The sequence below is a fragment of the Cornus florida genome, unplaced genomic scaffold (assembly GCF_030987335.1).
Source record: "Cornus florida cultivar Cherokee Brave unplaced genomic scaffold, ASM3098733v1 CherokeeBrave_3.0.0_Hap2_Chr05, whole genome shotgun sequence".
Lineage (NCBI taxonomy): Eukaryota > Viridiplantae > Streptophyta > Magnoliopsida > Cornales > Cornaceae > Cornus > Cornus florida.
Window position 1 is genome coordinate 72,675,144 of NW_026775575.1, and position 72,089 is coordinate 72,747,232.

General features: G+C 33.9%; 5 protein-coding genes and 1 non-coding gene across 6 annotated transcripts; 2 read left to right on the plus strand and 4 right to left on the minus strand.

Moving 5' to 3' along the window:
- Positions 1-10,065: 10,065 nt before the first annotated feature.
- Positions 10,066-11,343, plus strand: LOC132310220 (LOB domain-containing protein 29-like). Its single transcript, XM_059808420.1, has 2 exons — positions 10,066-10,469; positions 10,592-11,343. Exons 1-2 carry the CDS (start codon positions 10,191-10,193, stop codon positions 10,988-10,990), a joined length of 678 nt encoding a protein of 225 aa, XP_059664403.1. The 5' UTR covers positions 10,066-10,190; the 3' UTR covers positions 10,991-11,343.
- A 9,289-nt stretch (positions 11,344-20,632) lies between these two features.
- Positions 20,633-22,250, minus strand: LOC132310221 (LOB domain-containing protein 16-like). Its single transcript, XM_059808422.1, has 2 exons — positions 21,828-22,250; positions 20,633-21,160 (listed from the first exon to the last, which is right to left on the minus strand). The coding sequence occupies exons 1-2, from the start codon at positions 22,116-22,118 to the stop codon at positions 20,840-20,842; spliced, it is 612 nt and encodes a 203-aa protein (XP_059664405.1). The 5' UTR covers positions 22,119-22,250; the 3' UTR covers positions 20,633-20,839.
- Positions 22,251-25,083: 2,833 nt separating this feature from the next.
- LOC132306828 (poly [ADP-ribose] polymerase 1) lies at positions 25,084-38,283 on the minus strand. The gene is made up of 20 exons (XM_059804398.1): positions 37,966-38,283; positions 37,398-37,447; positions 37,113-37,296; positions 35,960-36,146; positions 35,548-35,875; positions 34,946-35,141; positions 34,711-34,875; positions 34,518-34,578; positions 34,354-34,417; positions 33,982-34,233; positions 32,750-32,987; positions 32,486-32,601; positions 32,299-32,375; positions 32,009-32,169; positions 27,496-27,687; positions 27,225-27,333; positions 26,969-27,051; positions 26,648-26,785; positions 26,109-26,291; positions 25,084-25,396 (listed from the first exon to the last, which is right to left on the minus strand). Exons 1-20 carry the CDS (start codon positions 38,107-38,109, stop codon positions 25,349-25,351), a joined length of 2,976 nt encoding a protein of 991 aa, XP_059660381.1. The 5' UTR covers positions 38,110-38,283; the 3' UTR covers positions 25,084-25,348.
- Positions 38,284-42,193: 3,910 nt separating this feature from the next.
- On the plus strand, positions 42,194-46,945 carry LOC132306829 (bet1-like SNARE 1-1). The gene is made up of 6 exons (XM_059804399.1): positions 42,194-42,280; positions 42,537-42,594; positions 44,779-44,926; positions 46,330-46,386; positions 46,477-46,536; positions 46,624-46,945. Exons 2-6 carry the CDS (start codon positions 42,581-42,583, stop codon positions 46,711-46,713), a joined length of 369 nt encoding a protein of 122 aa, XP_059660382.1. The 5' UTR covers positions 42,194-42,280; positions 42,537-42,580; the 3' UTR covers positions 46,714-46,945.
- Positions 46,946-47,442: 497 nt separating this feature from the next.
- Positions 47,443-47,513, minus strand: TRNAG-GCC (transfer RNA glycine (anticodon GCC)). Its single transcript has one exon. It is a non-coding gene; the product is annotated as a tRNA-Gly (tRNA).
- Positions 47,514-50,393: 2,880 nt separating this feature from the next.
- LOC132310222 (transcriptional regulator SUPERMAN-like) lies at positions 50,394-51,634 on the minus strand. The gene has a single exon (XM_059808423.1). The coding sequence runs from the start codon at positions 51,313-51,315 to the stop codon at positions 50,791-50,793; it is 525 nt and encodes a 174-aa protein (XP_059664406.1). The 5' UTR covers positions 51,316-51,634; the 3' UTR covers positions 50,394-50,790.
- Between the last annotated feature and the right edge of the window lie 20,455 nt (positions 51,635-72,089).

The window sequence follows — 72,089 nt, forward strand, 5'->3', positions numbered from 1 at the left end:
ATTGAGTTGGACTGATTGCTATTTGAAAGTTGGAAGGCTTGAAGCACTTATTAATGGGCTGAAGTTTTGTTCAGATGGAAAAGATAGATTAATAATTAGGCTTAGCCTAATGTTGTAACGGCCGCTAGGAGGTTGATGATCAACTTGATATCAAGATTATGTTTGTTAAACTTGTAATGGTAAACACAAAGTCACAATCTCAGTTAGTAGGATGACATGTTTTCTATTGTTAAATTATTGGTAATAACTTTGTCGATATATATATATAGAGAGAGAGATAAGGAGGTGGGGTACGACTCAAGCATGTTTGTACTCCTCCTCCCCTTTAATACTTCGTTATCTATGTTATCAACTAATTATATCACGTCACATAAATAAAAGTGTTTTATTTTAGTAGGTCTTATACGTTTAAGTATTTAATAAGCTGGTGATACCATATCATTACTACAATCGGCGCAATTAAGTTTTTCTCTCCTCCTCCTCGAACAAGAATCTACTAGTAGTTTGGGGGCGAAGAGCGTGTCATTGTAGGAGACCAAGCCGTAGAGGTAGTGGAGCAAGGATTTGCGATCGTAGGAAGGTTACAATGGGGATTTCCTAGGCACAGGCATTGCAGATGTAATCGGCGTGACTGAGGTGTTTAGGAAATGAATTAGAGTTTGAAGGGTGTACGATTGTCTTTATTTTGACCAGTATGTGATCACCATTGAGCTGGGGAAAGTGTAGTCGCTACTAAACCGAAAATCGTCACCCACTCGGACAAATTGGTCAAGTTCATCTCCAATGGTGAATTCACTATTGTACATGAGTGTGTGTGTCATGAGAAAGACTTACTTGCACCTCTAATACTTTGTTATATGTGCCAACTGTATCATGTCACACAAGTAAAAGTACTTTATTTTAGTGGGTCTTATCACTACGTGTTAGTATCTAATCAGTTGATGATACTATGTCACTAATACACCCGGCATAATTGTTTGTTAAAAGATAACACTTTGTTGTGGGTTTTATTGTGTCAAACATTGATTAAAATACTTTAAGAGCTAAGAGAGAATTTTATTTATAGATTATCACAAATATTCCTTGTTAAACTCTAGAAGTTGTTGCACAAAGTGGCATATACAATACTCCTTCCAAGGGAGACTACTATTCTTGAGTCCCACAAAAATTATTCCTTTTTAGAAACCTAACTTTTTATGGTTATAATTTTTAATGCTTTTATTATTATTTTTATTAAAGTAATAGGGAATTAATTTCCAAATATACATGGGTCCACATGATGTTTTATTTCAAAGAAAGAAGGGTAAATTAGAAATATTTAAAAAATAGTATATTGGATTTGAATTGAGATAATTATTTTGGAATAGATAAAAATTTTGAACACTTTTTGTGGGACCGAGGAGCAAGGGCGGAGGTAGCATGTGCCTAGGGGGGGCAGCTACCCTCCTTGCCCATGCTGCCCCATTAAAAAATTTAGTTTTTTTATATATAAATTTGTAAAAATTGACACAATGCCCCCCCCCCCCTAAAATTAATAAAATGGCCCCTCTACCCCCGAATTCACTAAATTTTATTTTATTTTATGCCTATAATTTGTAAATATTTATAAAATACTCTCATAAAATTTTAAAGTATCCCCATAAAATTATCTATTTCTAAAAATGCCTTTAGTTCTTTATTCATTTTCCTTCTTATTCTTCAAATTTCTTTTTATTTCATTTTCTTCTTAAGAATTTCTTTTTTCTTGCACTCATGCATAATTTATGTGCAATAACCCTTTTTTTTTTTTTTTTTTTCTAATTCATTTTTTATTCACTTATTCTGCTGCACAGTTGTTACACTATTATATTTTTTGCCTGCTTAAAAAAAATTATTTTATCAGTGTTAATATGCCTCCCCAAAACCAAATTTCTGGCTCCGCCCCCGCCGAGGAGTAACTCATACACAATTTTATCTGGGCTCCATCCACTCACTTTTCATTACAACCTCTTTCTCTTGTATTCATTTGTGCTGGCCTTAGAAAATTGAAGCTTGGGTCAGCTGCAAAATGAGAGAGAAACTTTGGTACTAGTATCCAACCCAAGAAGGAATGGCCATCTTCTTTTAAAAGTTCGTATGAGCATAATTATTGTCCATGAAGTACAATCTCAATTATTGGATTCACCAACTTTTGCGGCTTATTAATGGGCTGAAGTTTGGTTCAGCAGGAAAAGAGAGAGTTAATTAAGCCCAGCCCAATTTTGATGATCAACTTGTCATATTATTCGTATAACTATATTTTGTAGTCCAAGACAGGCTGGGCTTTTTAAAGAATTGCCAGCCCATTATAGAGCAATCAAAAGGGATGCATACACTTTCCGGTTCATCAAAAGTTATTATGTACATCAAAAGTGAGAAATTATTTAGAAATGCTAGGCACCACCACAAAGGCGCACACACACACACACACACACACACACACACACACACACATATATATATATATACAAGTAGAGAGAGAGAGAGAGAGAGAGAGGTTATTTGTAAAAAAAAATCCTCGTGTAATGATTCTCTTACCAAATTCAGTGAGAGATATCACATGTTTAAAATTTTCTAAACATGAGACGCACTACACTAGAAGTCAGATCATTGAATTCGGTGCGTACCTATCATTGATTCACTGTCGTACAAGTTTTTGCAAATTGTTTCCCAGCATTGCAATTTGCTCTTCTCAACTATTAAAAATGTTACAATTTGCCCTTCTAAAGGGAGATATGTGCAAGTAACGAATACGAAACAGATTTCTATCAAACCAAGCCTAAACTTTTCACGAATAGCTCGTTTTATTTACAACCCTATTCAAGATTATCAATAATTGAGAGGGCTTGTAATGCAAGAGGACAACTTGCAAAATCTCATATGGTAAAAGGAGTTTCATGCAATTTTAGTGGGGCTAACCATGTGCAACACCAAAAGAAATTCTTAAGGAAACTTGTTTGAAATCAAGACCTAACCTCACCCCATTATACAGATTGAGACAAAGTTGTAGGACATTACTTTCACATTACTACATTTACTCCTTGGTCAAATAGTCTCACACATGAAGTTAAATTCCTCCTAGACTTTCTTAGCTTCTTCCAAATGCAATCCACGATGGAATATATATATATCTTAGCTTTGAAGATTTGACAGCCCAAGTCCTTCACTACCCTCTTCATGAACACAAACAAAACCATCTCTCTCTCACTACACTCCATTATAACCCCTCTTGAAATGACAACTTCAATGTCCTCATTTTGTGTTTAATTATGCCAAAAAGACTAGCATACCAATCCTTATATCATGGTTTGGACTTTGAATATATGCTTCTTGTTCAAACTACATCTTAACTATGTTACATCACATTATATATATATATACACACACACACACATGCGTGCGCGCACACACACAAGATTAATTTACATTTACCCTTGAATGTGAAGTTTTCTAGAAAATATTTCTCAATCATCAAGAATGAGCATTTTTTCGTCGTCATTTGGATAATCACACGTTAATTGCACCGTCTAATTAACATCTTTTTAATTTTTATGATTATAACTTCATTGACAAGGACTTGAATCCATAGTTTAGGTTTGTGAATTTCAAATGTACATAAGCCTAGTTTAAAAACACTTAATTAGAAAATAATGTATAGTTGTTTGGGAGATTATGTCACATAATGAGAATATGATTTAGGTTTAGTGTTTTTTATTTATTTATTTATTTTTTTGGTGATGTAGTATGACTAATATATATATATATACATGTGGGTTCGATTGTCTTTCTTCTAGATTGAGAAGAGATAATTTATAGTGTGTTAGAGAAAACACTAGATATAGTGTAATCATCCATGCACGTGCGAAGGCCCCACGTGCAGCTTGGTTGTCGGCTTGACCAGTCATGGAGTGGACATATGTCTTCATCACTCTCCAACACCCATCTTTGTCCATACAACCAAACATGCCCTTCTCTCGCATTCTTAAACATGCTAATGACACATCACTATTGTGTTGTGTATTGATTGATCGATCTATGTGGGCTAAGGAAACGTGTGGTGAAAGTCAGTTTATGAGGAATAATATTTTGGTTTCATTAGGCTAATTCAAGAGTTTCTTCTTTAGTTTTATATTAATTATATGATGATCTATGTTTGGTTACTTGGTAGAGAATGGGAGGGTAGAGTAGGAGGAAGGAAAAGAAAAAACAGAGAGGCTAATAAATTTTAATAAGAAGAGAAAAACAAAAAAAGAAAAAGAAAAAATAATGTTTTGTTGTGGAAACTTAAGTCCTGTGTTGCGCTATTGTTATGATTTTGGGTCATGAACAGTTGTCAAAATAAGAAAAAATAACTTTTTGGTATTTTGGTTTTGGGACATTGTTCACGAAGTATTTTAGCACCGTGTAAAATAAAAGAAGGCCACACCAAATATGTTTTTGTTGCCAAAATTGACATTGTAACAACTCCAAAATAAAAACAGTAAAAACAAAACACATGTCAAACATGACCTAAATTCTTGTTTTAGAAAAAAAATAAAAACATAACGAAAGATGAGAAGATTCACATTTTAATTTCATGAAATAAATTATTTTTTTTTTCTCAAACAACTTTTTTTTTTTTTTGTCAGGATTGACTTATAAAATTATCATACTAGTTACGTCTACGCAAACTGAAAACCTAATACAAATTTAATACTCTATATTATTTTTATTAAATAACAGCTTGGTCTTAGACTCAAAACTCTGTTCTCACATGTATCAACTCGGAATTTTTTTTTTTTAATCTGTTGTGTAGTGAAAGATATTCGAAAAATAAAAAGAAGTATTATTTTAGCATAATATTATATCCAGACTCATGTGCAAGAAAATTTTAATAATATAGGGATTGTATATTTATTTTGTACAGTAGTAATCATATAAGCTGGGTGAGTTCAAAAATGCCACTTTCAAGAGGACCCTTATTTTATCGTTTTGTGAATTTCTTTGTAGTAGTGAACCTTTCATAGCTGGTAGGGACGTGGAGTTTGGTTGGGTGGGACCCACTCTTATAAAACAAATGGGCCACTCGTGCGGCGTGTCACTATCGAAATGGTAAGAGAGAAAGGTTGTGTGGGGTCCACAAACCTTTTTTTCCCCTGTTGAGCACGTGCAATGCACACCGTCATAAACAGTACCCGTTTGTTTTTCCTTTTATTATTAATTAATTTTGTATTTTTATTTTTTTGTGACAACAGTACGTTCAGTATGGTTGAAGGGTAATGGAAGGAAAAGAAAACAAAAGCAATGGAAGGAACTTAAACATTATGTTTGATAAAAGTTATTAAGGGAAAAGAAACGAAGCAAGGAATTAAGAAAGATACAAATTAGGTATGAAAGATTTAAGAAATGAAAAGAAAAGCTAGTATTTTTAGTAAAAATTTATTAAGATCAAATTTGTTTTTATTTTTTAAAAAGACAAAATTTATGCAAAAGGGTATAAGTAATAAATTCATTAAAATAATTTATTTTTCTTTCTTTCCTTAAACATGATTATTATAATTTTTTTTTTCTTTATTCATTAATTAAACCTGATAAATGGTGAATAATATTCTACTCATTTTTATTTTTTATTTTTATTTTTTATTTTTTTATTTCATAACTAATGTTATCATTTTATTTCTTCCTTTTTTTTTCACTGTACCAAATATAGCTTTAAACGTAACATTTACTCAAATAATATTCGAACCTTATCAGAGACAATATCATGTGTGTGCACTTGCTTGAAGTTTCGAGAAGAAAAAAATTATGTGAATTCAGTTATTTAATTAGAGATTTTAATTTTAATTATTATGATTGATATCTTTCAATTACTATAAAAACAGAGTAAGAGCAGTAATTTCAAGCTAAGAGAGCTTCTCTTCTATTATTCCAGATCTAGTTCTATTTGGTTTATTCACCCTAGTAGCCATGTCAAATTAAATACTTATGATTCAAGTTACTGTTTAATTTATCTGTTTTCTAACACAAACATATCCAATCAAGGAACTTCTGGTATTAAAATTTACACTTCTCTGCTGCCAATCTTAAAGTCAATGAAATGGAGTTGGAACTTGTGCCAATGACAAGCAAATTAAACCTATCATCACATATTTAAACATTAGCTAGCCAATATAAGAATGAAAGAATTACAAAGTTCCAAATAGAAATGCATCAAAGCAGACTTAAAACAATGCCCAAGAAAAGTTTGTCCCTCCCACAGAGAAGAAAGTGTGAAGAGGTGAGGTAGGAAAAAGAAACAGAGTAAGAAAATTTTCTCATAATATACCCTTATGCTCTAAAAGATAGTTAAGAATGTTCTTATTTTAAGAAAGTTACAATGACGGACTGTAGCCGTTGAATTTAGATCATTTCTTGTGTGCAAAGAAGGGTGGACATCACTTCACATGGAGCAGGATCCACTCTATCTGTGAGACCACACTTTATATGAGGTAATCTCTACCCTCTCACCGTCCCGTATATAAAAATAAAAACCACACACCATATGGGATGGTCTCTACCTTCTCACCGTCCCGTGCAGACAAAAGGATCATATTCTTCATTGCGACATCATACTCTTAATTGCTAGATTGAGAAATTCACTTTTGATATATATAGTGGTTGAATTTAGATGAAGAGGTGTTGAGGTAGGAAAAAGAAACAGAGTAAGAAAATTTTCTCAAAGTGCCCTTATGCTCTAAAAGGTACTCTAAAAATGCTTTTATTAAAAAAAAAAAAGCTACAATGGCGGGTTCTGACTGTTGAATCTAGATCATGTACATAAAAGGGTGAATTTCTTTTCACAGAGTGAGATTCACTCTGTCTGTGAGACCACATTTCATATAAGGTGATCTCTACCCTCTCCTAGTTCCGTGCACAAAAATAAAAACCACACTCTATAATAATGGGTTCTGATTGTTAAATTTGGATCATCTCATGTGTATAGAAAAATGGTGGATTCATTTCACATGGGGCATAATCTACTGTGTCTGTGGGACTACACTCAATATGAGGTTATCTCTACCCTCTCTGTATTCCATGCATAGAAATGAAGGCCATATTCTGTATGGGGTGATCTTTCCCCTCTCACTGTCCTCTGCGATCCCAATTTCTCGTTGCAACATCATGCTCTAGATTGATAAATTCACTTCACTGGCACTTTTGATATAAATTATGGTTGAATGTAAAATTTTAATGTAAGAGCACCAATCATCATAGAAGAGTTGCTTTTATTTTCAAGTTGCAAGTTAAATTATATTTGAACCAAAACTGAAATACATAAAGCTTTATAATGTGGTCTTTGTTAAGATTAGTTGAAGTACCCTTCCTACATTATTGTCTAAAGTAGATGTGTTTTAATAATAACCCCATTTGTTAAAGATGCCTTATTGTCTCCAAGATCACTCTTCTCTTTCTTGCTTAAGTGGCCAACCAACCATAAATGACTCAAAGCCATTCCCTATAGTGGGATAATGGTTTCCAGGGAGGCAATGCATGCCATGCATGAAACCCTCTATTCATTGTCCAATTCCATTTCATAGATTAGCCATGTCATTAACCTATCTATTACTATTTCATTTTGTAATTGATAGTTAATTAAATTAAAATGAAGGAACTAAAATGACCATAGTCACCAACGGGCCAGTAGTCTAACGGTATAAGACTTTTACTTCTCAAAGGAAGATCAAGGGTTCAAGCCTCCATGGAGACATGTGTGTGTAAGTACTAATTATGAAAAAAAAAAAAAAAAAAAAAAAAAAAAAAAAAAAAAAGAACCTTAGCCTAAATTAAATTCTCTTTAATGGGTTTTTTTTTTTTTTTTAATAAAAAAATAAAAATTGAATTTCGGAGTTTGAAGAGAGAGATGAGTGAAGTTGGGAGGTCACTGTTAAGGGTTGAATGTAGGGCCTAAATGCACATTTCAGCAAGGTCTACATGTTGGTGCTTATGGGTGACACAAGTAAGTGATTGAAAGTGATTAATTATAATTTATAAGGATTAATGCGATAGTAATACAGTATTGCTCGACAAGCAAATGACCTGCAACACTTAAACAAATGTAGGCAACAAGAAGGAGGAATCTATGATTTTCCTGTATGTGTGTTTCATCTAGTCATGTACTGTTGTATAATTCTATTCCAGACTTCCAGTGTCACAATCTTTTGTTTCATTCACTTTTGGAATATGCTCCATTTTTGTGTGACCTTGCATTGCATTTTTCTTGATTAATTATCTGCTAACTTTATTTAAAAGGGTATCACAGATCACATAAACACAATCCAACATTAGATACAAACCTTGCTTTACATTTCTTGATTATTTTTCTTGTTTGTTAGAACCCTATTTATTATGCACCCGCACGGACACAGCACACCATCCATGATGGTCAAGATTGAATGATTAGCTAGAGGTGGAAAAAACGCACAATTTTCTTTTTTACCAATTATCACTCATTTCAATTTGATATATTCTAGTGTCGAGAAAGTTCAACCTTTGGATATATTTGAGTAGGACCCACATATTTATGTACATCCTACTTGTGAAGTAAATTATTTACCATAATGGGTCGTAGTCTATTGATATCTCTATCCATCAAAATGAAATATTGATAATTCAAGTCAGAAGAGAACAAAATTGAGTGCCCGAGTTACTTGTCAAAGTTACTTAAAGGGTAAACAAGTCCTTTCTTAGTAGCACTAGGACAGCAAATGTATCACTTGTGTCCTGTGCCTCAGTTTTGCACTCTTTGCGGTTAGAAACATATGACAAAAGGTTAAGAAACAGAGTCAATGTATAGTTGGTACCACTATTTTAAAGGCATTTAAGATAGAGTATCAATGGACTTGTAATTCACTATAATTTGATAGAATCTTAGATGAAATAATGAACTTATTTACCATGGATGTACCAACAATCCAAAATTACTTTGGACTAATGACACATAGTTATAATGACTACTCATGGACCATTTTTTATCATTCCTCTTAATTAGATACATTTGGTGATGAATTTAGAAAATTGAATGCACTAAATGATGTGTTTGTATATTCTATTGCAATAGAGAAAAAATTATTGGGTATCCCAATAACGTAGCGCCCTCATTCAATGGTGAGTTACTACTCCTTTGTTTATAGGAAGAAAAATAATTGGCCTTCCAAAATAATGGAGGGCAGAACATCTATCTGAATGCACCAGTACCGTTGGATGCTTTTAACTGAGACTCATATGGGTCCTACTTAAAAGCGGTCTTCTATTTTGCCCTTTGTTTTTAGAGGGCTTATGCTAACTCTAATGGGAAATAAGCACTCATCATTAGATGGAGGCGCTACATTATCAATACGCAGAATACTCAATATTTTCTGAGAGTAAAAATCAACTTCAATAGGGAAAATATGGAAGACAGTGGTGTTATGTTTGAGAGCACCGAATCGATGCCTTAGATTTGAGATTGGGAGAAATTTAGTTTAAAATTTGTACTAAATTTTCTTGGTGCCGCAAAACATAGCATGAATATGTTTTCATTGATCAGGCATTACTCATCGATGTATATACTTAATGCATTCTTTTAGATTACAGATTGAATTTCATTAGAATGTCACTGATGCACAATGAGTGATAATACTCATCTCCAACCAGAAATTAATGTTTCACGTCCAGAAAAAAAAAAATAATAATAAAAATAATAATAAAATAAAATAAAATTGTTGGAAGGACAAAACATGCACCCAAACACAACTTAACCTATTTCACAAGCTTATTCAAAAAATTATTCAAATCAACAGCTAAATGTAGTTGCAGCTATCACATAAAAAATTCAACACATTCGAAAAATGGGCCAAGAAAGATCCAATCATCAAGCATATGGAAATGGGGTTGGTTTATGCTAGCTCTTTTGTCCTCTAAGGTTGTTCAATGGAATCACAAATTAATACATTAGTATAAAAAAATAGGACGGAGAGGGTGAAAGAGGGTTCTGTAGAGAAAAAAATAATGAAATATGTAGTCCATTAAGGGAACCAAATGTGATTAATTATTCATTAAAATATGATCCACCTCCCTCTTCTTCTAGTGTTTATAAACATGATGATAATGCTTGCTTGCACTCATAATCATCAATCAAATTATCATCACCACAAGTACCCCCAAAAGAGTTCAACATGACTGGCTCTGGTTCTCCTTGTGGTGCCTGCAAATTCTTGAGAAGAAAATGTGTGAGGGGTTGTGTTTTTGCACCTTATTTCTGCCATGAACAAGGTGCTACTCATTTTGCTGCCATCCACAAAGTTTTTGGCGCCAGCAATGCCTCAAAGCTCCTTGCTCACCTCCCTGTGAGTGACCGGTGTGAAGCCGCGGTTACAATCTCATATGAAGCCCAAGCTAGGCTTCAAGATCCCATTTATGGCTGTGTTTCGCATATTTTCGCGCTTCAAAAACAGGTTTAGTACCCATTTAACCCTGCACTTGTTACTGCAGTTGATTGAAACCCTAACGACTTTTTTCTACCCAAAAAAATAAAAAATAAATTCACTAACTTCTCCATTTTCTTTTAATTGTGCAGGTTGTGAATCTACAAGCACAACTAGCTTCTCTAAAGGAAATAGCAGCTCAAAGCTTTCCCAATCCCACCACAAATGCAAACCCTAATGAGGGACTCTATGGGAAATTTCCTTCCTACTCACAAGATCATCATCATCTTCAGAGCTGGTTTCAGTCTGAAACTTCAAACATGATGCCACAATTCAATCCAAACCAAACCAGTAGTGTTGAAACCCTTTCATGTTATCAGAATGGGCTCATGGAGTACTCTACGGAAGATCATGCAAATTCAGTCATACCGGGCGAAAATGTTTCTTATACTAGATTTGAAAGGGCTTCTCATTCCATGGATTCTCGGTGGACTTTTCAAGATGATACCAATGATCTTCAGGCAGTGGGCTTTGAATATATTCAGCATTAATTCAAGAGGGAAGGGATTGGAGCGAAAGGTTTATCATATGGGGTGAAGATTACTCTGCCAATTTTGTATTAGTACTACTGCACACTTTCTACACAAGCACTTCTGCTGCTATATATAAATAAAGTAGGAACCCTAGAAATATTGTTCATACAAATGGGAATGGTATAATCCATCCCATGATTGTTTCTTAGATCGTGTGTCATTGAATATGAGTAGAATATTAACATATTTTTCTGAAAAAAGTGGCTTTTTAAAGCTAATCATTCTTGTTTATGGACCTAGGTAGCTAAGATATATCTAAATCTTAGACGTAATCAAGAAATGGAAACCTACACCATCAAAAAAAAAAAAACGAGAGAGAGAGAAGGCTTGAAAACCTCATTGCTTTAATTATTGTTTTCCTTTACCTAAGAAAAAAAGGATCTTGAATGGTCTTAATATGGTTATATTTAGGACTGCAGTGAAAAGTAGTTAACCAAGTAATTTCATGGTAAGTAAAATCTCATATTTTGAATGAATTTTTAGATACATTCTTTGTTTTCAAGTATATAGTAGATAAGATTGGAAAATGGAGACAGAAATTTTTTTTTCCCTAAATAATGGAGATTGATATTTCATTTTTGCAGTTTCTTGGTGCAACTAACTTCTCAATCTTACACTAAAATGGAGGAAAGTTCCCTTTTCTCCGTAGAAGGAGCTCTTTTACCGATCTCCATTTCCCTTTTTCTCCAGTTAAGAAATTAGTTTCCCCCGAAGCTTAAACTAAACTAGATAAGATAGATGATAAACTAAGAAAATTTAGTGTTTTTTTTTTTTCAAACAACATCAAGAATTGTATAATGGCAGCATAAATATTAGAAAATGGAACCCCTTCTCAACATAATATTCAATCTTGAGGAAATTGAAGTTTTTTTCTCATCCGTAGTTAGGTCACAGGAAATAAAACCTAACTTTATCCATCTTACTCATTTTTCCAAGTCCTTGTTGATTTTCTGCAAAATGTTCACAAGGTCTGAACACACATGTTCTTTGGCTGAAAATGAAAAATCAAAAAGTTGTGTAATTTTAAGTCTGCAGGATTGATCTATAGTTTATATTAGGTTAGAAATTTGTCTGATCCAAAGTTGATTACAAAAGCCAACCTTGAGAAGTTGTGTTTATAGTAAAAGCTAATGTGCTCTTCTGGCAGTATAGAGTACTTGTGGTCAATCCAGCAATAGACTCAATTATCACAATTTTCATGCTAAGTGGTTGCTATGTATTGCAGAAAATTCCTCACTGAAAAGATGAATCAGTTAAGTCCAAGTATTTGGAAGCACATCTAGTTCCACCATCGAATTGTTATGAAGTACAATTTACTGAATTTAGTGTAATGATATTTGAAATCACATCCAATGAGTCTACTTAACTTGAGTGACACAAAACCTTGCTCTGTTAAAATGGCATATATAAAATTAAAGTAGAACACTAAAAATGTCTGACAAGCTATATATTCATGGTTAATCATTTCTTTGAGTCTTATGAACACAAACTATGAATGAGAAATCTAAACAAGAACCATTTTGGAGAGTTTTTGGTTGTACAACTTGATTGCGTATATAATATTTAATGAGTGACATTACTATATCAGCTTTCATGATGAAAAGAAAATAATCAGCAAATCTTTGTGTTTGGACATTTTATTCTTAATTAGGACAGGAAGTGGCTGCTTCCTGGTTTAGCTTGATCAACAACTGTAAATGGATTTGAGCACAAAGAACTTAGACATGCCAAGTTATATATATATATATATATATATGCACACCTTGCTAATTTGGTTTGGTATGTGTACATGGGATTCTCAACCAGACTATATTGTGTGTTTATGACAATTTGTTTAAGAGCAAATTAATGAAACTTAATGCAATACAAACAGTAGGTAGATTTTCTATGAGTTCTTGGTTTCTTTTGGGAACCAAAAGGCAAGGGGGCTGATGATTTGAATGGTGTAGACTGATTGTAAAACATGTATGAATTACTTTGGTAGATGCTCAGCTGCCAGGCCATTTCATTACTTCTTCACTCTATTTAGTTGACACCCTTCTCCTTTTTAGGTAACTTGACCCACAATTGTTGAAATATATATCATTTATGTTATATTTGGGAGTACCGAATTAGCGCCTATCTTGGATTTGGATTTGGAGTTGAAAGAAGTTTAGTTCAAAATTTGTACTAATTTTTTTTCCACTCCCAAATTCAAGGCGCTAATTCGGTGTAGCATTAGTATTTTTTTGGGTGAATTGCATTAAACCCTTTGACTTTGCAGTAAACCCTCTTTAAAATTTTCTTTTATCAAAAAACCCTTCCAACTAACCGAGGAAGGTTAATTTTCAACTTATTGCCAAAAATATCCTACGTCTTATATTATATGTCATATTATTATATTATATATAATTGGTCAAATTGCATCCCCAACTTGTTGGGGTATTTTAGTAAAACTCACCCCTCTTTAGTTGAAGGGGTTTTTTGAAAAAATAAAAATAATAAAAAATAAAAAAATTAAATTAAAGAAGAATTTATTACAAAACACTACAAGAAGGTTTTATGCAATTCACCCTTTTTTTTTCCACCAAAAAAACATTATTGTCTTCAACTCTTCACCTTTAAGGCTATGACAACAAATAGAGAGAGAAGCTATACACGTGACAATTGGAATTTGGGATCAATATGGTGTGTTGCTTGGTCAGTAATTTGGAAGTACTTTCTTTCCTTTGAAAAGCAAAAGTCTGAAGCATGACTTTGCTTTTAAAAATCTAAAAAGGTAGAGTACCGTTTTAGTAATTTTCAAGAATTACTATTATGAATCCAAAACTCCAACACTTCCATGCTTTACTATCTCTAGGCTTTACCATTTTTTCTTTTTTTTTTTGGAATCTTCGGATAACATTGAAGGGCAGTTTAGTTGCATCATACAGTGCCTAAAAACTAAATGTGCTCCTCTACAGGCCCAGCCCAGATATGGTCAGTTGAGGACTAACTTCCAATACTACCAATTAGCAAAGTCCACTTATAGTTGGAACATAAAAGCTGTGAAGTGATCTGGACCTTAAGTTGGAACATGGGGCCTACTCCCAAATCCTAACAAGGTAGTGTAGTAGTATTAGTCCAATTTTAGTATTGGGAACTGAAATGGTCTCACAATCTTAAATATTGAATCCCCTTAATCCAGAAACCCCTGAATTGAATTATTTAGTCGGAGAGTTGAAAAACATTAAAATAAAAAAATACTAATTTAAAGGCTACATTTGCAATGGTGAAAGTTGGAGTGGTTACAACAATCAAAACATGACCACATCATATATATTAGGTAATAGCAATATGATAACGAGAATGAAATATATATGAATATATAGAATACAAATTAGATTTATAAATTTGAATCGAGTATTGAACGGTTTCAGTGCGTATACAGAAGGTGAAAATCACCCATGGAGAGTGTGGACCTCCTTTTCTTAAGGTTCATCTCCATCCCTTTCAATACGTGAGAGGATCCGTGTTCTTAAATTTCTACCTACTTTATCCCTCCCAGTTGCTCCAATAGGTGAGACTAACATTTGGTAATGGCAACAAAGTTCATAAAAATGAATCGTATAGGTCCTTATGTGGTGCAAAAGAAAATAGAACTTATGTGAATTTACTAATATATAAAAAAAAAAAAAAAAAACCAAGTACTATTGTTAGTCTGTTAACAGAAATGTCAATTTGACCAGTCCCGTTTGTCACTGGAAGGATTGATTTTAGGAATAAAAGTCAAACACCTATTTCACTCTGAATTTGCTCTGTTTAAAGTAGTTGTGTATAAATTTAAATATATAAATAGGTAGGAGTAGTTATTATTTTTTTTGTTCACTGTATTTTGAATTTGTAAACATAGAGTCATCAAAATACAGAGTGGACTATAGGTTTTTCTTCCCAAAATCGAAGCACTTCACCATCATACTGCTCAGTTGTCTGTTGACATCCCTTTGCCGCCAGCAACCCATACAACACTAAAGCCGGTGGCCGAAATTCTCCTCTTCTTCTGGGCCCCACAAGAGTTGCTTGTAGCGACAAAAGTCCATATCATTGACAGATGGACGGTTCACATTAACCGCACGTGCAGGCTCAACCGTCTAATTTTGTTGCTATTCAAACTCCAGAAACAGATGGATGAAAGAAAAAGAAAAAAAAAAAAACACAATCATGGTTTTTCCAATGCTTACTCTAAAGGTGACTTAAAATCTCTTGTACGTGTTGTTAATGGTAGTATTCATGTTTTTCAACTTTGCCTTTTGGTTAAAAAAATGAAGTTGTTTTCACCTAATCTTCACATTATATAGAAGGTGGAAAATATTCTATGCCATGTTTTATGCTTCTGTGTCCTTTGATTACTCACTTGTTTAGCATGTGACCGGATCTCTACTTTGACACTATTAAACAAATATACACCATTAAACATAGAATGTTGAAATGGTTACAACTTAAAAGTATTATTAGGGTTAAGAAGGAGTTTAGTGGGACCATTAAGGGTTTAGTGACCTAGTGATATCTTCTTTATTATTCAAAATGGATAGTGAAAGTTCAAGTCTCCCATATGTATAACTAAAAAAAAAAAAACACAGTGTTTAGTGCCATCAAGTTAATTATATATTAATTTCATGCAAACCTTGATAATCATACTGTATTAAGATGTACATGGAGAAAAACCAAATGGATAAATTACATTTATCTCCTCTCTAGTTTGAATTTGTTTTTATGTTTTGGTATATTACAAGTATCCCCCTCTAGTTTAGACTTTTGTAACAAATACCCCCCCTGTACTGTTAATGACACTAACAGTCAACAATGGTCAATGCTGATATGGATAAATTTGTAGATTAATACGATAGAAAATACCTTTAGATTCTCTTGAGTGTAAACAATTTCTCGAGAGGGGAAGGTACTTTTCAGCTAAAGTTATGTTTATATAATAATAAGGGGAATAAGGGGATCATGGTAATTTCACATAACACACTTTAATGCCCATCACTTGAAAGAGGGTAACTGCAATATGCCAAAACAACAGCATAGTTAAGTGTAACAAACCCAAACTAAAGAGGACAATAATGATATTCATGTAAAAAAATAGGGCTTGAGGATGAGTTTTGACGCAACTATAAGGTTTCTCCATAACAAATAGGGTTTGAGAATGAGTTTTGACATAATTTTAAAGTTGTTTTATTGTAACTGAAGGTTAGATCATGAATTCGAAAGAAAAACAGCCTCTATGTAGAGGTGGGGTTTTTATGCAAAAGTTAGACCTTTTGTTGTCGATCACGACTAATATGATATATATATATTAAAATGCACATAACACGCCTTCCTCTCCTTTTAACAAAAAGACTAACACAAGACAACCCTTATGCTTTTTTCTATTGTGAACTCTTTCTCCCCCTTTCTTTTTGGCCAAAGGGTCACTTCTCTGTTTTGTCTTTCTTTTTCAATGTCACTATTAACTTTTTTGCAACAGCTACACCCCTTGAACTCAAATTCAACAAAAGCTCATTCATCACTCATTTATTTAATACTTCTTAAAAAAAGAATTACTTTCTAATGCAACTATTGGAGCCTAATAGGGGGTATCACACAATGAATCCTTGACTCGCTTTTTTTCATTTCCTACAAAACCCTTTTCCTCTATTTGTAATTGTTTAATGCCGAAATGAGGTTTGAAAGTGATTACTTGCCGCTTGACAAGATTGGTATATTGTTTTATATGTCATGGCCATGGGCTCGAAGAAAAAAAAATATTAGATTAATTTAATTAAAATAATCAATCCTTAACCAAAGCTCATTGACTACATTTCTTAATTAGTCTCTCTCCCCCCATCTATCTACTTTCTGTTTTTAAGATTGTTCATGACCACTAGAACCAAAGCCTTGAAAGAGTAATGTAGAATTAACAAGAACATTTGCATTAGGTTTCTATCTGAAGAGGGCTGGTTTGGACAATCTTGCACACGTTTATATGATTGAGAAAAACCATTTTTGTTAAGTTATTATTCTCTCTCAATCTAGGTCTATGGCACTATGGTACCATATAAGGAAACCCTAGTCAATTTATGTGACAATGTGTTAAATACCTTTGCTTTCTTAATTTGACTACATGGGTGATCATTAATATTAGGTGTTAAAATATCCCATTGCACTTTACCCTCTTATACTATTAAAGTGATCAATGCGCTCCTTAAAGTTGACGATAATTTAGTATCTGCGTTAATAGTTTTTTTAAGTTGAATCTCTATGTATTATCATAAATTGAATTATTAAAAGATTGACATGTAATGTTTTTTTAAAGATATATAACTTATAATTCACTAAATCTATTAACCGGTGTTCAAAACCTATGTCAGTTCAAGCAATTTTAGTTATTGAGTGATGTGGCATATTACAAGCCGTGCAATAGTTCAATTTATGATAATATACATGGCAATTAACTTAGAGGGTCATGTTATATGCCTCAAAGCTTTTTAACGGCTTGAAAACCCTTCTAGCAACCGTTGTAACTTAAAGGACGAAAATACCCTTTATCATCAAACGAGGTCCATTGTGGTGATTTCAACTGCCAACTAACACTTCAATGATGATTTGCCTTGTATATAAACATTCGTTAGTTCAAAGAGTGGTTTAATAGTACAAGGGGGTAAAATGTAAAAAAAAATAAAAAAAAATTGCAAGGGTTTTGTAAAGTAACCTCGTATTCAAAACAAGCAAAAAATTATAATATAATAATATATAAATGGTCATTATTTAGTGTGATCGGAGTGTCAGAAGGGGAGAATCGAGACTTATCAAACTTCTGACATTATTTTTGTTCACGCAATTGCTAGTTATTAATACTTGAATCTGCAACAACACACTTGTCGATTCGAACTTTAATTCTCCACTGCATCAACCAATTTCCTCCTTAACATGTCATGTTATATGACTTAAACTAATTAAAAAGTGGTGCCAATATGTTAATTAATTTGGCAATTATGTTAATCATTGTATTAAATGGACAATCAATTCCATTAGCATAATTGGGTTTATACATGATAGAAGTTTGGCAAGACCATGAACTCATGATGTAGCCCTGTGCATTCAATTAAGGGAACATTTTGTCTATCCATTTGAATACAATGTCATATGATACTGGTACTAAAATTATAAAGAGTACTGCTTATGTTAGGTAAACGTACCTAATCACAACACAAACAAACCCTAGGCAAGTGGGGCCCTTTTGCAACTTACCTTTAAGGTGGTCTTTCCTTTCAACAATAATGATAGCATTCACCTATTCACTAATCCCTACTTAATCAGATAAAACAAAGTCATCATGTTACTTAGAGAGGAGATTTAATTACTCAAACCAAGGACATATAATACAATTTGATTCTCCTCTTTAGTGTACCATATATGGAAAAAGAGAGATGATAGGATCTTCAAAAACAAGAAATATCTCAAAGAACAGTCCGTCCTTAACAATTAAGGTCTGCTCAACCATAACCTCCATTCTCCAACTACATAACTGCAGCACTTCCAGAAGAATCCTTGAGGAGTGGAACGTTTCTCCTTCCTGCTGTCGCCCTCTTCCCAGACCCCCGGATCGAGGAACTAACCAGTAGAGATGACGCCGGATTTCACATGGCATTTAAAGAACCGATGTCATGTTTTGCAGCATTGAATTCCCGTATTAGATTTTAAATTGAAAAAAATTTAATATAAATTTTGGACTAAACTTTTTCTAATTCTAAATTTGAGATATCAATTTCGTATTCAAATATAACACAGGACTAAAAACATAAAACCCATGTTATTTACAAAAGCTATTTATTAATCCCATCAACTACTTAAATTATCATATTATCCCTTCTTATTTTTAAAAATATATCATATCAACCCCTCATCACTTGACTCTCTAAAATTAACGGCATCATATACAGCATTACAAAGAGCAAAATACCCTTGTTCTCTCAAAATGACGAAATTGCCCTCCTCTACCGTCTCCTCTCTTTCTCTGTCTCTCTATCTTTCTCTCACACACAAACACATGCACCGCCGGCACCTGCTGCATCCTCTATACCTCAGACTTTTGTTGTTTCAACAGATGATTTTGGCAGCGATCGAGGCTTTGAACGACAAGAACGGCTCGAACAAGCCGGTGATCTCGAAGCACATCGAGTCAGCCCACAGCGAGCTCCCTCCGGCGCACACCACCCTTCTCTCTCACCATTCGTACAAGATGAAGCAGAGTGGTCAGCTCATCATGGTCAAGCCTGTCCCCCAAAGCCCAAGGCCCCAACTCCGCTGGGCGCGCTAATTTCCCCGCCGTGGCCGAGAGGACGTCCGCCAAAGCCCAGAGACCCACTTGCTCCTCCACCTCCACCTCCACCGAAGAAGTCACCGTCCGGTGCAAGCATAGATTTAGAAATACAGAGTAATATAATTTTGAATAGATACGGTAATACTTGTAATTTGTACTTTTAACATCAATCATACATGGTATAATGAGGAGACCATTACAATACTCAAGGAGACTGTTCATGTTGTCCAAGGAAAAAAATAAATCTCTCATCTTCTTAGAAAGATCTCCCCTGCAACCTACCTTCAAAGTAATCTTTCCGGAGGTAAAAGAATTTGTCTTGCATGCTAACAGAAATCGTGTCTTGTAAATATTCATAAATTCTGCAGGTGGAATTAAATTTAATCCCTGCAGGCTAAATTTAAACCCTGAGACGACAGTGTCGGCACCGTCGCCGAGTGGGTATAAAATCGTTTTATTACATTATACAACTCACACGAAATTGTTTCACATGGAGGGTATGCACCCCCCACACGACACAGCCGAATAATATATTTTTTCATATGAGGGCATAATTGTCATTTTAAGTTCACAATTTTATTTTAATATAACATCAAGGGTATTTTTTTTATTTCTCAATCACTTAACATATCTGTAATAGAAAGGTTATGTTAGTTCAGGAATTTTTTAAAAATTAAGAAAATTATATGTAATTTTTGTAAAAGACAGGAAATTTTGTGTTTTTAACCCCACAACATAAGGTATATTACTTTATCTTGGTTTTATGTGAGTTACCCAGTTCAAACTCACTTCTTGGTGGTGAAATTGATTATGCCAATTCAATTAGTTTAATAGTTTTTAGTAGCAATCAAACATCTTTAACAATATGAATTATTATAACAAAGTGACTCATCAAGCTATAGTTAAAAATAGTCTAAATCAATTTTGTGTCATCTTCTAGAACCCCTCCAACCTTACCTATTGGCTATTGCTTATTAAATCTCCATTTGGGATAGGACACAATAAAGTTCAAACTTCAATTATACATGTCTTATATAAAATATGCAACATATGTACTGAACTTGATAGGGGTGGATTAAAAAAAATAGAAAAATTTCAAGATATGACCCAAACTTCAAAACCTTAGGTGTAAATAATTCTCTAGACACTGTAATCGCAGATATAGTCCGAACTTTATCTGATTTGTATAAAAAAACGCTTTGTACGAATCCCATAAATTAATCGGAACAAAGCCCCAAACGTCCGATTATCCAAAAAAAACTTACAAGGAGAGAGGTCAATTCTAAATTAATGCAGTTGTGAGCCTTGAATTTGAAATCGAAATTAGTTAAACATAGCATTTGTGAAAACTAAACAGAAAATGCCTAATTTAGGCTTATAACATTATAAGAAGTTTCTCCATAGTCTCTGTATATACATCACTAATTAAGGCATAGATCAGTACTATTGTCAACATCACATTTCATACAAGAAACATGATAACTCCATCAGTTCCTCATCATCCTAAGAGCCAGTTCTTGAAGCTCACCCAAGTCATTCTGAGAAGGTCTCTTCTTACTGTAAGGTTGGAATGAAGGTTCAACCCTGCTTTCTATTTCTTGCATTGCCAGACCATCAATTGTGTGATCAATCGACTCAAGTGAGCTCTGAGGTGAGAAAGAGTTCATCATCGTGTGAATCGGATGAGCCGGAAAAGACTGCGTTCCGGCCATGTTCCCCGGCCATTGACTCTCTACATTCCTCAAATCAATTAGGTTATGTGCCAGTTGAGCCTTCACTTGCATCAGCTGTGTTTGCAAGCATGCCACCTATTAGAAAAATAATAACTGTTCTTAGTTCATTGATATATATACTACTATATAGGGACCAACTTATCTTTCAATAATAAATTTATAAAAACAAGATAGACAAATTCATGCTGGTGGAAAATATAGCTTATTATTGTGTGTGTGTGTTGGGGGTTGTTGGGGTTAGTAAATTTATAAAATCAAGGCATATATGCATTTCGGTGAGGACTAGTGTTCACACAAGCGTAAAGTTATTTTATTGTAATCTTGAGGTCACAAGTTCGAAACATAAATCATATCTGTAAACAGAGGTAGGTTATATACGTCTCAGATTCTACAATGACATAACCTACGTCTCAGATCCTACAATGACAAGAGTCTCATGTACTGAACTAACCGTTTTAACTCAGTAAGAGTGTGTGTGTTCAATTACACCACTGGGTGAGGTGAAGGCTCATTAGTTGGTTAAGTAACCAAATTAAGGGTTTCCTCACTCTCCATTAATAAACCCAAACTCTTGGCATGACCCTCTTTTTTACTTGTTTTGAGGGACAATTTTTTGTATCAAACTATCATCAATCATGTAAAAGAATAAAGTAGCCCATATATATATATATATATATATATATAGGGAAGTTGAAGAATGGTATTAATGTAACAGTAGCTATGGCAAAAGAACAACAAAAACCTGTTGTTGCAAGGCAAAGATTTGGGAGACACATCCATAAACAGGATCTCTAATCCTTGCTTGAGCTTCATAAGCAATTGTGACAACCGCCTCGCAGCGATCAGCCACCGGGACATGCAACAGCAGCTTTGACACATTACTAGCACCAAACACCTTATGAATCGCTGCGAATCTGGCCGGCCCTTGCTCCGAGCAGAAGTATGGCGCGAAAATGCAGTCCACGGCACACTTCCGCCGGAGAAATTTGCATGCACCACAAGGGGAGCCAGTGCCACTAGTTGCAGCAGCCATGAGAGAGAGAGAGAGAGAGGAGAGAGAGAGGGAGAGGGTTAAAAGAAAAATTGGGCACACGGGCACACTAGGAAATGGTGCTAAGTGAAGGAGCTGGGTGAGGTATGGATGGCTAGGGGAAAGTGGAGCCTGTAGGGGGGTCTTTATAAGGAGGTCTCTATGGGGACATGGGAGGTCATTGTGTAGGGTTTTAAGGGAACACTTACTAATGGTTGATGCAAATTGGTAATAGTTCTTTTATTAATGGCTTACACCAAGTTACAAATATACCACACATATATATACACGCGAGTATATATAGATATATATATATATACACATATACATATACATATTGAGTAGATCAACTCTAAAGTCAATCTTTAGATTCAACAAATATGAGGATGTTATAACTTAAGTAAGATTAACTTCTTGATTCAATAAATACGATTAATTGATGAATAGATAGACTGTGCAACACATATACATGTGTGTGTGTGTGTGTGTATAAAGTGGGGCTAATTTGGCACCTTCTTTTCACTAATCTACATTTGATTTCATTGTTTTATATGTAATTTTTCCGCCGAACGCCGCACCTTGAAACTGCTGTTATTTGTTGCTTTTAGAAATTTCAATATAGAGAGACTTTAAAGACTGGACTTTTTTGATTGAACAATAGTGTCCTGTTGGGCTTCTATGACCATTAATTAATTGAGCATTAGTGGTTTAATTGGCATAAAAAATGACCAAGAAAAGAATCAAGAGACTTAAAATAGGAGTGGGTACTATTGGAACTTCGAATATGTGTGTGTATATTATATTTGCATACATATACAAACACACACACACATAGATTATAGATATCTAAAGTGTAATAAAGGTGACACTTAAATGGTTATTTGACTTTGGAGCTTGGTGAAGAAAAAGAAGAAACTTTTATGCTTTTTTTTAGTTAGGAAGTTTGGAAATTGAAATCACAAAATGGTCATGAAGTCAGTGTTGCTTTCTTTCTTTCAAAGAGTAACGCCCCTTTGCTTTAATTTGAGTTATTGAACTTGTGACACCCTCGTGTAGAATGCTTCATTACTCTAATCAAACAAAATAGATTTAACGGAAAGCATACTTTGAAAGCAAGTCCACAATTCCACCAAACAAATCCAATTCAATCTGTGGTCTTTTCTCCCACTCAAACGCCGCTCAAACGGAGTACCCTCCCACCCCATAACATGTCCTGTCTCCGCCCAAAACCGCTTGTGCAAGACATTGGTTATTTTTCGTTCCTTGCGAAATCTTGACCTAGGGTTTAGGAACGTAGGGCATGTGCTAAGCCAATGGTTCCATAAAAACAGTTTTGGTAAACACTCGAGCAAACATAATTTTTGAACTTTTTTTCTCACCGAGGATAGAAAATTGTTAGGAAACAAACCAAATGGGGACTCCTGAAAATAACACCGTTCTCAATAGCTCACTTGTATAGCAGTTAATAGATTGGGTCTAGCTCCAAATCCTCCATTTGAGAAAATTTAGTTCACTCTGGATTCTTTGATATAGAAAGTAAACACTAAACATCCACTTAACAAGGGTAATTCTATATGTAACATAATTAAATTCTCTTTTTTTCTCTTTGAAATATCTATTTCAATACATACATACATACATATATATATATATATATATATATATATATAGAGAGAGAGAGAGAGAGAGAGAGAGAGAGAGAGAGAGAGAGAGAGACAGAGGGGAGGGAGATCTATATGATGCAACAGCAGCCACATGTTCCTGACCAAAAATAATGAGGCAGCATACATCACATGAAGCAGAGGGCAGTCACAAAAAGAAGAGTGGGTTTCGTCAGCTTAACAAAGGAAAATGGCAGTATGCACAAAAAAGGGTATTCCCATGTTATTGTTCTTACCTGAATGGAACCAACCATATATATCATCTACCTTTCTCGACATATTCAATCTCAACCCCTATACCTATAAATATAGCGCGCGCGCACACACACTAAGCTATGATCGATTGTGAGCTATCATCTTTACATTCCCTCAAATCTACTCAACCAAATATGACATACTTAACATTTAGTACCATTCTATCACCATCATCACCTATGCACGTGGCACACATGCAAGCTGCCTACAATAATTTTAAAGAACAAAAGCTTAAAACCCACACCACCATCCCATGTCACTAAAACTGCCAGCAATCACAAGATATATCACTTGCACTAGGTTCCAGAGTAATATAATGATTAAATTATAACATCAATGAACTATGACTTATTCCTCCCTTTTTCCTTTTCTTTTTTAATTTTTAGGGCTGTGTGATGGGTGAGGGCAAGCCTTGGCGCAATAGTAAGGTCGCTCCACATCCACAGCCTCACCGGATGTGGAGGTAAGGCTGTATACATCTGACCCTTTCCACACTGGCAATGGCGGGAGCCTCGTGCACTGGGAGGGCCCGTTGCCCTTTTTGTGTGATGGGTGGATGGTGAGGAGAGGAGGGAGTGATGGATTTGGTCAGGACTAGAAAAAGTATATGAATGTAGAGCCACATGAAAAAACCAGTTCATGAGATCAAAAGTCAGGGACAAAATGAGGTGGTTATCTCTCAATAACACAAAAACACACACACACACACACACAGAAGGGTTGATTCAATACTCAACATCGAAAGAACTGTGGGCTCCCGATAAGCTTACTTAGAACAGATAGGCAGGCAACTTGAGCTAAAGGCCAAAACTGGCCATTTGGAGGAATTAATATTACCAGCTCAAGGAACCAGTCAAGTCCAGTTTTCTAATTGGTGTCTCAAGTTACAATAGATTCATTACATCTAGATCTGAGTTTAAGAATGCCCCCTTGAAATGCTACTAAACCATTTACTAATTTCTCAAAAGATGCAAACTTCTTGCTATTAATAAGGGGAGGCATTCTACATAATAGTTGCGCTAAACACCATTGATTGAAGGATCGGTTGAAAATACTCAAAACAGTTCTCCTTCCCATAAATCACAGACATGTACATTACAAGAAATGAAAGATCTCCAGCAAACTTCAAAATGAGATCTTACCAAGTAGGAGGAATTGTCATGGAATATAAAACAAAGTCCTAAGTTTTGCTTGCAGAGTAGCTACACAGTACTCAACATATTGCCTGCCAAAAAGATTGAGCACCGGAAACCAAAAAGGCCCACTAACACTTTTTACACTACCACACATTATAGGCATCTATTTACCTGTGGCACTTCACCTCTTGTGATGAAACCTCACTTTCAATAGGAACTGCATCTTAACCTGAACAGGAAACCAATTCCAAATTCATCCACTTAGCACATTACTAAGCATCATCAAACACAACAAAAGAAACAACTTCATTGAAATATAAATAATTGAAATAAATAATAAATTCTAGGCAGTTGACCATTATCAATTTCAATCACTTTGTTGCTGCTGGCAACTCTAACCCTAAAAGCAAATTAACTTGGTGAATGCACAACTGTGTCGAACTGATATGGCAGCCAGTTTAATAATTTTGATATGATCTGGAAATTTCCTTTAGATGAAGGGCCAAGGTAATACCTTTCCCGCTTCAATAGATTTCAAACTTCTCCTACAAAATAATTCCTCCAATTTTGAAAACTCCTCTCTTTTAATGATAACCTCAATTTAACTGAAAATCAGTGCCATAACTGACACTGAAAATGATATATAACATTTTCCTATAAAGATTCTCCAGTTATTGTTTTATGCACTTGGGAGTCAATGGACAACTTACCAGCAGTAATAGTGACAGAGCGATTAAGTTACTACCTTCAACTAAAGCATAATGAAACAGAACCGGCTCCTTATTAAAACTGGAGAAACTCGGCTATTCCCATATACTAAACTACTAACTACTGTTCAGCTAGGTTTAGAGACAAATATATAGAAATGGTTAATTATTAATGGGTTGGTAAACAAGAATGATAAAAAACCATAAGTCAAATAAATGTAAACCACTACTTACTTGAGCTGTATTATAGACGATATACTCATTATACATCAGCTCTGATGCCCTGACATTTGATGGCACTGGTTTTCCGCAAGGCACAACGACTTCATCCTTCCACTTCAGATATTCTGATTCCTGAGGTACCTTCTTGCCAAGGCCTTTAGTAGAGTGCTTTCCTTTAGGAGGTTTATCCATATACTAAATGGCATTTAAATTACACAAGTTAACTTCAAAGGAATTTGAAGACACGCACACCAAAAGGAGAAAGGCAAGTTCAATGCATATGAGCCAAACTGTTTCTTACAACGCTTGTGGAAAAGAATATTGCTACATGAAATATACTTCCATTTTTATTTTTTTTTATTTTTTTATCAATTTTTTTTTTTAGCGAGAAACCGTTTCAACTTGGTGACCTTTGGTACACGAGGCTGCAAGGAAAGAGTGCAGCCATACACTGATTCAAGATATTATACAATGCACATGAATGCTAATGTACATTTAACAATTTTGAATCCATTAGCAAAATGCATGCACATAATGGAATGTGGACTCACCTTGGCCTTCTTGATCTCATAAACTTCTCCCAAGGCAACTTCACTAAGAAGCATTAAACCCACAGGATTCTTCCGATCGGTAAAACAATACTGAGCACTTTTACTGACCAGATCAGCAAAATAAACTCCTTTGCCGAACTGCACATTATAAATTTTTTATTATCAGTTAGTTGAACAGAAATATGGAAAAGTATATCAGCTCTCTATGAGTTTGTGCATGCATGTGTAGATGTCTAATATACACACACACACACACATACATGCATATATATATATATATATCTATATCTATATATCGAGAGAGAGAGAGAGAGGTATAACCATATAGCCAGTCGCTGGAGCTTCAGGAGGAGCTATTCTTAGTCCTTGGCTAAGTATACCCACAAAATTTGTCAACCGAGAACCTGTAGCAATCACAAATTTTTAATTCTGCCTCTTATTCTATTTTCATAACCTAGAACTCCACAGGTATCCAACATAGGTTTTTAGCTAGTTGCAAAAACTAATTATATTATAATTTTATACATTCCACACTTGAAATTTTTCATTCTATACAATAGTACAGCTTTTAACTTACCATGCCAGAGAAGCATCCTGTTTGAAAGTTTTTCTCGGTAAGGAGCAAACTTGTCAAATTCCCCTTCCCTTTCAAGCGAGAAAACTTCTTCCAGCTCAAGAGACCAATCCTGAGAATATAGCAAAGTTTGGTGTATATATTAAATAGAATATAAATACAAAGAACAAGAAACTAAGTGATAAAGACAGGTGCTGATACTACATCACTAAAATCATTTTCTACACCACTGCAGTGCACATTCAGTGCACAAAGTATCAGATATAAGACCCACCGTATGTGTAGGGGCATGAGTAGTTTGGAGATACTTTTCAATCAACAGATAATCTTCACTATTATGAGGAAGTGGGGCAATATCACAGCAGAGCTTCTTATACTTTTCATCGAGGGAGTCATCATTCTCAGCATCAAAACCTACCAGTCTGGAAGCTATTTCAATATCCTGAAGAGCTTCCAACATTTTCACCTGCCAAAACAATGAGAGAGAGAGAGAGAGAGAGAGAAGAGAGGCATGAGGCAGGCGAAATGTTAATTTACATAAAACAGTCACAGGCTCAAAGCTCCTCATATTTACTGGCATATCAACCTCGGCAAACACTTTTCACTTGCTAGCTCTTAGCGGTAAATATTGAAGCATTTGGTGTCTTATTAAGTTGGCAGCTTATCTTTTAATATATGAAGAAACACACGCTTCAATTTCCCCGAGCAACTTGAGTAATTAAGCCCGGATGGTGTTGCAAGATAAATCCAGCAACCATTTCCTTTTTCAAGCCATCTCAATATAACTATTTTCAGTTTACAGTACAATAATTTTTCAATCTATTATGTTTCAACTGGGACAAATAAATGCTGAAACTAAATAAAAACATGTATTAAAACTAAAGTCCAAACATGGCTTCAAGATTTTCTTGTGTCCCTAATTTCTGATACAAGCCACAATTCAGTCTTATTCTTCATTATGTAAGAACAGTCTCTGCTGAGAACAAAATCAACACAACTTCCACAATACAATTCTTGGAATATGTTTCTAGTTACTGACTATTGAATTCTTCCAGTATTATTATTTTGTGAAGGGTTTACTAAAATCAAACCAAACATGTGTATTGTTAAATGCCCTTTGACAGAAATAGAACTTTAAACAAAATTATATGAATCATGATTAGGTCCCACTTCAGGCCATCAATGGCCTTTATTGTTTCACTTCGACAAATAGGCCTAACTAGTCGACCTGAATATCATTTTCCAAATTATATTGTTTCAGCCATCTCCTTCTTAACATAGCTAATCAAATCGTATATTTTAACCACATAATAATCCCAGTTATATTCTCTCTTTCAAGATTCAGAAAGACTAACCAGTTCCATTTAGCTATGGAGTCCCAAAAATAGTTTGTTTAACTTGTTATCAATCAAAGGTTTTTTGTATAGCTACACCAACCTTAAGAAACTGTGGATTCTAATTCCATAAATTTATGGAGCATCCATAGTAGATTATTTATTATGTATCAAGGATTTCTTATTCAACTACACCGACCCTCTCAATTTGTGAAAAATGTTATGGTCTGTGTTTTCGCTTGCGGGTCGCGGACCCTGTTTAGTACTACTCTGTTGTAGCCCGATATATAAGGGTGCTTAGGGTTTGGACTGGAAGGATGAGACAACACTGAAAACTCACAGGAAAGATAGTGAGAGTACGGTTTTTTTTTTTTGGGGGGGAATGGGGGGGGTGGTAATCTCCAATTTTTAGCATAGTGAAATATTTCACCGGATATTCAGTGTGGACGTAGGCAGAACTTGTGTCGAACCACGTAAATTTTTTGTGTTCTTTGTGTGAGGTGTGTTTACTTTCCTGTCATGATTCTTGTTTTGTTCTTGGTTTGCTGAGTTTGCCGTAACGGTATTTAAGGTGAGCCACCCCATAAACCCCATTTTCACCAACAACAGAAGAGAAAACAATAATCAAAGTGTAATGCACATGGATAAATACGTGGTTTGCACAACATACACACACTATAAGCACATACCTATAGAACCAAAACTTGCTTCCTGTATTTTTTTAACAGGCCATTACCCAGTGTAGTCCCTGTTAACTGGGGGTGTTGGAAGTGTCCTTATTAACTGGGGGTGTTGGGAGAAGCAGACTAGGTATGACCTAACCTCTGACATTATTTGCACAAAGTGATTATCAAAAGATATCTTCATCGAACCGTTAATAAAATTGAGAGCAAAAGAATATATATAAGAAAGTGAGCAAACCCCATATTCACCACCACTGGTAGAGAAAAATAATAATCAAATGTAATGAACAAAGATACATATGTGATTTGCACAACATATGCACACTCACTCATATTACACATATAAAACCATAGCTTGCTTCTGGCATTTTTAGAAGGCCATTACACAGTGTGGTCTCCATTAACTGGGGGTATTGGGAGTGTCCCTATTAATTGGGGTTGTCTTGGGAGAAGCAAACTAGATATAGACCTAACCGTTCACTTACCCTTGTAATCAAACATGCATTCTCATTCTTGGTGACTTGTATACAACCTTTTTCAAATCATGCAATTGTACAAAATTACATAATTGTAAAAAATCATGAGATATTTTTTTAAAAAAATAGCAATGAAGAATGTAGAAGTGTGTGCTCATAGTCAATAGTTAGGACCCAAATTGATATTCATGACAAAAATCTATAAATAATGTTAGGAATATTAACTCCATCCAACTAGCTTTGATACCAGTTGTTGGGAATTAAATCCCCCTTAATTCAAGCACAACGGAAGCATATCGTCACACAACCATCAAACATGCATATATGGAGATACAATCATACACCAATCAAGCACAACACAATATTTAACATGGTTCACCCAATCCTTTGGGGCTACAACCACAGAGAGAAGAATTATGAATCATGAAGAAAAAATACAACCTTAGAGATTGCCCACCTTCCACTCTCTCACTCATCATCTTTTGGGGCTGCATCTCTCCTTTGGGAATTACACACACTATCTCTTCTCTTCATAACACTCACCATTTCAACCCATGTTTCTTCTCTACCTTCTCCACCCAACTCCGCCTCTATTTATAGAGTCTTCAACCCATTCCTTCTTGACCAAGGATTCTCATACCTTGTCTAACAAGAAGTTACCAAATCAATCACAACTCTAATAATAGAAACCTAATAAGAAACAACTTATATTTAAGAAAGCAGATCCGCAACTCATCAGGCAAGTACGACCGGTCGGACTTAGCGAAGTGCTACGACTAGAGCAGCAAGCGAACCAAACGTTTGACGAACTTGAGCTCAGTTCGTTAAGGGCTTGGTTCGTGTTCGTTTATTTAATAAATGAACCAAGCTTGAACAAATTTTATAAGCTCGATTAATAAACGAGCCAATCTCAAACACACTCCAGCTCGGCTCGTTAGTTCATGAACACATTCGTGAATATGCTTGTTTATATGCTCATTTTAAGTCCGAGAACATGTGTACATATATACTTTTATAATTTATATAAAAAAAATTCCAAGCCCATGAATAATGTTTTTTAAAGGCTATTTATTTTCATTTCAATTCATAACTAGACCTAGCCCAAACTCAATCCAACCCAATAATATTTATACAATTTTATGCCTTTTAAAAAAAACATTCCCAAGCCCATATACTTTACCTGGCCCATAGTCCATTGCATAACCCTAATCCCCCTTTTCCCCATTCCACTGGACACGACCTAAAATTATTCAAGCAAAGCAGTGACGACGACGACTGCCCAGATCTCACCACGCTGCAACACAAATCAGTAACCATCTGTCGGCGACCAACACACGGACAACACTCAACACAATTGCAAATAGTGACTTTTTTTTTTTCTTAGCTGGTACTGACACACCCATGCCTCGACTAAGGTTTGAACCCCTGACCTCCTTTTGGGAAATAAGAATCTGATACCGCTAGGCCCATTAGTGCAAGTTGATTTCCAAATGGGTTCACGTATATCTCTTCAATTTTTCTCTTGCTTTCGCAAATTCCTTTGTCATCTCTCTCTATTATGATATATATAAACTCATATATATGTATACACAGATTGTATGCCGTGATTATTATATATAACAAATATATATGTATACACAGATTGTATACCTGTTGATAGGCATAAATGAGCAATCGAGCCGAGCTCGATTTCATTCGAACGTTATCAAACCGAGCTCAATCATAGCAAGGAAAAGCTCGTGCGAACATGAGCCAAGCTCGGACATACCTAGAATTTGACGAGTCGAGCCCGAACACTTCGAAGCTTGGCTCAGCTTGATTACAGCCCAAGCTACGACAAGAACAAGTTGGACCGGTCGGACTTCTTCAAGACAACATTCTTGATGAATTTGAGACACAAACCCAACAAATAACAATCAAACATATTACTAGTCCTTTTTTTCATGTGATATGTATCGCAGACCTAGTTTGCCCAGTGGAATCTAGCTGACCCGAAAGTTTCAAGACTTGAGCCTTTGATAGCCAAAAACAGCTAAAGAAGAGATGCGGTTCCCCTATGGATTAAAGCTTCATGCTAGGATTTCACCCAAAATCATAATAACAAAAGAGATGAGGATATTGTAATTATAATATTTGTTAGAAGGAAAAAGATGAAGATGAATACAACAGGTAAAACATATTTTCCAGCACTTATGTCATTTGTAATTTTGTCATTAACCAAGCACAAAAGAGACAACAGAACTTGGAAATGTGCAAAACATGGAAGATGCATTAACATCCAGAACATCTTGTACCTTTGACTTAAAATCATCCTCGTCCCTAATCACATGTGGATGAATGGAAGGAATCACAGTGAAAAATCGGTTGCTTGCATCAACAATCAGACTTTCTTTGATAGAAGGACTGTGATCATTATTATTTAATAGATTCTGTAACTCCGTTAATGCCTCAAAACCTTCAGAAAACATATTTAAGAAGTATTTTAGAAGTTAAAATAAAGCATCTTAAAATTTAGCCAACATTTACTTAAAAATACCTATAACAAAAAGGCATTCTGTTTAAGGGGGAAAAGAGAAGGCAGTACCTTTTTGGATATTATTTTTGCTGAGTTTTCCAAGTGGCATTTCTGACATATTGATCTCAAATTCCATCATTGCAGTTCTGCAAAATTAGTAGTTCCTGAAGACACGTTCTCGAGAGAGAGAGAGGAGGGGGGGGGGGGGAGGTGGTCGGTGTTGATGTAAAATGAATGAGAAGTAATCTGGTGTAACCTGTATGTTTCCACATTAAAGAGCATCTTCATCAATTCTACCAACGGGGGAGCAAGTTGACTTTTTTCGTCATTAAGATTTTTCTTCTTGGAGGACTCTTTATTAACCCCATAATCCTAAAAAATCCAACATTTTAGTATTAGGAAAACAGGGAAGAGAAAAAAAAATAAAATAAAATAAAAAAATAAAAGAGAGCACCAGATGAAGGATCTTTCACATTTGGGTAAAAAAAAAAAATAGATCAGGGAGAACAATCAACAGTACAATGTCCAGAGGAAAGAATCTGCCAGGTTGCTTTTGAAAATCTTTTTTATGCTCCCATGCCTCCCATGGATTCCCAGTCTTCTCAAGGAACAAACGTTTAAATTGTAGGATTGCATCTGATTTAGACATCTCTTCTAGCTTGTTTCCTCCAATTTTTGCATTTCCAACACGACCCCATTTACGGAAAACATAACAATCTGTTCCTTTATCTTCCTGAATGATTTGGAGGATATAGTAACTTCATACAGTAAAACAACCAAGAGTTAAAATATGCTGAGACAAAAATAGAAGGGCAAGGAAGTAGGAACTTGCAAAGGCAAAATATTAATTCAGAAGTCCCCTTTGAATGTAATGATAGATATTGTAACTACATACAGCAATACAACCAAGAGACATAATTTAATAAGACAAAATGGCAAGGGCAAGGAAGTGGAATTGACAAAGGCAAAGATTAATTCAGAAGCCGCCTTTGCCAGTAGTTTCATACATAAAAAAAAAATAATAATAATAATAAATAAAAATAAAAATAAAATAAAATAAAAGTTTAAAAGTCCCCACATTTAGAAAACATACCACCAGAAGCATATCATCATGGTCATATAACCGTATTCATAATAATTTTATACAACAAAATCATCAGTAAGAAAGAAAACCAACATTCTTGTTTAATTTCACATATTGTAAAGAACCGTCAATCCCATAGCACAGGATATCGGTATATCACCATGCATTGCCGATAATATCCATAGCATTTAGTTTCCAGCAGAAAAGGGTATGCAGCTCTTAGAAACGGAACGTATGACAACTGGGAAACTATCACATTGTCTGAATTGAAATGAGAATGTAGGTTCAAATCCACCACAGTGAACACTGAAAACTACCAAACTCCATTAAAATCCCAAACACCACAACACATTAAAGTTAGCAGATTATAGGATAAAAATCTGAACCCAAAAAAACTGTCCATGAAAAAACATTACCAGGTAAACAGCATAAATCCTGTACAATATACAAACCTTAGTAGATTCTAAAAAAGATTAAAAAAAAAAAAAACTCCAAATATTCTGTTCGCTGAGAAACCTTCCCAGGTAATCAGCGTAGATCCTATAATTCAAGTTCATCTTTGAGCCAATAGCATTACTCGAATAAACCAACAACTAGTTAAAGCTACAGTGATTAACGCAATACAGAAAAAATTCCTAAGCAAGAGATATAAAAGAAATTAGATCCACCTGTTAATACCGGTTGATAGGTCAGACATGTTCAAAGTCGTATTGTAGATGCTTTTCCCATCCTCAAGGATGTGACCACAATCCTGCAACCCAGATGATTCATGCACAGCACTTTGTCCTTTCACTTTAACAGTGACCAAGCTAGAAGACTCTCCAATGCCTTCAATTTTGTACAAATCAAAAGGAAGTTTCTTCTGTCTTTTAACACAATCAGCCAGATAATCCTCCCTAACAATAGGCAATTTCATCCTCCTGTCAAGATGAAACCATCTAAGTCAGGTGAATAATTTATGAAGAAAAATATTTAACCCATCTCAGTAAAAATAAATTAAAATGAAATACTTGATGCTAGCAATGTAGAGGAAGTTTTACCTTGCTTTCCTCATCTCAGCATCTTGATCATTCATCACTTCGCCCACAACTAGGCAGTTCGTGTCTGCAATTAAAATTTATGAAATAAGAGTAATAGAAAGCATCTCAGTATAACAAAGAGAGACAAGCACTTTAATCCAAAACTTAGTACATGGACCATATACCTTTCTTGATCTTGGCATGGACCTGACCACCTGCTTCCTCAATTTTGCTCTTCCATTCCTCCTGCATAATCACCCTTGATGACTGATCATGAAACATAGTAAAGGCCAGAGGCCCAGAACCAACTGTGGCAAAGATATTTTCAATGGTAGAAATCTAATAAACACACAAGCAGAATGGCTTAAAAAATCATACCATGGACTCCTTGGATACTCCAGCAGTAGCAACTTTCAGATCCCCCAATTTTTCACCCTTGGACGATTGAGATAACCCATTAGCAGCTCGACTTCCTGAAGGAGTACTGGATGAAGGTGGAGGCAATATTCGAACAGGTTTCTTTGCTTTTTGTGACTTAGACCACTGGGAATGATCATATAAACCATGTTACGTCTTGCAGGCATGACACATAGCATGAGATTAAGTTAAATACCTTGCAAAGATATTGATTGGTAGTTTCTTCTGGGATTTCCCACTTCCCTTTAACGCGTTCAGGTGCAGTGGTAGAATATGAACATTTGGTCCATGCTGATTGATAATCATGGCAGCGGTACATTCCTCCAGAATACCGCAGACACCCAGAGCAAACTGGGCATTTACTAAGTGCTCCAAAAAGCATCCCATCAGCACTGAACATATATAATATCATGAAAAACAAGTGAACAGTTAACAAAGAACCAGAGATTTGTAATTACGATAAACAAAATATTAATATTAACAATTATGTAAATTGAAACACTAATTGAAGTTACTGACAAGGAAGACAACCAGCACCTCTACACACAAGTAAACCCAAACTCCTCTCTCATTGCATAATAAACTAGTGTTTGATACTGGCTAGGTAAATATAAAAATTCGTGTCATTTTAACAAATTATCTGCATCTGACAAGATTATCCATAGTATTTCCTTGGAAAACAGAAATCGCAGAAAACCATTATGACATGGTCCCGTGAAACAAATCATTGAACTAAAGCAAATAGAGCTCTTTTATGATGATTGATGACTACAAAGAATTGCAAATGAAAGAACTTACCAGCGGTCTCGTAAGTCAAGTTCTGATCCGGCGGAATCTAGACCATTGGCTTCAAGCATCTCTCGCAGCTCTGCTGTTGTCACATGCTTCTTAAGATCGTCTTTTAGAGCCCATAGTTCTTTAGTCTGGGCCTCCAGTTTACTTTCAAAATCAGATGTTTTTGAGTCTTCCTCCAATTTAGTGGCATTCTTTTCAGACAATGCGTCACCTTTAGTTCTAGAAAATTTTGACTTCTGATCACTGCTCACAGCTCTTTTACGTTTAGCACCACCTTTGGATGTTGATTGTTGTAAAGGTTCTTTATCCTCCTGTAGCTCAACTTTTGTGCCTAAAAGGACAAGGAAACATAGAACTGGTCACAGCTGCATCAAGGCTTAGTTAAAAAGTAGAAATAGGAAAACAAATTCCTTACAATTTTTTGTGGTGGAAGGAAGCTTCTTAACCAGGGCACTAACAGCTGCCTGATCAGAAGCTGAGAGGCTATCCCATCCAGACAATTTCTCTACTTGGGTGGTTGGAGACATTTCCATATAACAATTAGCATGGTGCCATGCTAAGCCTCTGGCAGCTTTGTTTTCAGGCTTGGTGGATATGCGTACCTATCATATGATAAAACAATAAACTACAAAATTTTAACTAGCTACTGTGCCTGACATGCCTTACGACTTACAAGGCACATTTAGGTGATCATCAACATTAGAAGTGGGAGATACATATATACACATCATATATATGATACACACACACACGCATATATAAGAGCGAGAAAACCAAATTTTCAAACAGGTATTTAATATAATGGTAAAAGTTGTCATTTTGCATTAAAATGAGAGGATAATGGGATGATCAAATCTAGAATAGTTTTTCAGTTGAATTCGGATTCGTCAGTTGATAAGGAAATAAATCAAATACAATTCTTATTGATGTTTGCATAAGCAATAAGAATTTGTATTATAGAAAAGCATCAACACGGACATGACCCCTCTAAAGTCAAAATTTTCCAAAAGAATAAAGATCATTATCAGTCACAAACTCACACCAAGTGGATAGAGAACCCTAGGAAGCCTCTTGAACATAAGCTTACACCTCTAACGCAGTCAAAGTTATAATATTGAAGAGCATATACATCTTTATGTTCAACTTATTTTTCCTTAGAATATAACACTTCCAAGAACATGTGCATATAAGAAACTGACTAACAATAAAGTGAATCTTACGGGTATTTCATATAAACACATTTCAGCTGTGTATTATATCTAAATGATGGGTGAACTCACAAGACACTAAAACTGACCTACTTCCATGTCCATAATCAGGTCACTGTGAATATGGAATGGCTATAAGTGGGCCCTCATGTAGTGACACAACATCAAGGATAATCATTGAATTTGCGCTTCATCAAGGAACATTGAAAACCAGTAAACATTATGCATAAAAAGACATACTATCAGTAAGAATTAATGGATATAAAATGAGGCATTATGTTGGCAGGTGTGACTCCATCCTCGAGCCTTCAGCTGACTAGGATGCAAAAACATTATGAACATAATAAGTTAATAACCCACCTCCCCTTTCATGATCTTTTGATTGCAGTGCCTACAAGTAGCACGGGGAGTTGGTGAAACTTCAACACCACATTCCATAGCATCGGGAGCAGGGGTATTTTGTTGCCCACCACCCTCCATGTACTTCCTTATCTTCTGTTGATCTTCCCATCGGAGCGATTCTATGCCTTCAACATCATCAAGGCTAAAACCATAAAAATAGTATAGAAGTCAGCCATTAAGCAAGATACTCGATCATCCATTGCATTTCACTAGACATCATAACAATCACCATAGAATACATACGATTTTATTTGCTTTGATTTCTTCAGAATGCAGTCAGCATGGTTCCACATCTGATTCCAAAAATATGCACACGTCAGGTTTTCTTCCATTGAAAAATGAATTCATGCATTGAGTGAAAAAAAAAAATGAGAACATTGAACAATCAATATAGAGTACACACTTTAGGTGTAATGATTTACTAAACCACTAGAGGAAGTGCAAAGGTTTACAAAAAGAGCATAGTATTTGCTGATCAGCCCAAGAAACCAAAGGCCCAGAATCATTACATTGTCAATAACCCACTAATCAAATCAATTCATAAACTCTGAACCGTTAATATGTGTGTGTACCCTCAAGATGAACATGTTAATGGCTGAAAAGATGTGAAAATAAACATCAAGACCTAAAAATCAGTTGGAATAAGAGCAATGTGAAAGAAGGCAAACAAAACCCACAATAAAGATTTTCACAAAAACGAGAGAGAATCACATAAATTTAAGTGTATAAGATACAATCGACCCTAGAGAGATGGAAAATAAGAGTGAAATTAAGGTATAAAATGGGGAAAACGGAAAGAAATGTTACATACAGGCATTATGCCGTCGAATTGGGTGGATTGAACCATTTTGCCCAGCCTAAAAATCTCTTTGTCTATTTTTTCCTTGCAGGTCTTGCATGACGATCTCGCAGACTTGGCATATTCTGCCTTCCATGGCTTTGAAGGGGTTGCCATTCTCTCTCTATGTAACACTCTCTCTCTCTCTCTCTCTCTCTGCAATGAGTAGTTATCTTCCTCTTTCTCTCTCTACATATACATGCAGTAGCCTGAGAGCAATGGAGGAGTTTTGTGTTGCAGTATATTGAGTCTGGAGGCTTCCAATGTAAGCTTCTTTTGACACTAGTGTGGGTTTTCCCTTTCCTTTTTTTTTTTTTTCCTCTCTTTTTTCTTTCTTTAAATTGGGGTCTAATCAAGATTAGAGCCTGGTTAGGTGTAATTTACTAATTTGGCCAGATCAAAATATCAAATGAAAAATCCAAGATTCATAAAAATATTTTTATATAGTAATTAATTACACATTTTAAAAATATTTATATACGAAATGATTATAATAAGTATTTAAATTAATATAAATATTTTTACTTACAAATCTAAAATATGTAGTAATAGAGAGAGAGTTATCATTGTTGATAACAATACAATGATAACAATATATAAACCTAGTTTTGTAATAAATTTGCATTATATTAATAATAATATTTTTATTTTTATAATTTATAAAAATTATTATAGTATAACATATCAATTTCAAAATTGATAGAAAAAGGGCCTATCTAAATAGAGTTGAATGTCCAAATTTTATTTAATTGTTGGATTGAAAATGTATTAAATGTTTTATTTGACTTTTCATATATTTTAAAAAATTATTATAAATTAAGGATAGCAAAATTCAACATGACCTGCTAATAATATATGAAGTTAGTGAGTTTGAATTGACTTTAATTGTGTTTATGTCATAAATTATTCTTATTTTCATAAATTTTGTTTTTATTATCCCTATTTTTCATTGTATTTTTTATTTTTATACTTAAATTAATAAATGGTTAGATGACTTAATTAAATTAAACGAAATAAATAAGTTATTCGGGTAACCTATTTAACAAATGAATCGTATCGAGAATTCTCACACGATTATTAAGCGGGTCTGATCGAAAATTCTCACACGATTATTAAACGGGTCGTGTTCAGATTGATCTGTTTAGCAAAATACTTACGTATAGACTTTATTATAACCTGCCAATATGAATTTAATCTAAACATGATTATTAAACAGATTATAACTTACCCGCCAACATGAATTCGTAATTCAGTTGTTAAATGTGTATGACTATTGGCTAATGCCATGAGAGAGCATTACTCAAAAAAAAAAAAAAAAAAAAAAAAAAAAAAAAAAAAAAAACTCTTAAATTCAGTAATTCAAACTCAAATCAGAGTTGTAATATATTAGATTATCTCAAATTTAAGAATGATATTTGATTTTAATTTGTTTCTCTGTCACTTGGTCCTAAACGATAAAATAGTAGGATGATCAAAATAATTGAGGTGGAGTTGAGTCTGAGGTGAAGATAGGATTGAATTTAGGATTAGGATTATACCGGAAGTGTCACGCTTTGGTTCCAACGCACCAAAGGTACAACCACACTATTGCGGGATAAAACACTTTCAAATAATTTTAAACTTTCAAGTACATTAAAAGTGACACGACTCCCATCAAATGCAATAAGTAGTAGGGGTCAGTGTCACACTTGTTTTTACTTTCGGCCTTGTTTTTAATTTTGGTGTTTTTATTTTTGTTGGCTAGTGTAACAGTGAATTATTAAAAAAGGTATTTAGTAAAAGTTGTTTTATTTTGTATAGTATCAAAATATTTTATACATAGTGACAAAAAATCGAAGCACTGATGCGGTGAATGGGTGTTTTTATAAGTTTCTGCGCTGTTACTTAATTTAGTGATGGACATTAAATTTTTTTATTTATTAAAAATTCTTAAATATTAGCATTTTAAAACTAAGTATTATATTTTTCAAATTTGCAACACTTTTTTACTAAATAAAAAATCTTACAACAAATTAACGTTACCAAACATGCTTCCGATCCCTATTAAAAACACTCTACAACAATCTTCTTTTTAAAAATAAAATGCAATAAATGAACATTACCAAACATGTTTTCAATTACTATTAAAAACACAATAGAACAAAATACTTTAAAATAAAAAGCAAAAAAGGTTCTTTTGGCTAATGCTTTTGCTTCATATGTTTTTACTTTTGCTAGTATACTGTAGCGAAGCAAAAGTATTAACAATATTTGTTGTCATTTTAATAATATCAAAGCGCTTTCAAAATTGAGGTCAAAATCGAAAGTATCAAAATGATAATTTTGTTTGCTTCCGCTAGCAAAGCAAATATTTTTAATTAACCATTCAAATTTTCAAACTTGTAACTCTTTTTACCAAATATTCTTTCATATTTTTGCTTCTAAAAATCTTGTAACAAATTTACGTTACCAAACAAGTTTCGAAATTTCGAAATAATGTTAAACACATTCTAAAATAGAAACATTACTTTTATTTCGAGTCAAAATGAAAGTACAAAATAACTGTAGTTGTCAAACGGTAAAGATTAAACAACCCTAAACTTTCAATTAAGTACCCTTTTTTTTTTTTTCTTTTTTTTTTGAAAAATAAGGAAGCTTGTTGGAGACACGTGGTGGGAGTAATGTCACCTTCAATGCTGATAAAGTTTTAAGGTTTTGTTTATTTGTTGGACACTAATGTCTTAATTGCCTTTATCCACTTATATATATATATATTTCTCTCTCTTGTTGCTGTCACATATTTTAGTTACCAAATCCTTTCATATTTCTTATTTCTCCTAGATTTTCCAATGTTACAAATTTTTTTTAAATTTATTTTTAAATCCCTTCAAATTTCATTTCCTTTTAAAATCACATGGTTAGGTACAAGTGAAATTTCTTTTGAAATTCAGTTCACATAAAATTCTGAAAGTCCAAGCACTCCTCAATCTCTCCCAAGGTTTCAAAATTTCGTTTGAAATACCTTCACATCTCATTTTCTTTCAAAATCATCCCATGATTTTAAACAAGTGATATTCCTTTTGAAATCCAATTAACATAAAATCCTAATTTTCCAAACACAATCTAACTTTCTCCACTAACAAATTAAACCTACTAGTAGTGGAGTTGGGATCCCCTACTATTATGGCATGGTATTGTAAGGATGGCCGGATTATTTACACGTGTAGTTCGTTCATTGCAGTACAATATGTTTACTAGTATGTATTTGATTTGGAGGCTTTCATTGTGGTATAACACTTTACGTGCACAACAACCATTTCTAAAAAAATAGATTTTTCAAAAATATATATTTCCTGTCAAATATACAGCATTTTTAATTCTTTGTCATGCTTTCATTATAGATAAGATAGATTATACTGACCTTGTTTGGAATTTTATCAAATTACACATACATAGAATGTTTTGTCAAATCATTTATTTTGATTTATATTTTTATTGTCAGATTTATAGAAGACAAAAACATGATAACATTTTTAATGTACCATATGATATTCTACTTGCTTCATCTAAACCTTTTTTTTTTTTTTTTTTTTCACTTTAAAATATTGTGCTACAATTGTTATAAATGAAACCGAGAATACAAACAAAAATAAGAGTTGTGATACAATTAAATAGGGATGCCGATGGTAGGTTCGGGACGAGACACATCTTTCCTTATATATATATTTAATAATAATAAATTATATATATATTTAATAATAATAATAATAATAATAAATTATATATATATTAATAAATTATATATATATTTAATAATAATAATAATAATAAAAAATTATATATTTGACATTTTGTAAACTAATTCAATAAAAATTAATGTTGAGAATTTTTTTATAACATATTGATTGATACACTCTAGAAGGACTGTTTTGTCAATCCAAAAATATGAATTTAACTAATCTATTATATATTTATGATTCAAAATTATCTAATAATTTGTCATTAACTCAACATCTCTCCATTAAAAAAAAAAAAAATTAGACATTATATGTGAGGAGTGATGTCATAAAATAAGTACTCGTAAATAAATAAATGGGACCCATACAAACAGTAAAATTCTCAACAAATAGCCATTGATCCCACCCGTTCATTGGACCCCACCAATCAATCTGCTACAGTATATTTTTACAACTCCTCCAAAATACTGTTCGCTTCGGCCCCATATTCTACTACTAAATTACAGTTCTCTGTATTTACTACCACATCCCCTTCAGTTTGTCCAAGCGGACGTTCTATCTTCCCTCCAAAGGTCCACTTCTCTCTCATCAGATCTGCATTTTCTCTGCTAGGATTGTTTTCCGAGAAAATTTTTCTCTCCTTCTACTCCACCTCTTGAATTACTCAACCGCGGTTTCGAAAATTCTCTTTTCATGTTAAAGAAACCCTAGCTTTTCTTTTTGGTTCACATCACTGAATTTGGATTGTTTATTATGTTTTGATGTCAAATTTCTTCATTTAGAAATCGTAATCTCATTTCTGAGTTCCGATTTCATTGTTATATACAGAGATTCAAATTAGATCGTTCGAGCAAACTCGCATCTCATTAGCCATGAATTCCAGAAGGTTAGTTCATCCAGTCTTTGTGCCTAATTTTTTTTTTTTAATTATTATATTACGTTTTTTTTATTTTATTTTATTTTATTTTAAATTATCCAATTTAGATCAGTAGTCTTATGATTGCATCTGAATTTGAAGCTACTTACTTTGTTATATGTCTACCAAATCGTGTTTGTTTATATTCCAAAGTCCCTGTGATGGTGCATCGGTTCTCTATATGCTTGCGTTGAATTTTATGTTTCTAAGATTATGGAATGCCCTGTCTATGCAATTAGAGAACGATGTTTCTAGTGAGTAACATTTGTAGTTTTGGATCGAATGCAGCTTAACTCAAAAATTAAACCTATTTTTTTAGCTTCACCATGGAAGAAATGCCCCAATTGGAAGACTTAGATAGTTTTTGGATTTGCGGAATTTGAGGATGGATTTGAATGTACCAGGGTTGGAGATCTTATGGGTTGAATTCATTGGTGAACCTGGCAATTCTCGGATAAGGTTGAAGGTTGCAAATTTATTTTAAAATGTTTTTCTCTTTTGCAACTTTCAGCAGGTTAATTGCTTGAATTCCTGTTTAAATATGAAGCAGATAATGACAAACTACAGGTCATTCACTGTATGAGAAATCATAATTTTGCAATTTTCAGGTGACATTAACCGCGATCCATATAGCCCCATGAAATTCATAAACGACAGGCACTTCACTGCATGTATAAGTCCATACGTCAATACATATGTGTACACACGAATTATGAGCCCCCAGCCTTTATCATCTGAGGTCTTTTAGAACCATTTTCATAGAACTCTATACATGTCATCGGTCATCCTTGAATATAGAAGTTAAACAAGGATTTATTGTGCATATGGGATAACATTGAAATATTTGAAAATTATATGAAAAATATCCGCAGTATAAGTAAAATTTAAAATCAAAATATAAATTCATGTCATAGGATTGGGATCGTAGGACAATTACAATAAGCTCCTTTTGTGTTCCATGATAGGTACTACAAAATAAATTAAAGGATGGGATTGAAATAAACTAAGATTATATATAGATAATAGCAGCATACTGATTATGTATTGCTAGAATTGAGGGCTGAAGAGAAAAATTAAAAGTAGGAAAAAGGATGTAAATGAAATAGAATTTGATATAGGACATGATTGGTAATTTAAAGTAAGTTGGGACATGTAATTGAAATGTAATGATTGTCTGCTGCCTGTGTGCAAATATGTAAAGTTGTAGTATTGGAGTTACATACTAGCGGTAAAGTGAAAAATAGCCATGTAATAGTCAATATATAAGTAATAGAAAGCATACACTAATATACTTATAAAAAAATAAAATAAAATAGAGAGTATACACTAATAGGCTAAAAAAAGAAACATTAATTTGTGGGGCCGATTTAGTAATGTGAAAATGAAAATCGAATTTGTATAATGAAAAATAAATATAAAAACCGTAGTATTTCATAATAAAAAATTATAAGTATTTCATAATTTCTTAAAAAAACATAAATACTATATATATATATATATTGAATTTTTTCTCAAATGGCAGCTTCCAAAAATAAGGTAAAAAAAATCTAAATTGAGGTTTCTTTATACTTTGGAGGGGCCAAAATTAAATATTCTTCATATTTTGGAACTTATGATTCATAATACACCTATATTGTAGGATTTTTTCCAAAATTTTTGGGGGCCCATGGCCCCCCTTGGTCCCCATGGATGTCTGCCCCTGCATGTATATATTTGTTTAAACTTTCTATACAGATCTAAAGACTTTAGATCTGTATAGAAAGTTAGAAACACATTATATATATATATATATATATATATATATATATATATATGCTACCATCCCATGGTGGCTAATCGAAATAAATGCCTACTGAAATATATCAATCCGACTGGAAATCATAGTTAACCATCAGTGCATGCACACACACAAGAGAGTGTTACCTTCTGTACTCTTAATTTCTTCATTTGTTATTCTAAAAGTTTCTCTCCTCTTCTTTTCTTTCCTTTTTGAGAAGAAAAATTTCCAGCTTTTGCTACTTGGCAGAAGTTCATGTTCAGCTTTTCTGAGATCTCCCACAAATTTATTGGGAGGACAGAAAACTTGTATTAATTATGATTTTGTTATTGTCATTCAGTTGTTTCAGCACTTCTATTATGATTTCCTGCATGCAGGGACTTCTCTAACGGTAGAGCTGCTCTCTTTGATGGCATTGAGGAGGGTGGTATAAGAGCCTCATCTTCTTACTCTCATGAAATTGATGAGCAAGACAATGATAAAGCAATAGATGGGTTGCACGATAGGGTGAATCTACTGAAAAGAGTAAGTTCCTTCCTGGCCTCAAAATTTGACCGTTCATGCAATCAAAGCAGTTTCCGACTGTTCTGCATTTGTTTATTCAGTAATTGCATTGGTGATATGATCCTTACATTGTTTTAATTCAGTTAAGTTCATGCCTTTCTGTTGCTGGAAAGGTGAGAAAAAGGAAGAAAAATTTGGAATCCTTCAACTTTGGGCTGGAATGTTCTTTTAAATGTTCTAATACTCAGTTTTTTTCTGTGTCTTTGAGTGATTCTGTATTTTCCATCCTAAAGGGGATGGGAAGTGCTATGATTTATCAAACATTAGATGAGGCATGTTCCTTCCAATTGGCAAGTTTTGATCTGGTATCTATCAAATACTGTAATATTGGATGAGAATTAAATGATAAAAACATTTTTGAGAAGCAGTTGCATATTTATTTACTTCTTATTGTTGTTAAATTTATTTATCAGTTTGCCATTGTATCTCATTACCAGGTAGCACTTTCTTCTCTTTTTTTTGGGTGGATTTGAGGTGGGCGGGTACAGGGTTTTAAGTGTGCACTGGAGTAGTGGGATAGTTTTGCACAGTGCTTAGTTTGTCATTTAAAAGTTGAAGAGAAAGCTCGACAACTTTATGAACTCTGTTCTTGGTTGGAAATGGATATGCCTATCAGAAAGGAAAGGAGCTCACAAGAGAAAGAGAAAGGGGTGGACGGGAGATGTTTTGTGTTTACTTCTATTCTCTTCTTTATAATGATTTGGTGAGCGAAAGTGTCAATTGATTGGTTTCATTAGATAAAAGATATTATAAAATAAAATGTCTGCAGCCACAAAGTTTCCCATGTTGCATGTTATTTATTTGTTTTTATTTTTTATTTGGTAAGTAGGCAACACTTGTTGTACGACTCATTTGGACATACCACCTAGGTCAAGGGCTTGGTGGTACATGTATATGTTGTCGTAAGGTATTACAAACATAAGAAAAATTGAAGGCTGTCATAATGGGCCACTTCCACACCCCGAAAGGACTGGTCTTTTGTGGATTCTCCTCACCCATTTATTAACCCGAGGATCATCCAGTACACACAGATGTGGGACAGGACGGAGCACATCTAAGCGTCCTTGACAAGCTGGCAGGCTCCCTCAGCCAGACCTTCGCGCCATTACAAGGGGACCACACCTCCATGTGGGACTAGTGCGATACTTTTCTTGACTCACATTGTAGTACTCTCGGGTTGGCTCTAATACAACTGTTACAATGGACCGGTTCCACACCCAAAACAAAGATCGATTCTCAGATCCCTTAAATGTTACAAATTCATTGCATATCTGGGTTGATCCTTTGCAATTTGCTTCTTTTATAGTTTAACTTCACGAATCTGGAATTATTCTAAGTGAGTATTAATGCCTTTTACATAACAGATGACAGGTGATATACACGAGGAAGTAGAGAATCATAACCTGATGCTGGACCGAATGGTATGTATTCTGCAGTTTTAAATGCCATGTGCCATAGTGTAGTTATCGTTGTTGGTGTTATGTTGCATTAACCATGTTTTGGTCCTTCAGGGCAACGACATGGATTCATCAAGAGGAGTCCTGTCAGGCACTATGGATAAATTCAAAATGGTATGTTGAATAACATTTTCTCTAGTGTCTTTGATTTAGTTCCGACGCGTGCCTAAATTTGCTGACCATGAGCTTCTTTTACTGTAGGTATTCGAGAAGAAATCAAGCCAAAGAATGTTTTCTCTAGTGGTATCGTTCGTGGTGATTTTCTTGGTCATATACTTCCTGACTAGGTAACTAGTCTTTTTAGTGTGATTCGTCTGCTGGTTTTATGGTAGAGCCGTGGAGACTTTTCACTTTGTTACCGTAGTCCAATATCAGTTTCTCTTTGTAAGATATTTTGGTGTTTCTATAATATATCATGTGTACATGTGACTCAGATTTTTATGAGTGGAATTGGTAGCAAGAACCAGGCCATTTGCATTATTACGCTAGCAATATGGAATCACCTTCTTCCCATTTTTATCCAGATGTGTGTGCATGTGTGTGAAAATTAATACCCACAGGACAGGGCTCCATCCAAACATCAAAGGGTTTGGAGGGTCAATCTCTTTCTTCTGTCCACTTAAATTTTGACTCTTTTTAGTTATTCTTCTTTATAGTCTGCGTGGTGCTTAGTTGATGATGGCATAGCTAGGCAAAGCCGACTCTTGCTTGATTTCAGACGGGGCTTGTTCGATAAATTAATATTTTGAGGTTAAATCAGATTTCATTTTTTTCTTTTTATTATTCAGAAATTCATAAAGCTGTTTTCAGAGTACTTCTGCAATTGCTATAAACAGCTTACATATTAATTTATTGAAAATTATATTATAAAAGAAATTTCTTTTCTTTCTTGACCTATCTGATGCTGTCCAATGAATATTCAAATTATCATGTAATAAATGCAATAACACCGGACCACGATGAAAAGGATGTTCACGTGGTCGTGTTTGGACCAAAAATGCTGGGGAAATAAAAAAGATATGCACCAGCCGGGAATCGAACCCGGGTCTGTACCGTGGCAGGGTACTATTCTACCACTAGACCACTGGTGCTTCGATAGTCTCCTACTAACAGTTATGCAAATTATATTAGAAAGAATAAGCCGCCATTGTGATTTTACACCATCTGAAAGTCAAACCTAGCACGAAGTTTAGGTTTCGTCCCTAACAGACTCTTGACCATTGGACCAAACATGCAGGTTGGCCTTTTGTACCTCACATCTTTAATAAATGGTAACTTAACAAAGAAATTTTATATTCATTTCTTGAGATTAGGAATATCTAACACAACATATATTGTATAGAAATAGCCACCTAATATAGAATGAAGTTCTATAATTCTATAGGTTTGTTATGAATTCGGATTTCAGAAATTGATTGGATTTGAAAAGGGTTTAAATTAAAAATATAATTGGAATTCCATGAATAATATAAGATTTCATGAGATTTTGTCATTCAATTAATACACTTATATATAATGGTCCAACTCCATTCATTTCCTAGTTTCTTAGATTCTATTTATTCCAAAAATACTGAAAATTATAATTTTGTCAATTTTAAATATTTAGATAAAATTAGGCATTAATTAGTGACCTAATTGGTATAACACTCGCTCCTCGAGCTGGTGTGTCGGAGTACCCTACCCCTCCTAATTTGCCAGGAATATATATATATATATATTTGAGTAGAATTTGAAAGGTTGAAGGGATAGAAACCAACATCACATTGGACCTTCAACCATTTGAACCACCATCACAAGTTCTGCTTGATTCCCATCAAAGTGAAAGAACTAACTTCCTTTTTCACCTTCAAATATGAGGTACAACAATGGTGAGAGTTAAGTACAGTCTTTAACAACCTAGAATTCTGTACAGCACTGAAGTAATTACTGTACATCGATCACTCTGAGTCCCGGTCATGAGTTTCTTGGAATCATTTCTGCCTTGCCATGTAAAATTTATGAAGTCGATCACTGTACCGTAATTTAGGATACAAATTCGAGTCCCATAGCAATCGCTATGTACAAAAATAATATCAAACGTTAAGTCTATCTGTAATTTTATGAGTTTTTTTTACAAGTGTATGTCGTACTTAAGGTGATTTGATATTAGATAATAGCATCTCTTTGTTTTTTTATTAGGAGAATTTGAGTTTTATAACTTGTTAAAAAAACAATTGCAGGCGGGAAGAACCATAGCTAAGCTTGATTTGACAAATGTTAATTCTCGAGACCAAGTCAAGCTACATCTGCCGATTCTAATCAAAACTACACTAAATTCTTATTTGCTTACTTTAGGAGTAATTAGTATTAGAAAACTCTAAAGTGCCGGAGACCGACTACTCTGACACCGACACAGCCGACTACTCACATATATGATGTAGTCGTCTGGACTGGGCTGTGTATCATAATAGTTCTTTAATATCTTTAGAAAGCAAACTCAGTACAAGTTTAACTAAAAAAAAAATCACTACATTTACTTTTCTGAGCAAAAATAGAAAGCAGAATTGCCATTAATTAACACCTATATTGTTGGCACCATTACAAAAGCATAAAACAAATAGAAGCGTTTCATAAACCCTATTTTTGCAAGATTAGGTTTGCTTTGTTAGTTTTCTGAGAGTCGTGTACACTGTCCATGGGTACTAAAAAACAATCTTTTTGACATCCATATTTTGCAACTTGATCACAATGGCTGAAGAAGATTCAAAATGATGTCGTAACGTTATCTTTCTCATGAGAAACTATATATATATATATGTCGGTCATGTCATGCCGGGACTCCTTAACAGCAGCTATATATACACACATGTTTTGCTGCAATATGTATTTTAGCATCCACCATTCTTTACAGTCCATTTCTGATAGAGAACTTTATTAAGATGAAAAGCGGTATATATAAATGCCTTAATCATATAATCCCATATGTAAACTCATTATTCCTTGTTTCCACTATGTATAAATGCCTTAATAATGCAATTGATTGTGCTATTATGAATAAAAATGGCGAAAAGACAAATATAAAATAACTAAAATCAAACCTACTTAATTATAGGCCAAAATTCCAATAATTTTAGGATAATCAATTCGGAGAATTAATTTAGGAGAAGATTTTTTGCTCCTAGGTTTGATCCCCCACAAAGATAGAACAATTTGGGCGGCAAAAAGGGTCTCCCTTGACATTCATAGAGAAAAATTCTATTCGACGAATACTTAACATGGAAGAAAGCTATGAATTGAAATCACCATGTCAAAGAATCATTCTCTGCAACCCAAACTAGATAGAGTCCCCATTATAGTCTTCTAAATTTGACATGCATATATAATCTATAATATCGAAGTATTTCCTTCTAAGTTTTGAACCTAAATATATAGTGTAGAATCAATGGATCATACTCCCTTTAGAACAAGTCCATACCATAATCCGAGGCAACAGTTTCAAATATACTAAAATGATTTATAAAGTATAATCCACACTTCTTTTCCTTAGTTCACATCAAGTCTATGATCATTCACACAATAGAAATAATTTAATTCCATTAGCATCTGATAATCGATCAACAATTGCACAGACAAGGTGTCATATGCTGGCTGACTGAAGAGTGCTTAACTCGGAAGACTTAAAAGCCTGATCAACCCTGAGCTTTGTCTGATCAAAATAACATATATAGATATATGTAATCAACCTAGGATGATAATTTGTCCATTTATGTTGCTAAATAACTAGGGCTTTCGATGACTTACAATAGCGCGAAAGATTGATAGAGCTCACAACTAGTTCAGGCAAGAAGTCCCAGCTCTTATAATTGTGTGAACAAATAACATTATCTTCAGTGCATGATAAGGGTAATTATTTTCAACAAACAATCTATGGTGTAGACAAATTTATTTCATATATATATATATATCATCAGCAAAATAACTTGAGCTTGCACTTTACTAGAAACCACATATATATAAATTGTAGCTAAGAAACACATTGAAATAAAATCAACATCTCATATATCCCTAATCAAATAAGGGCTATATGCATAAATATTGAGATAAAACAACATATATATATATATAGCTACTTCTAGGACAAATATATATGTTACCAGAAAGTGATGATCATCCATTGAAAATTCCCAACCTCAGGACAATTCTGGATTTCTTCCCCTTCATCATGACTTCCACAGAATTAAGCAAACCCTATGCAAAAAAGTACCACTTTATACAAATCCCGCGAAATGGTGTCTTTGCATAATGGTGTCTTTGCATAAGAAATTAATTAATCCTGCAAGTAACATGAACACATAGCTGTACAGTATCACGCGAACTGAGTTAAGAACTCTACGGATCATGACCAAGCCGAAGCTCCAAATCTAATCCATCTTCTTCTTTCTTCTTTTCAGCATCTTCCGTGGCCTGGGCAGCACCAAAACCAAATTGCAAGCTCAAGCTCATCCGCCAGTCCTCTCCTATCGAATTTAAGTGATCATCACTGCTTTTGTGGTGCGAGTATGATGGCCTTGAAACTGATGTGGAAGCTGGAATATATGTCCGGTAATTGATCAGTGCTTCGTGGGGTGCAGGAAAATGAGGTGGGTAGCTTGAAATTGGATGGTAGAACATGGGCGTCGCGTGGTTCTCTTCGTGCTGATTGGAATTAATCAAAGAAGGCCTGTTCTTGGCTCTATCTTTCCTATGGATGTTCATGTGTCCACCCAAAGCTTGTGCCGTAGTGAAGCCTCTCTTGCAGAACATGCAATCATAGGATCTACCAGTGCCTACAATATCGCTGCAATTCTCTCGCTCCGGTTGATCAACTTCTTCGCTTGAGTTCGCAGCTTCTTTGTGATTACCAGATTCTTCCATGGTGAAACTAATCAAGAAAAGTTTACACAGAGTTCGGAAAAGGTCAAATCCTTGATTATTCTGCAAGCCTAGGTATGATTGAGTCGCGAAAACTTCTGGATAGGTATTCTACATGGATCGGAAACGAAGTGTTTCTTGTTAAAGAATTTAGGGGATTTTAGATGTTTGAGAGAGGGAGGTGTTATAGAGGAGGAGAGGTGAAGAGGGTGTGAAGCAAAGGACAATAAAAGAGCATAGGCAATGCCATTGTGAGCTGAGTGAAGGCGTGGAGAGGGAGACAAGGTCTCTTAGATGTTTGCTGACTGACCCATTCCGTTAGCCGGCCGCTAATTGATCCATATATAGCAAACAAATAGTTATTATAAATCTATTTATTCTTCCATGATATGTCTCCCCAATACATCTCTTGTAGCTTTCATCTAGGCTTCATTTCTTAACGCGGTCTTCATTTTGTCATCTCTCTCTCTCTATGCATATCTACTATATGTATATATTTTAATATATAATATTATAATGTACCTTATCTCTCACATGGTTAAGATCCTGTCCGGTTCAGCGGACAACCAATCACAATCATGTTCTTGGACTGCATCTGTAAGAAAAATCAGACGTTCCATATTGCTTAGAGGAGAAATGTATGACGTGTGAATGTCTCTTAATTGTGTATAAGCATTTTGAAAATCACGAACACAAATATTGTGTAAAACGAAGAATGTTATCAAAGTTAATCTTCAGCTGAAAATGAAGAGTGTATACTAGTCCACGAGAAAATATGATAGGTTATCACGAATGGTATTAAAGTCAATCTGTAGTTGTAAATAAGAGATGGTGCACAAGTCCATGAAAATTTGGTTTGCTGAGTCTTAAAAAGGAATGATTGTAACGTCTTATATCACCTAATATATGTGAATTCCTTTAAAAATAAAAAAATGCAAAAAAAGAAAAGAAAATAAAGTGTACAATAAATATGTATACAGTGCGACGGGTCGTGATGTTGGATCAAAATCCTCTCCAGCGTAACATGGAATTTGTTCTGGCTTGTGAGTGATAAGTGGACACCATTTTGCCACGCCAATTAGTCAAATAAGAGAAAAGAAAGTAAATCAATTTTTACTGAAGACGTATTAGTGTATACATACAAAGTTTGCTACGTCACTTAGTCAAAAAAGACAAAAGAGAGTAAGTCAATTTTTAGTGCATATATACAAAATCTATACATCCCAACTTTCTCCTTAACAATCTCTCAATATTTTCCTAATGTACATCCTAATATTTTCTTAGAATACAAACTACTATTCATCTATTTCTCTTGTTAGGAAAATGATTGGACGTTGGTCTTACATCACAATATTTTCCTCATGTACATCCCAACTTTCTCCTTACTAGCATCCCAACATTTTTTTAACGTGTATCCCAAACAAGATAAAGCAATGAATAGTGTGATGTTGGTAAGGAAAAAGTTGGAATGTTGGTAAGAGGAAAGTTGGGATGTAGGTAAGTTAGTTTTTAGTGTAAACATACATAGTCTATACATCCCAACTTTCTCCTTAACAACATTTCAATATTTTCCAAATTTTTCCTTATTAGCATCCGAACATTTTTCTAACGTACATCCCAGATAAGATAAAACAATGAATCTGTGTGATATTGGTAAGAAAAAAGTTGAGATGTTGGTAAGGGAAAAGTTGAGATGTAGCTTAGGTTAGAAAAATGTTGTGATATACAGTTTATACTAAGATATGTTTATTTATGTATTTATACAATAAGTGGGATGTGGTAAGGAGAAAGTTGGGATGTAAGTTAGGAAAATGTTGTGATATACAAGAAGTTGTAGGTTAGGGAAATGTTTGTGTAGAGAGAGAAAAAAAAGAGCAAAAAGTTGGTCTGGTTTTGATTTGGTCTCGTTTGTATGTGTGTATGTATATATAAAAGTTTTGCTTTTTTAATTTTTAACTTTTACGATTTTAACTCACTGGCTATGACTGGTCCTGTTGCGTAGGAGAGGATTTTGATCACGTAATGTTGGTGATACTAACACTAGAAAACAGGTTAAATGTTATTTAAACTCATTAGTCCATTGTTGCACGACAAAACTATAAATTTCCTAATATTTTGACTCAATGAAATCCCATATTTTTACACTGGCAAATGAAACGATCCATCCTAGCAATCGAAGTCGATTTGCTTATATATATATAAAAGGATATCAATGAACTATTATGAAATAGTTTCACGGGATTCAACCAATTATCTTGATCGGGGGATATCATTCAGAAATAAAGATTCATGTTATCAAAGGTTTTTCATAAAGAAACGAGATAAGTGTAATAAGATGCTCCAAAAGATGATTTGTATCGGGGTGTGTGAGAGTACCAAGTAGGAAAAAAAAAAAAAAATGATTCGTATTTAAAAGAATGAAGGAAATGTACGTACCTACTAAAGCGATCCTAACGACAATGCGTGCTCAAAGGAACGAGAGAAGTGTACCTAAACATAATGCGCGGCCAAAGGGGCGAATCAAATACTAGTTTTGTCATGCCATGAATCAATCAATTTTATGAAATCATCTTTAGGAATTATTTTGCATATAATAACTTTCAATATCTTCCGATTGGGATCACCCTTCGTATGAGTCTTAATTGAGATAAAATCGTTAACAAATACCATTAATTTGTTGTGTGTTAATATCTGAAACCCTATTATTTTTATTCCAATAAATTCTCTGAAATCAACTTTACAAATATTCAAAAACCTTTCTAATATTTTTATTTTATTTCACTATAAATTGTTGTTTTTCTTTTTTTCTTGTGGTTCAACCTCGGATTCACCGAGTATTTGGAAGCATTATAAAAGTAGCAGCAGCGGATAACAAGACTTTTAAAAACGTGAGTAATTATTACTTTTTAGAGGATTCTGAGATGAAAAGTGTAATTTAGAGTTAAAACGAGGTCGGGGATGAAAAATATCAATATCCCAATTCTATTCATAAAATATTCTTTTGGTGTTATTGACATAATAGATGTCTGTCTATCTAGCTTTTAAACAGTAAGTTTTTATTTCTTTTATTTATTTATTTTAAAAACAAAATATATACCTTCTTCAAGGCATGCTCAATCTTGTCATTGGCGATTTTATATACACACACTTAATTGTCATGGAAGCAAGGCCAAATTATATATATGACACAAAACTGTCGTTATTTTCTATCATGTTGATGTCGCTAAGAAAAAATAGAGGAACCTTCCTACACAAGATTAGACTCGTGCAAACATCACCACCTTTTTTGTAGCTTATACTTGTCGTGGAATAAACCTACAGGTGCTTTTTGAAACAGTTCTAATGATAGTTTGATTGTCATGACAATCAAAATCGTATATGAATCTATTTCTACATCATTGTCCTAGCTATAGCTAGATGTCACTGATAGTTAATTTAATTTGCTACAAAATTATCTAACTATGATCGGTTGTATGAGGCTGCGGAGGAAAAACAAAACTGTGGAAGCCGACGAGTGACGATGATTAACAAATCCATGATCTCAGATGCATCAAATCAATTTGATCCATATATATAAATATATATGTATATCAAGCTACATAATCTCACTAGCAATTAGTAAACAAAGAAGAAAATTACATACATGCCACATGGCTATGTGTGTATGTATATATCTTATGTGTGTATTAATCATACAATTTTCCTATTTTTGAACACATAATCATATTATACTATTAGTAAAATATATGCTTCATGTGACATTTAAGATATACCAACCTTTATACTAATATGCTCTGAGATAATTAACAATATACTAAGAAATGATTAATTAAATATGCAACTATATATTTAATTAAATATGAAAAATAAAGCAATAAATTAATAAATAATAAATAAAGAATTGACTAGTATTGAATATTATGTCCTTAAGATAGATTCGCCCCGCTATGGTGCTAACGGGCTCAGTGACGTCTATCTTCTAAGATACAACGGTCTACATCCACCAGTAACAGCACTATAAATTCGTGGATACGGCGAACCTCCTCTGTGTAATACTCTCTTTGACTCAAAAATGCATCTATACTATATAAATAATGAATTGGGTGCAATCCGAACCAAATGACTCGGACCAAATTTAATATGGTTCAATGAAATTGGTTTTGCGCCTAACTGGTTCAGACCACTTGACCATGGCTTGAACCCACACCCACTTGGGTTGGGTTCATCTTGAGAGAGGGAGAGAATAATCAATTGTTCAAATGAAATATGCAGTCAAGGGGGATATTTATAGATATGGTGCCTCTTGGTTACTGGGTGTGTCTATTCGTCATTGGACACAACCATTTATATGTGTCTTTTCATTACTTGTCTTTCCATCACTAGACACAACCATTTAGAAGTGTCTCTTCATCACTGGACACAACCACTCCAATTGGATGCAATAGTTCACATGGTGTCTGATCACCAACAGACACATTCACTCCAATAAGTTGCAATGGTTCACATGGTATCTGTTTACCACGTACTAGACAAATCTATTCCAATAGGTTGCATGAATAGGCTATGTCCGTTCAATTGTACATTTTCAACCAACACACCCATTCATGTATATATTGGAATCCAATGCATCCTCATAGTTTATTAACCATTTCTAACCAATCCTCATAGTTTATTAACCATTTCTAACCAATCTTCAACATAGGCACCTATTGATTACTAATGAAACAATTTTCATTCAAAAATTCTAATATATACAACTTTGTTACTCTTGATTTTCTTAGTTGTGGTGTTCAAAAATTAAATATCAAATACTCAAAAAAAAAAAAAAAAAAAAAGAAAAAACACTAGGGGAAGTTGCTACAGTCCAATATTGTCTTGACAAACCATTAACAAATCATATTTTTCTGAAGTAAAACTGCCCAAAATTCATAGCTGAACATCTATCCTTGGTCCTTTCCACATTTGAGTAAAACCCCTTTGACTATTTCATGCTCTTCACACATTATATACATATATATATATATATACACACATATATATATATGACACATTACTATATTGAACCATCAGACTGAGAAAAAGAATACATTATTATTCGTAGGAGTCTCATGTTCTCACTTCTCTCTTGCAGGCCAAAATTATTTTAATAGTAAAGTCGGTCTGGTCTTATTTGGCGGGTCCCTATCATGTATGGCTCCTTTGTATACATGGAAAGCGCCAGCACTGAGACATCAAATATATGAACATATATATTCATATATATATATAGATATATATAATTGGAACAATAAATCAGCTACATTTAATAACTGCTTAGATATTGCATTCTAAATTATTAATTTAATTTGTTGCATGAACATTTCCTCGGTGAGCGGTGAAGAACATGCGACCTCTAGAAATTTGTTTAATCAGCTACGCGCGCGAATATATATATATATATATATGTACAGGCCTATAAAATATGTATGAAACCAGGGGCGGAGGGGCCACAAGATTTTTCAAATTTTATATTATACCCCACCCCAAAAAATAAGTATTTGTAAATAAACCTAACTAGCTTTGTGTGTCCCAAAAATTCATCCCAAGAACACACTAATCCATTCGTCCCAAAATAGAGGGTATAAAAGTAAATTTAACTTATATCCCTTTGTAACTCAAGAAAAATTTCAACTTTAGCCACATTTTTTGGAAGTCCAAATGTTATGAAATAAAAATCTAAATTCATTATTATTGCAATGCGACTTATATATACAAATTCAAGATCAAAGAGAGAAAATTAAATTGATGTCCCCTCATGTTTAAAGGTGTTAGATTATATACAAAGTATTATATATAATATTCCTTGCCTACCCCTTAGGTTTTTGTTTTTTTTTTCTTTCACATTCACTTGCCCAGTTGCCCTGTATAAATTACTTTTGTAGCACTCACCTACCCTTAACCCTCTCATGTAAAGACGATCTTTATGTACCATTCATTAATACAATTGATCACTGCAATATATTATTTTCCATATTGCTCAATAAGGTATGGTACTAGTCTTTTGATCATTCCATTGTCGTCATCGTCGGGGATGGCATCATCATTCCCATTCTCAACGACACTCATTCGTCAGTTTTAATCCAACTACCATATCGCTAGTATACATCAGTTCCACATTGTCTACCTTACGTGAGCACTAAAAGCCACGTCATCTAATTTGTCTTTACCTGCCATATCAAACACATTAACAATGGTGCCAACAGTACTACCATATCACATGTTACGTCAGTTGCCATGTTAGATATAGTCAGTAACGGTGCCAACAGTAGTGCCAGTGAACTGCCATATTAGACATAGTTCCTTTAACCTTATCGCCAGGGAAGGCACCATACCCGAAACAATAGTCAACGCTCTAATCATGTGTTTCCATGTGCCTTCATCTACATCATAGGTAACTCATCTCCACCAAATCTTTGCCGTTAGACCACTTATATGATATCGTCTCCAAACTCAAGTTGGTTTTATAAAAACTTAATTATCTCGAGTTTAAGGGGGGCTGTTAAATTATACAAAGTACTATATAATATCCCTTATCTACCCTCTAGGATTTCTCGCACATTCACATGCCTAGTTGCCTTGTATAACTTATTTGTGCAGTATTTACCTACCCCTAACTCCCTCTTATAAATAGGATCTTTATGTACTTTTCATTAATACAATTATTCAATGCAATATATTATTTTTCATATTGTTCAACAATAAAAATGCATAAACCTTTCTTGTTTAAACATTTTCGTAAGATATGTTTATAAGAAAACTATTTAAAATTATATACTAATCTCCATCGATGAGTCTTGAAAGTATTGGGAAGGAGCAAAAATAAAGGATTGGGAGAATAAGATGGTAAGAATGCCACCAGTCACAATGATATCATATATGTGAGTTGCACGCTACAAAAATTGTTCTAGTAATTCAGTGGAAACAGTATTCTAATGACCTATGGGGGTAAATAGGTTAACTTGCTTGATTTTTATGATTGATTAAATTACACACAACAATTTAACATCTATAACCACAAATTTTGAATGGTGAAGTGAAGCAGTGAAGTAGAGTTTAAGAGATGATACTGATTCTTTAGCATGGAATCACTTGTTGGAAGAAATCCGACCAACCAGGATGAAAACCATGGAGACTTTCACAATCATGAGCGAAACGATCCACTATTTCAAACTAAGTATAACAGACATTAACTCATGCTAACACATACTCCACTTAACTAGTAGTTAAGCGCCTTTGGCTTTGTGACTCCCTGTCCAAATGCTCATAACTTAAAGTTTACTCCTCAATCCTTGTAGAAGGGTAGTTAGAAGAACACTTCGCGAATCCTCTATGCCCTTCGTAGCATGATCAGTTCTTGTGATACCCTCGGATTTCCGAATGCGGGTTGGCCAGGCCCACGCCCGAATACCCAAGGATATCAAAACAAATTGATGATAAACGAACACAGAGTACAAAAGAATAAAGAAGAATAAATAAAATGCTGACAAGAAACTAAAATGATAATCTAATAATAAACCTTAGAATATATTTCCATTAGTTAATAAACTCTTCTGATACAACTGATCCTCCAAAATACAACTCGGGAATCCATACTGTGTGGACCCCTAGAAAATCCAAACTAAACAAATGACAGCAATAACTGTCTAAATCAGGAAACTGAATCATAAAGGAACTCCTATGTAGCATCGGAAGAATGAAGTAGACTGATCCTCGCTCAGCACGAATAATTTCTACTCTTGACGAACACCTGAAAAATTATGGTGGGTCAGGCCCACAAACAAGTTCTACTCTATTATAGTCCAAGCAGAGATCCGATACACGTATACATCCTAGTTAATCCAACAGTAACTAGTAGTCCGTATATATATATATATACACACACACACACTAAAGGAACCTCACTGGACTATAGGGTTGTCTCAACCTGAATAGTAGGCAACACGCAAAACGCACATATAGTGGGCATAAGTACCTAGACCTACCAGGGTACACAACTACACTATATCTAGCTACACATCCCTGGCAATATATGCACCCTAACCACTGATCCTGAGACTCAAGCTCATATCATGGCACCATACTTATATATATATAATTTAGTAACCATCCTATCCAGTATAAATTAATCCTCCATAAGTCATTCAACATGTTCAGCTGACCTGACTTGAATATAAGCAGGACTTAACATTTTAGTTAATCCATTCCCTTACATAATAAATTAATCCTCCATAAGTCATTCAACTTGTTCAGCTGACCTGACTTGAATATAAGTAGGACTTAACATTTTAGTTAATCCATTCCTTTATGTAAAATAGGTAGGACTTAACTGATAAGTTAATCCGTCCCTAGTATGCCACCGTCCCATACCGGTGCATTAAACCACATAATATAACAATTGATGTAACGATTAAGGAAATACATCAAATAATCTAGAAATAACTATGATAATATGATATCAAGTTATCACAAAATAGGAATGACTTATTATTTATTTAAGCTTCCTATATCATATGTCCTACACAAACTGAATCTTATACATAATGATATTTTATTAAACCGTCAAATAAGCATTCTCCGTATCCAATTCATCCTACACATTTAATCTTAATTGCTTAAACATATTAAAAGATTAAATTCATTCGTTTGTTTAAAACATTCAAATAGCAAGTATCATTATGATTGAGTCTATTTAAATTTATTTAAACTCAAACCTAGTTCTTATTTAATGTTCAGGAATCCTAGGCATGTTTCTACGTTCCATCATTCCACAGATATGAAAAAATACATAATGTAAACATATAAAAATTCACACCGGAAATCAAATCAAAATTATGCATTTATCAATTCATAACACAAGAGTAGATATGAACCAATTTCATAAAACCTATGTTCTAATCCAATTAAACATGCATAATTATTTAATTTTATGTGTTTAATAAATCCTGGAATTTCTTAGGCATGCATAGAAACACGAATCAAAGGGAAAGAGATAGAAGAAGAACTTGCCTTAAACTTTCGGATCGAAAATTAAACTTCTTCTTCCTTGATCTTCTCTCTACAAAGTTTTTCTCCTCCTTCTTTCCTTCTCTAACTCTCTCTCTCTAGAATATATCACGTGAATATTTCTAACCCCCTTTTACAACCTGTAGCTATATATTTATAGGTTAAATAAAATAACCCTAATCCTTTTCCCAATCCAAGTCAACCTAAAAAAAAATAAAAAAAAAAAATATTAAAAAGTTAAGTAAAATATGTTACGTATATAATTTATGTATATCTTTATTAAATAAATAAATTATACACATCCCATTATTTATTAATGGATTATCCAATAATACTTAAGTTACCATAATATTATAAAGTAACTTAAAATATAACACGTATCAAATCTATGTATATTTTTATTATTTAAATATAAAACATATACATCAGATTAAATATTACTACCCAAGTTACCATAAAAGTAATTAATAAATTACTTTCCCTTTTATATATATTAAAAAGGTAAGTAAAATATGTTACGTTTATAATTTATGTATATGTTTATTAAATAAATAAATTATAAACATTCCATTATTTATTAATAGATTATCCAATAATACTTAAGTCACCATAATATTATAAAGTAACTTGAAACATAACACGTATCAAATCTATATATATTTTTATTATTTAAATATAAAACATATACATCAGATTAAATATTACTACCCAAGTTACTATAAAAGTAATTAATAAATTACTTTCCTTTTTATATATATATATATAATATATATATATATATATATATATATATACATACATAACTATTCACGAGTAATAATCCATACACATCCAACCTCCTATCCAAGTAGTCCATGGGACCCAATTGGTTGGCCAATTACCACTAATCATAACCATAAAAGAAAAATAAAATAAAATAATAAAAGAAACAAAAACATTTAATTTACAATTAATCAAAATATCATTTAAGTACGTAATCTAATTAAACAATTAACACATAGACAAATACAAATAATACATAGACACATAATCAAATAATCAAGTAATACCTAATTCAATTAAACACATAAACAATTAGTCAAATAATCAATTAAATAATTAAAAATATAATTAAAACAAATAAATAAATACCGAGACTATCCTTTTAAAATTAGGGGTATTACAGTTCTTTATTACTTTAAATATGGACTTAAGAAGGTAAAACAAAACTTCCGCTGCTCTGATCAATCTCTGTAATCTGAAGTAAACCCTAAGGATTGGACATTACCCTAAATAACTCATGCGTTTTAGCATGTGCTCTCAAAAAGATAAAAATATACTTTACCCAAACACTCTCTCAAAAGCTTCAATGATGGTATATAAATTGATTCTTTATTTTCCCCAACTGAAGTCACCAAATCTTTTTAGGGCTGAAGTTTTGAGAGGTATTTATCACTAAGAGAGTTCCTAAAATATTTAGATTAAGCTTAAAATGATCTAGGACTTCCCAAATGGTTTGGTGTAAAAAATAAAATTAAAAGTTACCAAAATATAAAATCCCGCAACTAGTAAAGGAAATGCGATCAATTGGACTTAGTTTGACTAATCGGACGTTTCTAGACTGTAAAGAACGGTGATTTTGAGAAGTGCGACCGTTGGACTAAGTTGGACAGATCAAACTTAGGCAGTTTTGACAAAAAAAACTTTGGACTACTTTCTGAAGACGTGCGAGCAGTGGAAAATAAGTTAAATCATAGGACTTTCAAACATTTGAACTTTTTCGATTAAAAAAGTTTTCTTTAAGTCCAACCTCACCAAACTTGAAGTATAAAGTGTCCTCCTCATATACCTATTCTAAGTGATGTTCCATTCAATCTCACGGTGCAAGGCACTTGTAATTCAATCAGCTCTGATGATCAAGACACAAGATAAATGAAAATTACAGCGGGATCAACAAATTTTGACACTAAAAATTCGAAATTGGACAACATGCACAAAAACTTATATCACACAATATATGCTAATGTTTTTAATAACTACTCCTTATATATTAAAGTATTTCTCTATGTTGTTATGATAATAATGTTTCGTTAAAGCTGCAGGATTTTGTTTAGTTAGAATAATTATTTTTAATTTAATATTTTATCAAGGTAATAATTTTAATATTTCCAAAGTGGAATAAAGTATTGAAATTATATTTTTCAAAAATTGAATTTTTTAAAATTGAAACAATTGTTAGAGATATGCTCAAATTTAGCATTAAAGCTGCAGGATTTTGTTTAATTAAAATTATTATTTTTAATTTAATCTTTTATCAAGGTAATTTTAATATTTCCAAAGTGGAATAAAGTATTGAAATTATATTTTTTAAAAACTGAATTTTTAAAAATAGAAAAAATTGTTAAGAGTTTTGGCTTAAATTCAGTAGAATTCTATTCTGCTCAAGCGTGACCAGTTCCGCCTGAATTGGTTTCGTATTCCAAATTAGGAAGATTGATAAGGAAATTCTTAGTAGGAAAATTGTGAACCCTTGTCCAACAAGGAAATGGCATGAAGACTCTATAAATAGAAATGGGTGTAAGAGATTAATAGAGAGAAATAATTATAGAGAGAAAAAAGTGAGTCGACTTTGTGAGAAGAGAAATAGTGTGCAGTTAAGTTTTGAAATAAAGATAATTGTTCTTCGCCCGTGGACGTAGATAATTTGCTAAACCACATAAATCTCGTTTTGCTTGTGTGTGTACTTTTATTTATTCTATTTGCCAATTACGTGTGTGAAATCCTAAAAACTAGTATAAGAGCCATGACGACAACTATTACAGATGGAAAGTACGTGGTCAAAAAATTTAATGGAAGAAGGAACTTCAGTCTTTGGTAAGTTTGGATGTGAGATTTACTGATTCAACATGGTCTAGGAGAGGCTTTGGGTAAGAAACCGAAAAAGATGGAAGATGTAGATTGAGCGAAGATCAACTTGAAGGCAATGAGTGTGATTTGATTGACAATGGCGGATGATATTTGTGTATGATGTGATAAAGGAAGATTCTTCAACAGACATGTGGAATAAGTTGGAAAAGCTGTATATGGGAAAAATCTCTCCAACCGATTAGTATTAAAGCAAGTGTTGTAATCCTTCAGGAGAAAAGAAGGAGTAAGCCTTCAAAAACATCTTGGTGAGTTTAACAAAATTATTTGTGATTATTAAATATTGATTTCAAGTTAAGAGATGAGGATAAAACAATTATTTTGTTAACATCGGTACGTTCTACCAATAACATTTATTCAATACTTTGCTTTATGGGAGAGATACCATCTCGGTGGAATAAGTTAAGAGTGTATTATTTTCTAATGAAAAGTTGAATGATGAAGAGAGTCGTGATGCTCAAACTTAAGTTCTTATTGCTTAAAAGAAAAGAAGATTTGGATTTTCAAGAAACCTTGTGCCACTGTCAAAGAAAAGATGCTACAAGTGTAGAAGAAATGGGTATATTTAGTGGTATCACTTAGAGAGAGAGGAGAGTGTATCATCCGTTACTGTTGTTATGTCTGAAGATATGAAAGAAGAGAGTGATAATGATAAAGCATTATCAATTATTGATAATAAGAGAGAAGCTAATAAATGGATACTTGATGTAATACCCCTAATTTTAAAAAGGATAGTCTCGGTATTTTTGATTAATTGATTTATTGCATTTTTATTTACTTATTTGATTATTTGCCTATTTGTGTAATTGTTTAACTATTTAATTGCATTATTTGTTTTCATTAATGTATGCTTATGTGGAATTATTGGTTTTCATTAATTGTTTAATTAGGTTATGGGGTTAATTTAATTATTAATTATTATTAATGGTTAAATTAGTATCATTATATATGTATTATATAGTTTAGGGTTTTAATTATGAAATCACGTTTTGCCAACTTATAGATATATTTTCTTTTCTTTTTCTTTTCCGTCTCTTCTTTTAACTAGAATTAGGTTTTAGTAGAAGCTTATATATATAGGTTGTATGTTTGCCAAGGGTTTGATAACCCTATTCACGTAACAGTGGGGGCGGCGAGATATACAGAGAGGTTTGAAGGGAAAATAGAGAGGGAGAATTAGGGTTTGGCTAGGAACAAGAGCTAAATTAAGGAGGGGTGGTTAAAGCTTGCTCGTGGGTTGAACTAAGAGCAACGGAGGGTTTGTGGAAGTAACCACAGTCGTCGGAGTTGTCAGTGAAGAAGGTGTAAAGATTTCAAAACTGAAATCAAAGGCAAGTTCTATTTCTTGCTCTTTCCCTTAGACTTATGTTCTGTACATGCCTAGGCAGTCTCCAGGAATTTATTTGAACGTTAAATTAATCTTCTGTTCATGTTTAATTTGATCTGGAACAAGTTTTGTTAATTGAAATTACATTTAATTGATCTTAAAGCATATGGTGTGATTAATTGTTTTCATTGTTGTTAATAATGCAAACTATTTTATATAATGATTGGGATGGTATGGGACATAGTTCAGACTCTTAGGATTAGTACTAATGAAGAACAGAAGAGTTGGAACTTATCGGAGATGAGGTAGAAGGGGTAAAACAGGTTCAGGGCTCTTAGAGAAGGAGAGAGTCGACTCCATGGAAGTGGGAGCCGGCTCCTTCAAGTAAAAAGCCGGCTCCATGGGTTAGGGAGCCGGCTCCCTCATATGTAGAGCTGGCTCCAAGGTGTATGGAGCTAGCTCCATGTGTGGTTGAGCCTGTTCTTAATTTTTGAGATCAGGCTCTCTTGTTTTGATGTGTATAGGAGGATGTTTTGGGCACTATTTGGATATTTTGGGGTTCCCGAACTATTTTGGGTTAATAATGAGGATTCTAAATATTGTTTCATGATAAATTAAAACCCCTTGTTGCATAATTTGTATTTATTTGCTAATGGTTTGAACAGTGTGAAAGTTTAAACAATTATGCATTCTGTTAACGGATATAAATGATTTAATTGTTTTATTTTATTTTAGCAATTTAACGGATTGTGACATGATTTTTAAATCTTGTTTTGGATGCATAATATGGTTATATACATATCAGATTTTGATTATATTTATTCTGAATTTTCATTGATGAACTATTTAATTTTGTTTTGTCAATTACATGGATTCTATGGATTGTATGCACCGGTATGGGACGGTGGCATACTAGGGACGAATGTAATATTCCTAATTTTAAAAGGATTAATTAATTATTTTATTGAATTTTCTTTCCGTATTTTGCTTATTTGATTAATTGGCTAATTGTTTATTTAATTGAATTAGTAGTTTAATTGTTTATTTAATTTGATTAGATTAATTATTTGGTTAATTTGTTGTTTAATAGAATTAATTGGTTCATTGTTTTTGTTTTATTTAATTGCTTATTTATTTAATTTGTTTTATTTATATTAATGCTTAGGTGGATTTAGTTTAAATACTGAATTATATGTCATATAATGGTTTAGGGTTTCCTTTTATGAGATTAGGGTGGCAGACTAGTTTCTTTTAGTGTAGGTTGTCGTCTCTTTTCTAACTAGAATTAGGTTAAGAGAAAGCCTATAAATACATCATTAAGGGTCTGCCAAGGGGTTTTAGAACCCTATTCCCATAACAGTAGAGGCAGAGAGAGAACAGAGGAAGGCTTTATAGTAATCAGAATTAGTCGGAAAAACTTAGGAAGACGACGCTGAGATTTTGAACCGAAATCTCCCAGGCAAGTTTTATAACTATCTCTCTTCCTTTGACCTGTGTTCTTTACATGCCTAATACAATTCCAGGAAGAAAAAAAAGTTAAATTAATCTGGTTTGCATGTTATTCGATTAAAAACAGTATGTGTTTAAGAATTGGTATTTTGCTTATTTTTAAACTGTCTTGCATAATTCTTGTTCTAATTGATGTTGAATAATGAATAATGAATTTAAATAACTCTGAACCACACTGGGGCTTAGTTTTAACCAGTAGGAAACTTGGATTGGAGGGATAGAGTATCCGGACACCGCTGGAGTTGAACAAGACGATGGAACAGGGGAAGAGCCGGCTCCCTTTTGAAGGGAGCAGGCTCCCCTAAGCAAAGAGCAGGCTCCCCTTTGTAGGGAGCCGGCTCTAAGGGGCTTGAAGGTGGCTCCCTCAAAGAGGGAGCCAGCTCCATGATGTTTGGAGGCAGCTCCCTCTTTGAGGGAGCTGGCTCCTTCGTCAATTTTTATTTTTTTTGGTTTTCTGTGATTATTTGGCCACTGTGTTTGGATTATTGAGTTTCTAGGTTCAACTGAGGGCTAAACTAGGGGTTTTTAGTGATATTTAGAACCTTATTAAAACTTCAGAGGGCATGGAAATACATAATATACCATAGGAGGTTAATATATGGAACAGTATGAAACTCTTAAGAAAGTTTGCATGTTGGCTTTGATGCGGATGATTCAAGTTACTTATTTTTAATTAGCAATTGACTTAGGAATTTTATGTTTAAATCAGGTCGCAGTGGTATAAAAATAAGCATGTCAATTTATATAATTTCTGTTATGCTTAATAGGAGATTAGTTGATGTTTACAAATTATTGTCTATTATCAACTTATTAAATATTGTGGTGTAGTTTCAAGTAAGTACGTTAACTCTGATATTATTATCATTATTATGCTTATCGTGGTTTAAAGGATGACTACACTTATTCTTTGCGTTTTAAATTGTTGGAGAATCATATATCGGTTGTATAGAACAAGCATGTTAATTACATATTCTTGTTATACTTGTTATGGATGGGATGATATTGATATTTATATTGTCATATGTGTTATCAACTACTGTATTGATGGATTATATGCACCGGTATGGGTTGGTGGCATACTAGGGGGATTAGCTCAAAAACGTTAAGTCATACCTACTCTGGGATTAAGTAATGGATTAACTATTAAGTTAAGTCCTATTGATTTATCGTGTCAAGGCAACGAATAGTTGAGCGGCACTGATATGGTTTCTGGATGGATTTTAAATATGTAAAATTATGGTACCTCGATATGAGCGTGAGTCTCAGGATCGACGGTTAGGGAGCGTATATGTATTGGGATGCATAACTGACTATGATGTTTAGAGGTGTACCCTGTTAGGTCTAGGTACTCATGCCCACTTCAAGTGCGTTTTGCATATTGCCTACTAGTCAGGTTGAGACCGGCCTGTAGTACAGTGAGAGTCCTTTAGTGTGGATATATATATATATATACACGGACTATATAGTTATTGTTGAATTGTTTATGATGTACATGCGTATCGGGTCTCTGCTTAGATTGTAATAGTATAGAACTTGCGCGTGGGCCTGACCCACTCTTATTTTTCAGATATTAGCGGTTCCAGTCTTAGAGCGTGATCGAGCTGAGCAGAGACAGTCACTCATTCTTCCGATTATATAAGACTGCTTCTTATGTTTCTGTTTTACCTTTGGATTTTATTCTAGTAGTTTACATTCCAGTTTGGATTTTTATTAGGGGTCCACCAGAGATGGATTCCCGAGTTGTTTAATGATTGGAGGATATTTATAGAGGATTTGGTTTATTGGATTTTATATCATTTAATTTTAAGGCTCTAGCTTTATTAATTATTTATTATTCCATTTTGTATTCCGTGTTCAATTAGATATTAATTGTATGGTATCCCTCGAATTTGTGCTCGGACTTGATCACCCGTGACTCTAGAATCGAGGGGTATCACAATTGGTATCAGAACACTCCAGGTTCAATGTCTCTAGGATTCTATCGTATAAGACTTCCGCGTAGAGTATTATCTTATTTAGAGCTTAAGTTTAGGATCCGTTGTATTCTTTTACGGTCCTTGTAAATCATACTGATATCTGTCTTTCTATGTTAACAACATGGTTAACGCTAAAAGAGGACAGAACATGAACAGGCAACAGAAGAGGGCGACATGTAGGCAGCAGTATCTCCTACGGCGTCAGCAAATGGAGGAGGAGCAACAATTACCAAAATTTAGGATGATGATGGTCAGTTTCAGGAAGAGCAGGATGAAGTTCAGCAGGTTTAGGATCAAGGAGTAGATCCAGAATATCCTCCTCATATCAATGACCTTATTGCTCGGCTATAGAAGCAAGAGTAACAGTTGCACTCCGGAATCAGCCATAGGTTCAGCAGGCACCTATGTGATACCCCCAAATTTCCGGATGCGGGTTGGCCAAGCCTACGCCCGATTACCCGAGGATATCAAACCAATTAGTAATAAATGAACACAGAATACAATTAAGATAAACAGGAATAAATAAAATTGCTGAAAAGAAACTCGAATGATAATCCAAAAACTGAAACCTCAGAATAAAATTTTATAGATAAAGAATTATTCTGCTACATACAACTTTTCCATTTTTAATATAACTCGGGAATCCATCTGGTGGACCCTTATTAAACTCCAACACTAGAAAATAATAACTGAAGAACTCCAATGCTAAACCATGAAGAAAACTCCTACATCGTCGGAAGAATGAGTAACCGTCTCTACTCAGCACGAACAAGCTCTACAACATGGAACCATCCGTTACCTGAAAAATAATAGTGGGTCAGGCCCACAAACAAGTTCGAATCTAACTGCAATCCATACAGAGACCCGATATGCAGATACACCCTAGATACCTCACAATATCTATTTAGTCCATAAGTATATATATATATCCATACTAAGGACATTCACTGGACTACAATAGGGGTCTCAACCTGAATAGAAGGTATCATGCGAAAACGCACCCAAAGGTGGGCATGAGTACCTAGACCTACCAGGTTACACCTATCTACTATATCCAGCTACGCATCTACTGCATATACGCACCCTAACCAACGAGTCTGAGACTCAAGCTCATCTCGCGGTATCATAGTCATATATCTAAAGTCCGTCCAAAACCAGAGTATGTCATTCAATTATTCATTGAGGAGACATACAAAATGTAGTCCAGATAGTCACTCAACTTATTAAGCTGATATGACTTAACTACAACCAACTAATCCAGGAAGTCACTCAACTTAGTCAGTTGATCTAACTTAAACACAAATTTAGGATTCAATAGTTTACAATCCATTCCGTTAATCCGATAGGTTAGGTCTTAGCATTTTTAAGCTAAACCGTCCCTAGTATGCCACCGTCCCATACCGGTGCATACAATCCTCTATATCCATGTAAATTACAATATATAAATCATAATTTAGTAATTTACAATCCAAACCATTATCCAAATAATTGCAGAAAACGTTTCATTATTCTAGCAATTTCAATCCAATAGTAATCCAAGTAATTGCAGAAAATGTTTAATATTTCGACAATTAGCATCCCAAAACATGAATAAATCAAAACAAATACATAGATGACCCTATCATGCATTTAAAATAAGTGTTATAAACATATTAGATCCCATTGGATTGCCAAAATTAAGCTTAGGCAATTTAAGTTTTCTTCATCCGGTAACCGTATACAAGATGCGTAGATTTTATACGGTTTGTTCCGTTAATTCAGAGGTAAACTTTAACCAATTAAAGGTCCTATTCACACCCTACATTAATTCTTAATCACTTTGTAAAGTCCCAGAATAATCAGAATAATTCCCATGCTCCAACAGGTAACAATAGTTCGTAACAAAAAAAAAAAAAAAAAAAAAAAAACAGAATAACAAAATTGAAGAGAGAGCCTGCTCTAATTATTGGAGAGCAGGCTCTTCTAGCCTGGAGCCTTCTCTTTTAAAACAAAGAGCCCTCTCTTTTGACATGGAGCCTTCACTTTCTAAATCCAGAGCCTTCTCCTTTCCATAGAGCCTTCTCTTTCTAATTTCAGAGCCTTCTCTTTCCCTACTACACGTCTTGTACTTCATCTCCGACAACATCCAACCTTACTGTTCTTCCTCTAAATTGATCTTAAAGGTCTTAAATTACATTTAGTATTAATTCAGACCTTGGTTTGTTTTAGTGAGTTTCAAAACAAACTTAAAACAGTGAGATGTTTTATACCGAAACAGAGAGAAAAACACACATGACAGAGCTATTGCAAATACATTTTCATAGATAACAGATGATCAAAGTCAAATATAAAAATCATGCATTTTAAACAAGATTTATATTCATGCTATAATCCAACAAATTGTTAAAATTAAATTAAACAATTCAGTTCCTCCCATCCATTAACAGTATGCTAAATTGTTTACTTTTATACTGTTCCATTCTTTTGTGTAGGACATAAACCATGCAATAAGAGATTTTAATAACTCTTAAAACTTCACTTAGGAACCCCAGTACACTCACAAAGCAGTTCAGGAAACATTAAACCATCCAAACACTGCCCAGAAAACTTCAGAAAGTAACTTCTATGGGAGAGCCTGCTCTAAAACTTGTAGAGCAGGCTCCAGAAAACAAAAGAGCAGGCTCCAAATTCTTGGAGCCTTCTCTAGGTAGGTAGAGTCGGCTCTACCTCTCCTAGAGCCAGCTCTACAATGGGGGGGGGGGGGAGCTGGCTCCCTCCTCCTAGAGCCGGCTCTCTGCCTCTCTGAGAGCCGTCTCTTGCGTCTGCGCTTTCTGTGACCTTCTTCTTCAACGCCGGCCGCTTCCAACCCTTTCTATCTAGTTTTAAAATATTCCTAAGAGTCTTAACTGTGTCCAGTACAATCCCCATGGTGTGTTTACAACAGTTGAAATCCAATACAGAAATTACAAGTTCTACAAACTGAACATGCTTTATGAACACAATTTAAATCAGACATGCACGAACTATACTTGATCAGATTTCAACACATACAGAGCATCAATATAGCATCTAATATAATTTTAAAACTCAGTTCATGATTAATTAAACCTTAGAGGCTATCTAGGTGCACAGAACACAAGCCAAAGGGAAGGAGGAAGAAAAGAACTTGCCTGTGGTTTCAGTTATGAAATCCTGGCGTCGTGTCCACTGTTCCGGCAACACTGAGTTACTATCTGGCCTCCTCTTACTTATGCTTTTCCCTTCTCCTAGGTCTGACCTTGAAGCCTCAGTCGGAAACCTCACAAACTTGCTCTGTTTCTTTTTAACTTCACTCTGTATCTCACGTTCTCTGTTTCCTTCAGAAGTTTGCTTATTTTACTAAAACCCTAAACCACCGTATAACTTATATTTATAGGTGTAAATCAATAACCCTAGTCCATGAATAATTGGAGACTAAGCCCTAATTCCAATCCTAGTCGGCCCATGAAACTATATATGTTACCAACTAAGTCTGCTACAAAATTAATTATTTAAAATTGTTAATTCACCGAAAACTAAACTACAAAATTAATCCAAATAATGCAAATAATTATCAAATAAATCAAATAATAACTATTAATACAAATAAATCAAACAAAATGCAATTAAATAATAAATTAAATACAGAAATATCCTTTTAAAATTAGGGATATTATAACCTATACCAGCAGCAGTGTTTCAGACTGATACTTGAGAAAAGGCTAGGAGTTCTTTCACAAAGGGGAGCCCACCTGAGTTCTCAGGCTCCACCAATGAGAAAACAGCTCACCAGTAGAAACAGTACTGATGAGCACTGAAAAGTACGCATTTAAACCCTTTAAGCGAGGGTATTTTAGTCCATTCATCTATCTTTATTTACCTGTTTTAGTACTTATTTATGTTTTTGTCTATTTCAGGTCAATAATGTTAAAATGGGCTAAAAATGGTTTCTTACAACCTTTTTGGAGTCAAAACTAAGTCTTGGTGAGAATTTGGAGCGAAAGGAGGCTGATGCTGAAAAT

Coding starts and splice junctions, on each gene's coding strand:
- LOC132310220 (XM_059808420.1), top strand. CDS start 10,191: ATGACTGGCTCTGGTTCTCCTTGTGGTGCCTGCAAATTCTTGAGAAGA. Junction 10,470..10,591: donor TTTTCGCGCTTCAAAAACAG/GTTTAGTACCCA, acceptor TTAATTGTGCAG/GTTGTGAATCTACAAGCACA.
- LOC132310221 (XM_059808422.1), bottom strand. CDS start 22,118: ATGGCTGCTGCAACTAGTGGCACTGGCTCCCCTTGTGGTGCATGCAAA. Junction 21,161..21,827: donor TCTTTGCCTTGCAACAACAG/GTTTTTGTTGTT, acceptor TTTTTCTAATAG/GTGGCATGCTTGCAAACACA.
- LOC132306828 (XM_059804398.1), bottom strand. CDS start 38,109: ATGGCAACCCCTTCAAAGCCATGGAAGGCAGAATATGCCAAGTCTGCG. Junction 35,142..35,547: donor CTTGACTTACGAGACCGCTG/GTAAGTTCTTTC, acceptor ATATATGTTCAG/TGCTGATGGGATGCTTTTTG. Junction 34,579..34,710: donor GAGTATCCAAGGAGTCCATG/GTATGATTTTTT, acceptor GTGATTATGCAG/GAGGAATGGAAGAGCAAAAT.
- LOC132306829 (XM_059804399.1), top strand. Junction 44,927..46,329: donor GGGTGAATCTACTGAAAAGA/GTAAGTTCCTTC, acceptor TTTACATAACAG/ATGACAGGTGATATACACGA. Junction 46,387..46,476: donor ACCTGATGCTGGACCGAATG/GTATGTATTCTG, acceptor TTGGTCCTTCAG/GGCAACGACATGGATTCATC.
- LOC132310222 (XM_059808423.1), bottom strand. CDS start 51,315: ATGGAAGAATCTGGTAATCACAAAGAAGCTGCGAACTCAAGCGAAGAA.